This window comes from Engystomops pustulosus, chromosome 4 (assembly GCF_040894005.1).
Source record: "Engystomops pustulosus chromosome 4, aEngPut4.maternal, whole genome shotgun sequence".
In the NCBI taxonomy this organism is placed as follows: Eukaryota; Metazoa; Chordata; class Amphibia; order Anura; family Leptodactylidae; genus Engystomops; species Engystomops pustulosus.
This window is the reverse complement of record NC_092414.1, coordinates 145,045,564-145,117,652: the sequence shown is the minus strand read 5'-3', so window position 1 is coordinate 145,117,652 and position 72,089 is coordinate 145,045,564. Positions and strand designations below refer to the sequence as shown.

General features: G+C 42.2%; 1 protein-coding gene across 1 annotated transcript; it reads left to right on the top strand.

Annotated features, from left to right (window-relative positions):
• The first annotated feature begins 24,686 nt into the window (after window positions 1-24,686).
• On the top strand, window positions 24,687-39,920 carry RBPMS2 (RNA binding protein, mRNA processing factor 2). Its single transcript, XM_072147958.1, has 8 exons — window positions 24,687-25,024; window positions 32,202-32,279; window positions 33,188-33,226; window positions 33,313-33,375; window positions 34,143-34,293; window positions 34,891-35,039; window positions 38,540-38,611; window positions 38,996-39,920. The coding sequence occupies exons 1-7, from the start codon at window positions 24,974-24,976 to the stop codon at window positions 38,600-38,602; spliced, it is 594 nt and encodes a 197-aa protein (XP_072004059.1). The 5' UTR covers window positions 24,687-24,973; the 3' UTR covers window positions 38,603-38,611; window positions 38,996-39,920.
• The last annotated feature ends 32,169 nt before the right edge of the window (window positions 39,921-72,089 follow it).

The window sequence follows — 72,089 nt, the reverse complement described above, 5'->3', positions numbered from 1 at the left end:
ACGGACACGTGGACGAGTGCTGCCGGGCAGGGCCACTATATATCGCTGACGGCACATTGGGTTAACTTGGTGGAGGCTGGGACCGAGTCTGACCCTGGGGCTGCTCATATACTGCCGACGCCGAGGATTGCGGGGCCTACCTCGGTCCAGGTGTTTCAGGCCTACTATGCCTCCTCCTCCTCCCACCCCTCCTCCACCTCCTCCTCCGAACTACCATCCGTGGGCACGGCGCCATCAGTCGGTAGCTCTAGGCACAGCAGCAGTGCCGTCGCTAAGCGACAGCAGGCGGTGCTCAAACTGCTGAGCCTAGGCGACAAAAGGCACACCGCCCAAGAGCTATTACAGGGCATCACGGCGCAGACTGATCTGTGGCTGGCACCGCTGAACCTCAAGCCTGGAATGGTTGTGTGTGACAACGGCCGTAACCTGGTGGCGGCTCTGCAACTCGGCAGACTGACACATGTGCCATGCCTGGCCCATGTGTTAAATCTGATAGTTCAGCGTTTCCTCAAGACATACCCCAATCTGTCTGATTTGCTCACGAAGGTGCGCCGCATCTGTGCGCATTTTAGGAAGTCCAGCCCAGATGCTGCCACTCTCAGGGCAGCGCAGCGCCGCCTCCAACTGCCCGCTCACCGACTGTTGTGCGACGTGCCCACGAGGTGGAATTCAACACTGACCATGTTATCCAGAGTTTACCAGCAGCGCAGAGCGATTGTAGACTGCCAGATGTCAACTTCCACCAGAACTGGTAGTCAGGTCAGTCAGCTTCCTCAAGTCTACAATGAGGAGTGGACGTGGATGTCTGATATCTGTCAGGTGCTGAGTAACTTTGAGGAGTCAACACAGATGGTCAGTGGCGATGCCGCCATCATCAGCCTCACCATCCCGCTGCTTGGCCTGTTGAAAAACTCTCTGGTCAGCATGAAGTCGGAAGCTTTGCGCTCGTCACAAGAGACAGGGGAAGAATATTCCCTTGTTGATAGCCAAAGCACCCTCAGGTCTGTTTCTCAGCGCATATCGGAGGAGGTGGAGGTGGAGGAGGATGAGGAGGAAGAGGAGGAGAATGTTGGCGAGACACAAGAGGGGACCATTGTTGAGTCCTTCACTGTTCAGCGTGTATGGGCAGAAGAAGAGGAGTTGGAGGAGTTGGAGGAGGAGGAAATGGACAGTCAGGCCAGTGAGGGGAGTGAATTCTTACGCGTTGGTACTCTGGCGCATATGGCAGATTTCATGCTAGGCTGCCTATCCCGTGACCCTCGCGTTCAAAGAATTTATTCCAGCACCGATTACTGGGTGTTCACTCTCCTGGACCCACGGTACAAGCAAAATCTTCCCACTCTCATCCCTGCAGAGGAAAGGAGTGTGAGAATGCATGAATACCAGCAGGCCCTGGTGCACAAGCTGAAACAGTATTTCCCTTCTGACAGCGCTAGCGGCAGAGTGCGTAGTTCTGCGGGACAAGTAGCGAGGGAGAGTAGGCGAGCAGGCAGCTTGTCCAGCACTGGCAAGGGTACGCTTTACAAGGCTTTTGCCAGCTTTATGTCACCCCAGCAAGACACTGTCACCTGTCCCCAGTCTCGGCAGAGTAGGGCTGATCTTTACAGAAAGATGGTGAGGGAGTACGTAGCTGACCATACCATCGTCCTAAATGATCACACAGCTCCCTACAACTACTGGGTTTCAAAGCTGGACATGTGGCACGAACTGGCGCTGTACGCCTTGGAGGTTCTTGCCTGCCCTGCCGCTAGCGTCTTGTCCGAGCGGGTTTTCAGTGCAGCTGGTGGCATCATCACCGATAAGCGTACACGCCTGTCGACTGACAGCGCTGACAGGCTGACGCTTATTAAAATGAATAAAGGCTGGATTTCTCAGAATTTCCAATCTCCACCAGGTGAAGGAAGCTCAACCTGAATAATTGATCCACTCCTCCTCCTCCTCATTTTCCTCCTTCTCCTCCTCTTTGTACAGTAAAGCAGAGGAAAATGGCTATTTTTTGACAGGGCCCACTGGCTCTTGCTATAGTACTTCATGCATTTAATTTTTCTGGAGGGCCACCTACCCGGTCCTCTGTTTGAAACAATTTTTGTGAGTGCCACATACAGGCACTCAATCTATTCCATTTTACTGCAGGGCCACCTACCTGCTCCTCTGGTTTGAAACATTTTTGGGACTGCCACATACAGGCACTCAATCTATTCCATTTTACTGGAGGGCCACCTACCTGCTCCTCTGGTTTGAAAAATTTTTGGGACTGCCACATACAGGCACTCAATCTATTCCATTTTACTGCAGGGCCACCTACCTGCTCCTCTGGTTTGAAACATTTTTGGGACTGCCACATACAGGCACTCAATCTATTCCATTTTACTGGAGGGCCACCTACCTGCTCCTCTGGTTTGAAAAATTTTTGGGACTGCCACATACAGGCACTCAATCTATTCCATTTTTCTGGAGGGCCACCTACCCGGTCCTCTGTTTTAAAAAATTTTTGGGACTGCCACATACAGGCACTCAATCTATTCCATTTTACTGGAGGGCCACCTACCTGCTCCTCTGGTTTGAAAAATTTTTGGGACTGCCACATACAGGCACTCAATCTATTCCATTTTACTGGAGGGCCACCTACCTGCTCCTCTGGTTTGAAAAATGTTTGGGACTGCCACATACAGGCACTATCCAAATTAAATTGTCTCCAAAGCAGCCTCCACACGTTGTCTCCATTGCTACCTCCAAAAGTCGTCCATATAGCTGCCTCCATACATCGTCCCTTTATCAAACGAGGTGTGTCAGGCAGAAATTTGGGTTGTTTTCATGGATTCCACATCAAAGTTGTTAACTTTGTCGCCACCCTGCTGTGTTATCCACAAAATATACTGGCAAACTTTTACCATTTAGGGATATTATTTCAGCGCTTCTTGCGCATCTGTTTACATTCCCCTCACCCGGCATATCCTAAACTTATAAGAACGCTACTACACTTGATCTTATACAAAAGGTTCTTAGAAGTGCTGTTTGGGGAGTAGCCTAGAGACAGGGGCTTGGATTGGCGAAAGCTCGCCTGGCAGCGGAGCGCCAGCTCCATGCGCATCATGCGCTTCTTGCGCATCTGTTTACATTCCCCTCACCCGCCATATCCCAAACTTATAAGAACGCTACTACACTTAACTTGGTGCAGGCTGGGACCGAGTCTGACCCTGGGGCTGGTCATATACTGCCGACGCAGAGAATTGCGGGGCCTACCTCGGTCCAGGTCTCAAAGGCCTACTATACCTCCTCCCACCCCTCCTCCACCTCCTCCTCCTCCGAATTACCATCCGTGGGCATGGCGCCATCAGTCGGTAGCTCTAGGCACAGCAGCAGTGCCGTCGCTAAGCGACAGCAGGCGGTGCTGAAACTGCTGAGCCTAGGCGATAAAAGGCACACCGCCCAAGAGCTACTACAGGGCATTCCACATCAAAGTTGTTAACTTTGTCGCCACCCTGCTGTGTAATCCACAAAATATACTTGCAAACTTTTACCATTTAGGGATATTATTTCAGCGCTTCTTGCGCATCTGTTTACATTCCCCTCACCCGCCATATCCTAAACTTATAAGAACGCTACTACACTTGATCTTATACAAAAGGTTCTTAGAAGTGCTGTTTGGGGAGTAGCCTAGAGACAGGGGCTTGGATTGGCGAAAGCTCGCCTGGCTGCAGAGCGCCAGCTCCATCCCAAGATCCAACTAACATAGTTGCAGCACCTTTAATCTACTACTAGTTCACTGCCTCCATAATAATAATAATAATAATCTTTATTTATATAGCGTCATCATATTCTGTAGCGCTTTACAAATCATAGGAAACAAATACAAATGTAATGTAACAGAGCACAACATTTGTATGGAACAACAGGAGTGAGGTCCCTGCTCGCCAGAGCTTACGGTTTATGAAGATGATGGGGTAACACGAGGTAAAAGAATATTTAATGGTCAAGCCATTCTTCTTAGGGAATAGAAAAAAATATAATAAATGGAATTGCTGTCGCTTGAACCACTCAGCCGTCATCTTATATACCAGGTCCAGGGTGAATGGGACTGCAGAGAAGTCTGGTGCCTGTTGGTTGCTGGATAACAGATGGGAGGACGACACAGGACGGGTTAGTAGAAGAGTTAAAACTTCATGCAGTTAATGAGTGTTATAGGCTTGCCTAAAGAAATGGGTTTTAAGAGCACGTTTGAAACTTTGGAGGTTAGGTATTAGTCTGATAGTCCGGGGCAGAGCATTCCATAGAATTGGTGCAGCTCTAGAGAAGTCTTGGAGACGCGAGTGGGAGGTCCGCACTAGGGTAGAGGTTAATCTAAGATCACTGGCGGATCTAAGAGCACGGGTTGGGCGATAGACTGAGATAAGAGAGGAGAGGTAGGGGGGTGCAGCATTATACAGAGCTTTATGGATGAGGGTTATTATTATTTTAAACTGTATTCGAAAGGAGACTGGCAGCCAGTGCAGCGACTGGCATGAACTGTAAGCATACATGGTCCCCTTATCAAACGAGCTGTGTCAGGCAGAATTTTGGGTTGTTTTCATGGCTTCCATGTTAACTTTGTCGCCACCCTGCTGTGTAATCCACAAAATATACTGGCAAACTTTTATCATGTACCGATATTATTTGAGCGCTTCTTGCTCACCTCCTTTGGTTCCTCTCTGACACCCATTGGTTTGAAGCCTGAGTCCAATTAGGGTATGTCGCCATGCCACTCTCTAGCCTGCTGCCGCTGCCTCTGCATGCCGTCCCCTATAGTGTCAGGGTCAATTATTGGATGTTTTAGATGCTATCTAGCTTCATTCTGTCACTCTGTCATGGCCATGCTGTTGCCCATAATTTTGGCATAATGGTGCGATTAGGCAGCCTCAGAGGCATCCATGCATGCTGCCCCTGCTGTTTCCTGTCCATTTCCGTGGTGTTTCCATCCTTTTCTGAGGTTCCCAGGTGTTTGGCCAAGCTTCCCTGTGCAGAGCCTTGGTCCCCTTGAAAAATGCTCGAGTCTCCCATTGACTTCAATGGGGTTCGTTATTCGAGACGAGCACTCGAGCATCGGGAAAAGTTCGTCTCGAATAACGAGTACCCGAGCATTTTAGTGTTCGCTCATCTCTAATCTTTATCCATATAGTTATGACCCCATTCGGCATAAGATTGTAGTCTACATATCCATCCACACAGCCATCAATGGAAACCTGAAACGCATAGACTAGTATCTTATACCGAATGGGTTGTAACTATATAGATATCTTCTGGATGCCTGATCGCTTTCTTCTTTCATATACTTTCGTGCTCCACAGTCAGGACTTACTTCCCGTGCACACAGTCGATTATCTTCCCCCAGGTGATGGTGAGCTGGCATTTAATTTTCTTTACATCTATTTCCAGATGTGACAGAAATTATTTAAATTAACCTCTCAAAATCTGTGGGTAACTGAGGCCATGGAATCTGATGGATAACTATCACATTCTTTGCAGCTTCCAATAACTGAAGAAACCTCTCTCTGTTTAATTGCCATGCCAGCCAGGAGCCTTTCAATGCTCTGTCTGTAGCTACCTATAGTACATTAGCAATTTCACAATAGACTGCAATACTATAATATTGTCTTTTGTGGTATACACAATTTAATGATATAACTCCAGGGTGGGGGGGTGTTAACATTTTCAAATGAGCCGCTTTGCGCATTTTACAAATAAAAATAAAAGTATCACCACTAGAGATGAGCGAGCACTAAAATGCTCGGTTGCTCGTTATTCTAGACAAACTTTTCCCGATGCTCGAGTGCTCGTCTCGAATAACGAACCCCATTGATGTCAATGGAAGACTCGAGCATTTTTCAAGGGGACCAAGGGTCTGCACAGGGAAGCTTGGCCAAACACCTGGAAACCTCAGAAAATGATGGAAACACCACGGAAATGGACAGGAAACAGCAGGGGCAGCATGCATGGATGCCTCTGAGGCTGCTTAATCGCACCATTATGCCAAAATTATGGGCAACAGCATGGCGATGACAGAGTGACCGAATGAGGCTAGATAGCATCTAAAACATCCAATAATTGACCCGGACACTATAGAAGACGGCATGCAGAGGCAGAGGCAGCGGCGGCAGGCTAGAGAGTGTCATGGCAACATACCCTAAATGGATTCAGGCTTCAAACCAATGGGTGGCAGAGAGGAACCAAAGGAGGTGAGCAAGAAGCGCTGAAATTATTATCTATGTGAACAAAAGGTTGACGGTATATTTAGTCGATAACACAGCATGGTGGCGACATAGTGACCAAGTTCCATAACGCATCTGGTGAAACACCCTAAAAATGAGCCTGACACAGCTCGTTTGATAAGGGAACGACATGTGGAGGCAGCCATGGAGACGACTTCCATGATTAAGAGTGACAGTATGGGGAATCCATATTGCGCTGCTATGATTGAAACTTCAGGTCTCCAAGCATGGCGGTGACAGATGCGCCGAGTTCCATTATGTATCTGGTGAAACACCTGAAAATTCTGCCTGACACAGCTGGTTTGATAAGGGGATGATGTGATGTATATCCTCTCGCGCTCCAGCGTCTGGGGTATAGAGAGTTGAAAGTTGCGCATGGAGACATTGGTGGACGCTGTGGAGGATCGTGGAGGTGAAATGGACAGGAAACAGCAGGGGCAGTATGCATGGATGCCTCTGAGGCTGCCTAATCTTGGGATGGAGCTAGCGGTCCGCTGCCAGGCGAGCTTTCGCCTGTCCAAGCCCCTGTCTCTCGGCTCCTCTCCATCCAAAATGGGCCTGGTGGCCAGAAGCGTTTCCTTTGAAAAAATTATAATTTTCAAAGCAGGCGGGGGATACAAACAGCACTTCTAAGAAACTTTTGGATAAGATCAAGTGTAGTACTGTTCTTATAAGTTTTGGTTATGGCGGGTGAGGGGAATGTAAACAGATGCGCAAGAAGTGCTGAAATAATATCGGTAAATGATAAAAGTTGGCCAGTATATTTTGTGGATAACACAGCAGGGTGGCGACAAAGTTAACAAGTTTGATGTGGAAGCCATGAAAACAACCCAAAATTCTGCCTGACACAGCTCGTTTGCCAAGGGGACGATGTATCGAGGCAGCTATATGGACGACTTTGGGAGGCAGCTATGGAGATGTGTGGAGGCAGCTATAAAGACCATGTGTGGAGGCTGCTATGGAGACAATTAAATTTGGATAGTGCCTGTATGTGGCAGTCCAAAAAAGTTTTCAAACCAGAGAAGCAGGTGGGTGGTCCTCCAGAAAAATTAAATAGATTGAGAGCCTGTATGTGGCAGTCCAAAAAAGTTTTCAAACCAGAGGACCGGGTGGGTGGCCCTCCAAAAAAATTAAATACATAGAGTACCTGTATGTGGCACTCCCAAAAATTGTTTAAAACAGAGGACCAGGTAGGTGGCCCTCCAGAAAAATTAAATACATAGAATACTATACCTAGAGCCAGTTGGCCCTGGCAAAAAATAGCCAGTTTCCTCTGCTTTAGTGTACAAAGAGGAGGAGAAGGAGGAAAATGAGGAGGAGGATGCATACATTATTCAGGTTGAGCTTCTTTCATCTGGTGGAGAATGGAAATCCTGAGAAATCCAGGCTTTATTCATCTTGATAAGCGTCAGGGTTTGAGAACCGCCTGCTGCTGTGCCTAGAGCTACTGACTGATGGCACCCTGCGCACGGATGGTAATTCGGAGGAGGAGGTGGAGGAGGGGTGGGAGGAGGCATAGTAGGCCTGAGAGACCTGGACCGAGGTAGGCCCCCGCAATCCTCGGCGTCGGCAGTATATGACCAGCCCCAAGGCCAGACTCGGTCCCAGCCTCCACCAAATTAACCCAATGTGCCGTCAGCGATATACAGTGGCCCTGCCCGGCAGCACTCGTTCACGTGTCCGTGGTCAGGTGGACCTTGTCAGAAACGGCGTTGGTCAGGGCACGGATGATGTTGCTTGGCACGTTCTGGTGCAGGGCTGAGACGGCACATCGGGAAAAGTAGTGGCGGCTGGTGACCGAATACCAAGGGGCGGCCTCCGCCATGAGGTTGCAAAATGCCTCGGTCTCTACCAGCCTATAGGGCAGCATCTCCAGGCTAAGCAGTTTGGAGATGTGGACGTTGAGGGCTTGGGCGTGTGGGTGTTTGCACTGTACTTCCTCTTGCGCTCCAGCGTCTGGGGTATGAAGAGCTGAATGCTGCGCATGGAGACATTGGTGGATGCTGTGGAGGATCGTGTAGGCAAAGGTGTGGTTTTCGCACGGGAGGTGTTTGGGCCATGGTCCTGGGCAGGGGGCTGACTAGCAGGTGACACAGGGGAAGGAGCAGTGGTGTGCCCAGGCCGGAGGTGAACGGCCTTGGTTCCATTGAGTGGGGTGTTTAGCATTCATATGCCTGCGCATACTGGTGGTGGTTAAGCTGGTAGTGGTGGAACCCCTGCTGATCCTGGTGTGGCACAGGTTGCACACCACAGTCCGTCGGTCATCCGGTGTTTCTTTATAGAACCTCCAGACTTCTGAAAATCTAGCCCTCGCCACGGGAGCTTCACTAAGTGAAACATTTGGTGCTGATGCACCAGCTCTGGCCCTGCCTCTCCGTCTGGCCCCACCACTGCCTCTTCCAACCTGTTCTCTTCGAGGACTCGCCTCCGTCTCAGAAGCACTGTGTTCACCCGGCCTATCAACCCAGCTTGGGTCTGTCACCTCATCATCCTCCAATCCCTCAGTCTGCTCCCCCCTCCGACTTCCTGCCCTGACAACAACTTCACCACTGTCTGACAACCGTGTCTCCTCATCGTCCGACACCTCTTTACACACTTCTTCCACTACGTCAACAATGTCATCATCACCCACAGGAAAACCTGGACATCGGAAAAGAGCTCAGCAGCAACCGGACAAGTGGTTTGTGACTCTGGGAAGGGTCCAAAAAACAGTTCCTCAGAGTATGTCGGTTCAAATGCCAAATTTTCCTGGGAGGGGGCAGACTGGGGGGAAGGAGGCTGAGGTGGAGGAGCTGGAGGAGTGCTGATTTCGGTGACATGGGTGGACTGCGTGGAAGACTGACTGGTGGACAAATGGCTAGAAGCATTGTCCGCAATCCACAACATCACCTGTTCGCACTGTTCTGGCCTCAACAGTGCTCTACCACGAGTCTCAGTAACTTGAGACATGAACCTAGGGAGTGTAGCTCTGCGGCGTCCCCCTGCTCCCTCATCAGCAGGTGGTGTCTCACCCCGCCCAGGACCACGGCCTCTGACCCCTGCAGTAGTTGGACGCCCACGCCCTCGTCCTCTAGCCCTAGCCCTCGGGTTCAATATTTTCAAAATTAAAGTGTAAACTGTAAATTTTTTTGTGTGTTTTTTTGGTGTTTTTTGTGTTTTTGTTTTTTTAACAAAACGATGCTATCCTATTGCTATGGCTAGTTTCTAGCCTACACTGACAGCACACAACTGGATTTTGTGCTGTGCCTGTTGACTTTGAGTTAAAAAAAGAAAAGTAAAAAAAAAAAGAAAAAGCAGACTGTGCCTAATTCAATCAAACCCCTAATAAATTGTCCCACTTAGGTGTTTGAGATGGATATGTGTGTCACTAAGAGCTAAATAGAACGTTCGCAAGACTCCCTGCAAATTCATCACAATATGGTACTAGCTGCACTACTAGTGCCAGCAAGGCCAGCCACAAGCAAATCAACCAAAAATAAAATATATAACGCTATTGTAGCCCTAAGAAGGCCTGTTGGGTTCTCGTATGGCTAGTTTCTAGCCTACACTGACAGCACACAACTGGATTTTGTGCTGTGCCTGATGACTTTGAGTTATAAAAAAAAAAAAAGTTAAAAAAAAAAGAAAAAGCAGACTGTGCCTTATTCAATCAAACCCCTAATAAATTGTCCCACTTAGGTGTTTGAGATGGATATGTGTGTCTCTAAGAGCTAAATATAATGTTCGCAAGTCTCCCTGCAAATTCATCACAATATGGTACTAGCTGCACTACTAGTGCCAGCAAGGCCAGCCACAAGCAAATCTACAAAATATATATATAACGCTATTGTAGCCCTAAGAAAGCTGGTTGTGTTCTTGTATGCCTAGTTTCTAACCTACACTGACAGCACACAACTGGATTTTATGTCACTTTAAGTTTTGAAAAAATAAAAATTGGCAGACTGTGCCTAATTCAATCAAACCCCTAATAAATTGTCCCACTTAGGTGTTTGAGATGGATATGGGTGTCACTAAGAGCTAAACAGAACGTTCCCAAGTCTCCCTGCAAATTCGTCACAATATGGTACTAGCTGCACTACTAGTGCGAGCAAGGCCAGCCACAAGCAAACAAAAAAAATATATATATATATAACGCTATTCTAGCCCTAACAAGGGCTGTTGGGTTCTTGAAGACTCACTCCTACCTAACAGTAAGCTAATAGAACACCCTAATGCTATCCCTGCAGCAGCAGCAGATCTCTCCCTAGCGGCATCCAGACAGAGAATGATGCGAGCAGCGCGGGCAGGGGCTAGTCTATTCCAGGGTTACCTGATAAGTACCACGTCATGCTGGGTGGAGTGCAAAGTCTCCTGGCTTGTGATTGGCTCTGTTTCTGGCCGCCAAAAATCAAAACGGCGGGAGATGCCATTTTCTCGAGCTGGCAAAGTATTCGGACGAGTGTGTTCGCTCATCTCTAATCACCACATATAAAAACTCTATTGTTATTAACTTTGAAAATCAATAAAAATCAAATCCCCAAGATGCCATTTATTGCCACCTGTACACTATAAAACTGATTTGAACATCATTCATTCATTATCAATAAAAAATGCAAGTTAAAGGTAAAAACTTGAGCTCATACACTTTTTCCAGTTCATCATTTTTCATTGTAACCTTTTTTTTAATATGAAAGGTGTTGATCTATTTTGGAGGGGTTTAAAGCCACTGCAGGATTTCTGTACCACTCTACGAGTGCCAGCTCCAACATCTGCATTCACCACTGAAAAGGTAACTACCCACTGAATAACCACCAAATGGTTGAAACACATATCCCACAAACTAAACCAATAGACAAGTTTATAGCAAGTTATACAAAAAGAAAATGTTTTTAGAATCAGGTGACAAAACTTTATTTTTTTCCATAAATAATATGCAATTAAAATAGTAATTACGGTATAACACCTGATAAAAAGTGATAATTATTGGTTACAATGCCCCATACAAAAATTAAAAACTACCACTTGTCCTTAAAAAAAAAAAAAAAAAAAATAAGCACCCTTGTACAGCTTTGTTGACATGAAAAAATTGAGCTTTAGGAATCTTTCAGTGAAAAAATTGGCTATCCTTAAGGAGTTAATCTTTAGTTTCAGTTTATGAACAGATGACTGGACATATTCTATCAAGGGGTTTTTCAGGATGTGTCACTGCTTTCCAGCCTCTGGTACTTCAACAATTCGGACAACAATGGTGAATTTCAAGTGCAGCTGATTTTTATACTACGGTAATGGCCTGTTTAACCTATTTCTTATTCATTGATTAGACATGGAATAATCAGTGAAATATGTTGTTTGTGTTTTAGCATAACCTATAGCCTACATGTCTGAAAATGTGAAATTTTTTATGGTAAGTACTAAAGCAATCACTGCAAAGACACCAAACTATTCACAGTTCAATTTTTACAATTTATCCACCTTATTTGCTTGATCAGAGGCCTTGGTGAACTTGGCTCTAAAAGGCTATCTGTTTTTTGGTAGTAAGTTATACTTTTGTTCAGAATAGTTAACAACATGTTTACTTCTACTGATATCAAGTTACCTGACTTGTTCTGGATTGGTAAACCACCAGTTATTCTCCAATCATTAGAAGCATCACCTGTTTTCTGATGAATTGGTTAAACTAACCAGGACTGGACAGGAGCAGAAAGGGACCAAAATGTCTCTGCAGCAAACTCTTCAGTCATCAGTAAAATATGTCATGGTGGTTTTGGCAAGATGGAGATGAAAAACGAAAAACTATTTCAATCATAGAAGACAAAATGTGTGTGTACCTGATATAATATTTATGAAGGTAGTGCTGTTATACTATTTAATACAATTTTTGATATAGACTGCTACATTATAATATAATGTAAAGTGCTGGTCTACGATGGGTGTATAGGGCACTAATGTTTTATATTATTGCCAACATTACTTTTGATAAATAACATTAAAATTTAGAGCACATACAGCAAATATTGCAGGTTTGCACACCACTGAAAGTTTGTCTTTTATGTGATATAGATAGATAAATAGATATATACAAGGAAAAAAGCAGCAGTCCAACGCAGGTAGATATACAAGAAGGTGGTGTCTTTATTCCAAAGTGACAAGTGGCAATATTTTGGCTCAGTGTGAGCCTTTCTCATGCACAATGAATGTGTTCAATTAACTTATTTATACAAAAAAAGGGAAGTCACATAACCACAAACAGATTGCGCATATTAACATATAGAGTGAGAACTTTCCTCAAGTAGATAAAGAGATAAATACTTTGGGAGAATTCACAGAAGCACAATTGTAGAAAAATGGTGGGTGTAAGCTACCAGGGCCAGGCAAACAGGCCCTTTAAAATATGTAAAAAGTAAAGAAGCAGCATTCCAATGCAGGTAGATTTAAGGAGAAAAAGGTGGTCTCTTTTTTCCATAGTAATAAGTGCCGATGTTACGGCTCAGTATGAAAAAACAAATAAAAAACAGGGCATAAGGAGCTAAAAGAAAAGTGAATCCTGCCATAATCTAAGGTGAAGTTTATTCCAAGTGCAATGTTTAGGTGATAGAACACATTCTTCAGGCAACATACAAATGGTTCCCTATATCCCTATATACAATGGTTCCACATATTTACACCAAACGCATTCCACAGGACTAGCGCATATCAAATGTGGTATCAATATTCAAAAAAAGGATCAAAAAGCGATCAAGGAACTTCTAACTTCTGTTGTGGGGGAAATATTTGAGCGGTTTGTTAGAGATGCTATACTGGAGAATCTCACTGTACATAACCTTATAACCCAGTATTAGCATGGGTTTATGAGGGATCAGTCCTGTCAAACTAATCTGATTAGCTTCTATGAGGAGATAAGTTCCATACTGGACCTGGGGGAAGCTGTGGATTTTGTATATCTGGACTTTTCCAGGGCATTTGATACAGTGCCATATAAAAGGTTGGTACATAAATTGAGACTGCTGGGACTTGGGGAAAATCTGTGTATTTGGGTAAGTAATTGGCTTAGTGATAGAAAACAGATGGTCATCATTAAAGGAAACCTACCATTTAGAATGGTAGGGGTAAGCTGTAAGTACCGAGCACCAGCTCAGGTTGAGCTGGTGCCGGTACTTACTTTCGTTAGTGTTATAAACCACGGTATCGCGGTTTTAACACTTTTTAAACTTTAGAGCAGAAGAGGCTTCGGCGCTGCGCGCGACAGTGCGCGCGCAACATCTCCGCTATTTCCTATGTAGGCGTGCGCACTTACAGCTTACCCCTGCCATTCTAAATGGTAGGTTTCCTTTAATGGCACATTTTTCGATTGGGTTGATGTTCCCACTTCTTTTTAATATTTATATTAATGACTTTGTATTAGGTTTACATAGTCAAGTTTCAATATTTGCAGAAGATACTCAGCTGTATAAAGTAATTAATACTAAGGTCAATAGTATAGCTGTAACTGTAGATGTTGTGCTCCCAGGCTTACCTTCAGCTGCCATGTCTGGCCATGTTTCAGCTCCCTTAGGGTGCGGCAGGTGCCTCTCTCTCCTTCTTAAAGGAACGTGGCGTTTCCCAGCTAGGCTGTTCCAGCCTATCAGCATGCACCTCCAGTCATATACCCCAACAAGCCCTGTTCTCCGCACCTGAGCAAAGGTTCCTAGCTTGCTAGCCCTGCTGTATGGTGCTTCTTCCTGTCTGCTACCCGTATGTGACTCCTGGTTTGTCCCTGACCCTGATCTGCGCTTCCTGGCTTGTTTCTCGAACCTGTGCTGCCTGCCACAACTCTCCCTGGATCCTGATTGCATACTGCCTGTCTTGACTACGAACTATTATTAACTACACACCTTGCCACGTACCAGTGTCTCTATGTCCGCTGGGCCAGTTCCTAGCTATACTCAGACCACCACAAGAGGTAGCGGCCTTGCGATCTCTCCACAGCAAAGTCCAGATCCTTGTATAGGGATAAAAGGGTGAATACCAGAGAGGTCTAGGGATATCGCCTATCAGGGCTCAGGGTCAGTGAACCCCCTGGACCACCGCGGATGATGACACAAGCCGACACCTGGGACCAGAATTTAAGTGGCACCCGGTCTTCACTAGAGCCCGCCGCAAAGCGTTGTGCCACCAGGTCGTTCCACAAGTGTGAAATGTCCGCGGTGGCAGCCAAGGTCGAGGTAGAGGAAAACAAGGCGGTCTTGGAGTCAGAAACAGATAGAAACAGATAGTCGGGGCAGGCGGCAGAGGTACAGAGTCTGAAACGGAGCAGGAGGTCAAAGTTGGCAGCAAAGATACAAGGTCGGGTTTAGGTCCGGGTCACAATGAAAGAGCAGAATACAACAGGTTCGCAGGGGAAGCTTTCTCATAGGCAATAAGCACTAAGATCCAGCAGTGGTTTCTGGGAGAAGCCGGCCTTTATGAAAAACCCAGAAGTGGCCAGCGCATGCTGGCCAGCTGGGACAGGAGCTGGAACGCGGAGAGGTAAGTGAGGACTGGGGGAAGGGGCACCACCACGGAGAGTGCCTGCGATCCAATATGTGGATCGCAGGGGCACCCGTGACACCGCCCTTAGTGTATGGCCTAAAGTCGAACCAGTTATATAGCTCATTGGGTTCATATGCCGCTGCTTGTCACAATAGCATTACAGAAGGATTTGTGAAAGCTTGAGGAATGGGTGGAGAAATGGTTGATGAGGTTTAATGTAGATAAATGTAAGGTTATGCACTTGGGCCATGTAAACAAAAAGTACAATTATGTTCTAAACAGTCAATTACTTGGTAAAACTGCAGCTGAAAAAGATTTGGTATTGGTGGATGGTAAAGTTAATTTTAGTGACCACAGCCAGGCAGCTGCTGCTAACGCACATAAAATTAAGGAATGCATCAAGAGAGGAATAGATTCTCATGATAAGGACATAGTTTTGCCCTTATACAAATCACTGGTCAGGCCACACATGGAATATTGTGTACATTTTGGGGTATAAAAAGGACATAGTAGAACTGTAATGGGTGCAGAGGAGATAAATATTTTGAATTATTTAGTTAAGAAAAAAGACAGCTGAGACCTCATTACAATGTACAAATACCTGAACGGGCAGTATAAGGATCTCTCCAAAGATCTTTTTATACCTAGGCCTGTGACCAGGACAAAGGGGCTTCCTCTACGCCATTGACAGGGATTCTTTACTGTAAGAGCAGTGAAACTATGGAACTCTCTGCCGCAGGAGGTTGTTATGGCGGACTCTACGTACATGTTCAGGAGAGGCCTGGATGCCTTTCTGGAGAGCAGAAATATCACAGGTTATGGGGAAAAACATTTTTTTAACTCGGAATTTGATGGTGCTGTATAAATAAAGCTAATTATTACTATACAGCTCCCCTTTAATACATGCAGGAATCCTCCTATTGGCTCACCACGTCTCTTCATCCACACCACGCACGTCTGATGCACAGGTGCAGTAAAAGGATAGGAGAAGATGGTGGCCGACATGCAGTTCGGGTAGGGGCACCTAAAATACACTTCACTTTGGATTGTTATTGAGCATTTAGAGTGTTGCCTGCTTTTCTACAACTAAATAGATAAATATTTGATGTAACTGTAACATGTATGATGTTTTCTGCTGGAAGTAACAGAAGAGAAAAACAGTTTTACATAAAAAGCTTATACTGATGACAAGTTGGCTCCGTTATTTATCAGATATTGTGGTTTATATGTCTGGCCTCCCTTCACTCTTTAATAGCTTACTGTTAGTCTATATTCGTCTTTAGTTTTTACTTCCTTAAAACCAGGTCAATTTCCCAGTGCTTTTCACTCCTCACATCTTCTCACCTAATGTAACTCAACTGCTCTCTCACATGCTTCCTTCTTTCATCTTGAGCTCCTCCAATCAATACAGTAACCTCTTCCAGGACCATGCTTCATTTTCCCCCCGATCAGACTCCACCTCACTAAATCCTTCTCATTATTCACTTGGCTGAACAGCAGCCAGAAGACACTGTCAACAGAAAGCTCAGATATTTTCAATCCATCATCTCTATAGATGGCTGACAGCATTTTTTGTATGTATTAAATATAAGGACACTATAACCGCTGCACTCCAATTCCTTGCAGTGGTCTGAATGAAGGTCCTCTCTTAATGGTATAGTTACATGTCTTTTTTGTGCTGTTTTTTTGCCATAGCTATTAGTCGCTATTTTTTGTATTGAATGCAAAAAAACACTATTTGTGTAAAAAGTCCCCCAAATTCTCATGTTACTTCAATGTATCTAATGGTTGTTATTTCATAGTTTTAGGTAAGGTTCCGGGTGTACTCATTCATCAATGTCTCATTATAGTCAAATATCGGGTTTATGCCAAATTATGGCATGAAATATGACTGCTTCAAAGAGCAGAGTTCTATTATTACATAAATTTGACACCAAGATTAAGAACTTTCAACAACACAAGTTATTTGCAGAAATGTTTATTAAACTGTGCACTTGTCTAACTTAATGGGGTGAGAGCTGTCTGTTTTCTCAGAGCCAACGAAAAATGAGACCATCATTTTAGCATTTATTTGTAATAGAGAAGTTTGTACTTTATAGCCATATTAATGTTGTAGCCAATTTCCCTTTTTCATGTCTTACTATTTAAAGAGACAGAAAAGTCACTTTATGTTAATGAAATATAAGTGCAGTAATGATATTTGTTTTGTACATATCATATGAAATTTCTTGGAGGTCCCCTACTTAAGAACACCCGATTTACAGACATCCCCTCTGCCCACTGTGACCTCTGGTGAAGCTCTCTGGATGCTTTGCTTTAGTCCCAGACTGCAATGATTAGCTGTAAATTGTCTGTAATGTATTAATAATCCTTGGTCCCATTACAGCAAAAAAAAGTTTAAACGCCAATTGTCACTGGCGCAAAAAAAAATTTTTCTGCATCTACGAACTATAAAACATACAGTTTCGACTTACATACACATTCAACTTAAGAAAAAAACAATGTAACCTATCTTGTATGTAACCCGGGGACTGCCTGTATTATGTAAGCAGGTGATATTTCACATAAAAGCAGGACTTCTAGGAAGGACATTCTGGTGGCAGTGTCTCATTAAAGTGCGTAGAAGCCTACAAGCAATTAGGATTCAGTGGCTGATCTACACCAAGGCCTGCACTATAAACAGCGATCACACAGAATTGCAGTCTATAGTGAGTCCAAATGGACGGGGCAGGAATGGCCATGGACGTAAAGGGCACAATAATCACAGTGTCTGAAGGGTGCAGGGTTAATACGCTGGTTTTCTGATAAATGTCTCCCTACATGTAAACTTATGTGGAAAGGGGCAATATTAGCTCTTCTTCCCTCAATATCGAGCAGTTCAGTGACCAGATGAGTCGGTGTTCTTATGTCACACATGTCATGTAAAACATTTCACAGGAAAAAAACTAACAATTTTATTTATAAATGCTTGTGACCTTGACATTTTACATTAATATAGTAACTCATCCTTCTTTTTTTAATTTGAACCCATTCACTTCAGCATAATACCATTCATCAGGATATGTGGTGCATTCATATAAAGCCTTTGACCAGATGTGTACACACAGTAGATTTTCTGTAAAAAAAAAAATCAGAGTAGAAACCACACTCCTCCCTTAGATCATATCACATGCTCAGGAGTGTCTAAAAGAGGTTGTCTTAGTATTGTACCAACTACATTACTGTTGTAGGATGTTAAATCTATGCAGACAAAGCACCAGAGAGAACTAGTAAAGATACAGACTGAACAGAAGCCAGCAGTATACAGCCCTGATGGATAGTAGAAAAGCTTTGCTGAAAAGTAAATGTTAAATGTGTACTAACCCCAGCAGCTATCTATGGCAGTCTTACATACTTGGTATAGAGCAGCCCTACATATATTCATCCAAATCAAGGGGGTTTCAGAATTGTGGCAGTTATCTCCAAGTAAACAGGGTCTAACGTTTTATTTCAATAATACCATTTTGGGACAAACTTAGACCTTTTAAATAAGAAAAACTTTAAGTAGCAAAAAAGTCATATGCTCTGTGGTTCAATAGTAAATAATTGAGTACTTTCGTAAACTAACAAATAAGAGTAAGAATGTCACTGTGTGCAAAACAATACATACTTTTCCTTACCAGCCAAAAGTGAAAACATGTTTTGCATATATCACATACAAAATGTTACTCTCTCCATCAGAGATCTGGAGAGCCATGAAACAAATACCGTACTGAATACTCAATCCATGAAACAAATACTGTAGCAAATGAGTTTTATCTGTCCATAACAAGCCAATAAGAGAAATAAGTCTTAAAGTTTGTTTACAGAAAACATCATACAACATTTTAAAAATTAGGTGATGATGATCTGCATAGATCACAACAATTCTGTATGGTTTCCTTTATTATCTTCTCACCCCCTCCCTGTGCCTCTTCCCAAATTCTGCCCTTCCTTTCCCAGACCCCATGGCTGCTCTCCCACACACAGATTTCCTTCTCTCACGCTCCCAATATTCTTTTCTCTTGCTAACTCTATCCATACCTCCTCTGGAGTATACACTTCATCACAAGGACCCATATACCTCTGGCTTGGGACACTCCTAAGACCAGCACAGCATACAGTTTTATTGATAGTACTCTACATAGTTTTTTCTTTTTATAAAGTTTGTTGCCTTTAATAAATCGTTTTATTTTTTGGAGTCTGATAGAAAGTAAGGTCTCTGTTAGAAATGTACACTACATATACACAGTCCACAGTTCAGTGTTCTCCATCATAGCAGTGATACAGATACACTCACTCAACACCTTAACGTTCAACCAGCAATAATAATAAATCTTCATATAGTGCCATCATATTCCACAGCAGTTTAGAAATCATAGGGGGACATGTATCTTTATTTCTGCTAGTCATATTATCTCATTTTTTTTTTTTTTTTTTTTTACTTTTAACTTTACTCATTTTATTTTGTATTTTTTTTTTTTTTTTTTTCAAATTCCTTTATTGAAAGAGTAAAAAATTGTACATAAAGAAAGGGTTTTTTTTCACTCCAACTTTTGCTGTTGTTATTCACGTATGCCTTGGTCTGCACCTTGTGCAGTGTGCCTTATGTTTCTTTAGTTTATAGATGTTCCGTGCGACTTTTCACTTATGCATCACTTTTTTTGCTTATATTTGCAACTTTTTAGGTGCAAATCTACATCTGGTCCAGGGACAGTAAAAAGGAAGGATTTTTTTTCTTGAACCCTGTTTTAACATGTAAACTGAAATTATTTCACATGCTTTAAATGTTTAAAATTTTGCATTGTAAATTAAAAATGTTAAATTTTAAAATTTTTTTGTAAATTTAGTAAATTTTTGCATTTACATCTTTTTGGTTACTACTAAGGGTGAGGTCACACGTTGTGTTTTGATTGTGTTTTAATTGAGTTTTGAAACACATTACAACAGCTATGTAAATGTGACATTAACGCATATGTTAACATTGCATTTACTATGCATTTTGTAAATGCAAATGTTAACAGTAATGTAATTAGGCAATTACCTCTACTCAGCTGTAATGTGTTTCAAAACGCAATTAAAACGCAATCAAAATGCAACATAGGCTCAAAAATGTCCAAAAATCCAAATCCAAAATTTACAGTAGTGTCCACTCCTCCATATAACCCCCATATAACACATGGTTTGTGTCCATGTGGATTTGAGACATTTACAACAAAAAGTCTCACAAAGAAGCCTGCTAGGGTAGGAAAAAATACACATTTATCACGAGTAAAAAGACATACATAAGCGCAAAAAAGAGCCGCCAAATGTCTCAAATAATCACCACAGAAAGAAAAAACTATAATGCATGTCCATCATAGAGTACAATTTGTCAGTTATAGTAGAAAGAACAAACAAGAAGGGATTTATTTTCATTTGCATGTTATAGCCATCAGCCCATTATCTATATCATTAATTTGCAACCAAGGGAAGCGTAGCCCTTTTGGGTACATTCACACTGTGAATCTTACCTGCGTACATGATGCTTAGCATTTATGTGCACCCAGCATAATAAGTAGCAGTGTAGTATAAGGGATTTATGAGAATCATATACACACATTGCAGAAAGAATCCGCAACAGAAACGGATTTCTACTAGGGATTTATAGGCGGTAGCAATTACCGGCGGTCCCCTACTTAAGAACACCCGACTTACAGACGATCCCCAGTTACAAACGGACCTCTGGATATTGTTAAATTATTGTACTTTATCCTTAGGCTGCAATAAACAGCTATAATAGTTATCAAAGGTGTCTGTAATTAAGGTTTATTGTTAATCCTGGTTCTTATGACAATCCAACATTTTTAAAAATCCAATTGTCACAGAGACCAAAAAAATTCTGTCTGGGATTACAAGGTTAAAATATACAGTTCCGACTTACATACAAATTCAACTTAAGAACAAACCTACAGAACCTATCTTGTACGTAACCCGGAGACTGCCTGTATATGACACGGCACTTATTGCTGCAGATCATGATGTGGAACTCAACCATGGAAATGCACAGCCAAATTCTGGCATATAACTCATGAGAAACCACAAAAGATCTAAAGCTTGTGTAATGGCAGCAGAATGCAGACCGTCAATATCTTTCCATAAATGTCTGATAGTTGTGGGACCTGCATCAATTTTTTTATAGGAGGCTGTTCATATGGTGCTTTCTCTATTTTCTTCAATGGGAGTTCCAAGAAGAGCCAACAGGAGATATTTTGGACCTAACCCCTTTCTGAACAACTTGGTCAATTTATGATTAACCATTTTAAGATAAACTTATATGATAAATTGAATCCTCTCTAGAAACGACCAGAATCCAAAGTGCACATAACATGAAACCTTTCCAAAAATATCCAGATATGTGACATGCACATATACAGTGAAACCTCACCAGAAATATCCAGGTATATTACATGTACATGTCTAAGGAAACATCTCCAGAAATTCCCAGATATAAGATATGTGCAATATCACCATTGGAGCCTACAGCATGCAGGTAGCAGGAGACTTGAACCTGGAGTGGCTGGCTGTGTGGTGTCACAGGAGCTTGGGCGTTACAGATGCACATACACCATGAAATCCAGTTATTTTACATTCACTTAAACCTGGTGACCTGTACTGAAATGTCCAGGTATGTGGCATGCCCCTAAACCAAGAAACCCCTCCCGAAATGCCACCTCTCCAGATATGTGCCATGTACATATACAATAAGATCTCTTATGCCCTGGTTTCAATGATCCTGATGATATATTACACATGGGCGATTAATCATACTCCGGCACTCGTGCGTCAGCGTACGCTTGAAGTCCTGCAATTCCAGGTACATCTAGAGAATAAGGACTCTTACAGTATGCAACAGATGGCTGCAATGGCAACTAAAACAGCAGCTGGCAGCTGCGGTAGTTTTGTGCAAAAAATATTTGAACATTCAAGAAGAATGTTCATATGGTCTAGGTCAATGGTGGCGAGCCTATGGCACGGGTGCCAGAGGTGGCACTCAGAGCCCACTCTGTGGGCACACAGGCCATTGCTCTAGAACAGAGATCACAAGACAGGACTCAAAGAATCTTCCTGCAGTTCCCAGCAACTTAAAGGGGTTCTCCTGTAGTGGCAAGTTTGGCCCTATCTCTGTCAGCTCCATAGAAATGAACAGAGCAGCCTACGGCTGCTCCATTCATCTCAGGGTGCAACAGGGGTACATCTAACTTGGGGGGCCTAACTTGCTATGACCTTGCTATCCTTTAAGAGATGCTAGTCTCAGTGCCATTGTAAAGTGACACATACTTGGCTGCTGGAGTCTGCAGGAGATGCGAGAAGGTGTGGACAGGGTTCATTTTCTTTGGAGGTCCTTCTGCTGGAACCACAATTCTTCCTGTGCAGAGAGACCCTAAAAAGAAGCTACAATGGTAGTCTGAATTTGCCATCTTCCTTTCAATTGTGTTGAAAGTAAGCAGCTCCAAACGCTACCCCAGATGTAGCAGTGTTATACCAGCCAGCGAAAACTGCATTGCCATACCCTGAGAACAGCAGTCCAGTGTATTCATGAGGGGCGGTTTGAGGCGTTGTTTCTTCCCCGGACCACCCCTCCCACACCGTAGGCTGGTGGTGACTGCCAGACTTCATGCGGCAGTCACCTCCTCCTCGCCCCCCCCCCCCCTCGTCATGAATATGCTGGACCGCTGTTCGCTAGCTTTATCAGAAGGTTCTGATAAAGCTAGCTATTTAACACTGCTAGTAATGGGGTAGCGCTAGGAGCTGCTGAGCTTTTTATTAGAGTTACAGGTTCTCTTTAAATTGCTGTGTTGCCACTTTGCCATAAATAAGTGTGTTTTGGTTGAAGTGTGGGCACTCAGATTTAAAAAAGTTTGTCATCACTGGTCTAGGTAGTGCGCAGGCATAGGACAAGAATACGCCACCCCACTCTGCCATGTTTCCTCCATTGGATCGCAGTGTGCGGCATCACCAGAGCCCCTTGCCAGGCCAGCTTGCTGGGCCAGCCGATAGAAGGTCATGTGACCGGAGCTCAGGTCATATGATGTGCTACAGCGGCCGCTGGGAGTAGCTCTGTCCATCCCCTTGCCTGTGTGTGATCGTGCACACAGTGCCATGCCATCAGCAGGATTGAACTGTCTATGTGACAGCCGATCCTTTACTGTAACAGGGGACCGATATTACCAGTCCCCTGTCACCCTACCCCTATATACAGTGAGAGGCTGCAGAGAGAATGCCATATGCATCCTCTCTGCATGTCTCTGTATACAGATAGCTGATAACAGTGATCCATTGGGCTGTTACCATTAGATCCCTGTTATCTCTGATCTATATAAAAGAAAAACAGGGAACACATATATAATGTGTTCCTTGCTAAATTTGCCCCTGTAAAAATTTAAAAATTAAAATCACCCCCATTTCCCTAGAACTGATATAAAACTTAATAAGCCATAAAAATCACAAACATGTTAGGTCTCGCCGGGTCACAAAATTCCCCCAGTCTATCAAAATATAAAAAACGGTTATTCCTGGCAGTGAACCGCATAACGGATAATAGCGCAGAAATGTGTGAAACGCCACTTTTACATCACATAAAAATTTGTAATAATAATTGACCAACAGCCTGTACAGTCCTCAAAATGGCAGTAATGAAAACGTCATCTCATCGCAAAAAATGACATTTTACACAGTTTCGTACACCAAAGTTATTAGTGTGAGGGCGCGTTCACACGTTGCGTTTTGCTTGCGTTTTAATTACGTTTGAAACGCATATACAACAGCTGATGAGAGTTGATTTGCCTAATTACATTGCCGTTTACGTTTGTAAACGCATGCGTTAACAAAATGAATGCGTTAACATCGCGTTTACGTTGCGTTTTGTAAATAGAAATGTTTACAGTGATGTAATTAGGCAAATCACCTCTCCTCAGCTGTTGTATATGCGTTTCAGACGCAATGAAAACGCAGGTCAAAAGGCAACGTGTGAACGCGCCCTCAGAAGATGGCGAATTGTTGTTTGAATACATTTGCATACGTGTGCTGCTGGTGATATTATATATCTATGTATATTATTATATATGTATATTATTGCAGTGCTGCTGGTGATATTATGTGAATATATTATTATATATGTATATTATTGCAGTTCTGCTGGTGATATTATATGCTCATGTATTATTATATATGTGTATTGTTGCAGTGCTTCTGGTGATATTATATGTGCATGTATTATTATATTAGTTTATTATTGCAGTGCTTCTGGTGAAATTATAAGTGTATGTATATTATTTCAGTGCTGCTGGGGATATTATATGTGCATGTATTATTATATATGTGTATTATTGTAGTGCTCCTGGTGATATTATATGTGTATGTATTATTATATAAGTGTATTATTGCAGTGCTCCTGGTGATATTATATGTGTATGTATATTATTGCAGTGCTACTGGTGACTTTATATATGCATGTATTAATATATGTGTATTGTTGCAGTGCTTCTGGTGATATTATATGTGTATGTATTATATGTGTATGCAGTGCTCCTGTGTATATGGTCCTGTACACAGTGAGGAGGCCCCGTACAGACTCCTATGTTTGGTAATTGATAAGTAACTTTCCCCATGACACGTTCCTGTTTATTACAAATAAAAGCCACTCAGTTAACCCTGTATGTGCCGCCTTGCCCCTCTCCTCCATTGGCAGTAAGTTTGGACTTTTCCCCCTGCGGCCCAGCGGGTGATCATCATGACAGGATTGTCTGAGGGAGGAGGACAAGCAGCTGATCCCACTCCTAGCATCAGTGGGTGCAGCCCTCCACCCCTCCCAGCCTCTCCTCTAAACTGTGTAACTTTAATTGATGAGCCTCCATGATGGTCCTGAGCCGCACTCCCCCTCCTTAATTAAGCTTTCCCTTCAGGAAGGGGTGGTATAAAGAGCAGTGCTCCCGCCTCAGCTCCCCTGCACTCTCCCACCTAAGCACTCACATAGACACCTCCACTGGATACCTACCTCCTCACCCGCACTGGGCACCTCTACACCACATGAAAGTTGTACTCCCTGGGAGTTGGGCACAAGCTCTCCCAACTTAGGCTGCAGTCACCACACGAAGCCGGGGGCACATTCTGTAGTAGGTCAGGGGACCCCACCATCAGCCACCGTGGACTCTGCAGAGGAATCAGCTGTGGGCTTGTACACCATGAGTACTATGAAGCCCGACACCGAGCACAATAATAACATAGAGGAAGAGGTGAGTACCACCAGTCCACCCTCCATCCCTCAGGCTTGTAAAATCTTTAATATTCTCTTTCATGTGATGTTTAAGGTCTCTTTAAAGACTTTCTCAGCTTTTATCTTTGTCCTTCATTGTTCTGGTGTAGAAACTTTTTCCTCTGTTTATTGTGACTGAATCACACTAGATAGAACATCACATGTAGCAGAGCTGGAAGTGTTTATAGCCTGTGTTTAAGAAAAGTACATGCACAGTTTTGTCATGAGGACTGAGTGGTTCAAGACCTTATACAGACACATGTAGCTTATAGTTTTGTGTAAACTGTGTTTCACCTCCTAATGTCACTGCTAAATATTTAGAGTTGTCCTTAACACCAGGCCAGTTCCTTGCTGTCACTATTGAAGTAAACCATGCCTCTGCATGAGTGATTGTCTTGTAGAAAAGTGGCCATCAATGGTGCCAGCTAAATATGTTCTCAAATATTGAAGTGTTTACACTTGTCTAATATCTATTAAATATTATGAAAAGGAGGATGTGTATCTTTTCTTACATTCCTGCACTTCTGTAATGGGTTGTATAAACTATGAGGAAGCTTGCTGATCCAGAAGTATGTGTAATATAAATACTAGGCTATGGATTAGGCTGTTGAAGGCTTGATGTAAAGCTGAGCTACATTAACTTTATGAAGTACAGTATAATAGTTTTATTAAATATGGAAATTTGCACAGGTTTAAGTATAAATGGAGATTTATCAAATATGACCCATTTTGCCTAAAGGGGTAGAAAATCACTTTCTGCTTACTAGGGTATCTAAAGTTTTGTATACACCTTTTTAATGAATAGGTATGTTTCATTAAATGTTTTTGTTTTGGCTTTCTGCAGTTTGAGAACTTTCAAATTATCTTACCAACAAAATCCTGCTATAAACTGATCCGGAAATAAGATGACATTCAAGTTAATGATTTGTCCCTTTTTTAACTGAGAAATAATAATTCTGTTGACCTTCAGACAGGTTCAGTAGACTAGATTTACATGTGTTCTCGAAGGCTGTTGATCTGGTTACGATACAATATTAAGTTTACCTTTTATTTGAATGCGTAGGAATTGGTACATAATGGATTCTGTGTGTAGGAAGGGGAGGTAATCCTTGATTTGCATTTGCTGGTGGGGGTTTTTTTATACGCTATCATAGGGTGGTAAGACATCTATGTTCTCAGGACAGGTATGTTTGCCAGTTGTGTATCAAGATTTAGTGTAATCAAGACACAGTGCAGGGAAACAGCACTACAGGAGCAAAATAGCGGTTTATTCTCCCATTGTCAAGTGTACAATATACTGTACTATACTACAGTACTATAACTGTATAGATGTGATTGACCAGTTGACTAACGATTAACAATTACCGCATACAGCCAAAAACCTCATTTTCAGTACTATGTTGACTGGCCTAGAACTGCCTCATGACTTATTGTCTTATCAGTGCCGGTGATGACCATCAATTTGTTCAGCCATTTTGGGGAAAATTCCTTTATCAAATACAATCCCCTTTCCAAAGAGGTGTTTGATTAAATTGCTGGCAAGCAGGTGAACTATTGTCTCTGGCATAGTTATGTAATATTTAGCAGAAATCTATATGATCCAGTTTACCATAACCTACTATAAAGGATTGACAAGACCATAAGTTCATTTTTCAGTTACCCTTAAAGAGTATTATCCGTCTTGGGGGTTTTTTGTTTATTTTTAACCCTCCCCACCACAAATTATATTGTGGGTGTGAAGGGTATTCTTCCTAGTCTCTGTAGAATATAAATTCCTTGACCAGCAATAATTCACAATAAATTCCACCAGTTCTTGCTGCAATTCTGCAAAGGACTAACTTGCTTTTGTTGGCTGCAAAAACTAGAGCTTTTACTAGACTCATACCTACATTCAATTGCACTTCTTTGTTGCTTGCATCAGTTTAGCATATAGCCTGTCCCTGATTTAAGGACGGGCGACTTAGACTACCCAAGTTTGACAGACTGACTGTATGAGTTTTTTTTTTTTTTTTTTTATCTAAAGTGGAACTTTTCAATACATGACTGGATATGGTTGCATGAAAGAACAGCAGATGTAGAGATTGGTTGCTGTCTTTAACCTACTAGACTCCAAACTGATAATGCTTTCAGGATCACATGACACTACCACTGTTGGAATTTAGATGGAAGTGACAATTTTGAAGTGAGGGGGGGAAGATGTCTGTGGCTTTATCCTTTGGAACAGTGTAAAGAGACTAAGACTTCCAACCTTTGTTAAAATAAATTGTAATTAAATTCCACTAAAAAGGAGGGGTGGTGGTATTTGACATCTGTAGTCTGTTTTTACAGTTCTATGACAAGCACAATGCAAAAGATGGGTATGGGGAATAGTAATTTCTTGGTGTCCAGAGTTGAGCACAAATGCTCAGTGGGGAAAAAGCGCTGCCTACAGATAATGTTAAGGCCTAGTGGCCAAATTGGGATAGCAATCTAGTCAGAAGAGCTTTGTTTCAAGGGGTTTTCTAAGGAAACCAAAAAATTGATGCGGGGGAGTTTACCCATTAAGTGCAAGAGCACGGGAAGAAAAGTTGACTAGGGCTATCCTCTGATAGTTGTAAAGATGAGTTTTTTTTTTTGGCCAGTTTCTTCCCCGAAAGGAATAATTTAGGATTAAAGCGTAACTATAGTGAAATTTGTCCTTAAAGAAATCCTTTACAAAGATTACCATCTGACTTTTCACTTCTGTAGCAAAAAATCCATTAATGGGGTTGCCCACATGTACTAGACTTTTAAAATGTTAAGTATAAAACCCCAATATGGTCACCCTTATTCTTTTGCCTATAAAACTTAGCACATGGAATATAGCATGACTTGGCCATGAGAACTCTTTTCTTGGCTGATTATTGGCTTGTTTCTGTGCAGCAAGCCTTAGATTTTGACTTGTCTCTTTCCCCTTGCACTAGTTTTAACAGTATGGAGTAGGATCTCAAGTTCCTAGGAAATCTGATCAGTTACTAAAGACAAGCTTTTCAGATCGTCGTGTTTCCTTAAGCATTTTCCCCCTTTGTACTGTAACCAATTCTGAACAGTACCTTGGACTTCACTCCATCTTCTAGGCACCATGTGATCTGAAGTGTATATTCTGGTGGTTTTTACTTTTCAATGGAAAATGAGCAGTTAAAACATTTCAGTAGCAACTTGGTACCATGCATTAGGAAAACTAGCTACTGAATTTACTATGTGAAAATGCAACATTGTAACATGCTACTTGAGTGCCTACTCTTGACAAACTGTAATTGCAGACAAAACCTTTGAAAGATTAAAAAAAATAGTTTAAAATACAGAATTGGCAACTCTGAAGCAGATAAGCAGGTGAATGGAATGATGTATTTTATGGGTCTACATACTCAAAATGCAGTATTAGGGAAATGTTGCCATACCATCAGGCTGCTTACAATGCCTGTCGTACATGATGCTTACAGCCTTATAAGTACTGTGTAACTGCATCATAACATTCCATCTGACTTCAGTCAGCCTCTGCTGTAGCTTGATGTACATGTAATGTGGCTCACTGCCATCAAACTTTAGACATTCGCTTGTGGAATGGGGAAACTCAATTTAAGGGTATTGTGAAACAAAATCCCTGGATGTTATCTTCCTGAGTTACTGTAAAAAAAGTGCAAGTTCACAAAAATATCTTGGCATTGCCTTAATTGCATCCTCTAAACCAGTTGTCATATAACTAAAGTTCATATGCTATATGACCCTTGTGTCCCTGGAGATCAGCCATGCTTCACCTCACTATCCTGTCTATAAGCAAGACGACTGTCTGCAACAGGAGTTTTCCTTAGCCTTTGGTTGGAAACAGGGTTATTAGTGGGGAACCCCCCTTTATTTTATTTTTTTATATAATTTCAGAACCCCCCCCTGCTATTGCTGATAAAGATGAGTGCTTACTGATATATAACATGTCCAGTACCAGAATACATTCTTTAAAGCCGTCGCTGTGAACATTACAGCTTGTCTGGACAGAATAAATTTTAAATGGGTTTTCTGGAGATTGGGGAAACACGGCAGCTGTATTTAAAAAACCACTTATCTCTTTACTATGGGTAGTGTGTAATATTGCAACAACTATTTATTAATTGCTATAGAACTGAGCTGCAATATGGCACTAAAGCATTGTAAAATCTGGCACTGTTCCTGGAAGGAGGTAACCATGTTTTTGTTTTTGTTTTTTCCACCACGGGAATTCAGAGGGGTTTTTTTACAGGATTTCTTCCTTATACTGTCCCTTTGGGATTTGGGAATATATGGTTTGTAACAAATAAAATTTTCGCTAGAAATAGAACCAAAGTCAAAATCTTTGTCTGTAGTTGTGCTGCATCTAACCTAGAAAATGCAAAGCAGCCATGCATAGCAAGTGGTTAGATCCAATGTGAACCAATCAATCCCACCATGATGCATATTAGACATAACTGGTAAATATTTTAGAGGTTATAAGAGCGTTTGCTCCTGATGTGGAGTGTTTTGTCATTGCTCACACATAAAATATATCCCTGGTGGCTTAATAAGTGAGCTGCTAACATGGTGGAAGTAAGTACCTTTGACAGATATGGGGGGGGGGGGAGCAAACGCAGCTGATGACCATACTGTAAAATCTAGAAGCCTTTTATATATACAAAAAGCTGTATTTCTTCAAACACTTGGTAACTAAGATTAACACTGTATATAAAATTTTATACCCAAACCTGGTGATATTAATTGGCTGAATATATTGTGGTCATCTTGACACTTTTGAAAATCTAACTTTGGTTAGTGGCACACCATTGCCATCAAAGACATTTATTTCTACAGCAATATTTGACATGCTGTAGATGTGAGAAACAAATGGCATTGAACGCTAAATTTTGTTCAGTTTCTACTAATTGGGTGAATCTAACACTCCAGTCCTCAAGTTTTCAAATCACTGGAACACACAAAGCACCAGTCTTAAAGCATTTCCCTATTGTATACTGTGCTGATTATTTTTGTACCAGTATGTTTTGCTTGTGTATGGATCTCTACAGGCATTTTGCTTTACATTTAATATTTGTTTCAAGCGTTTTTATTTTTCACAAGACAAAAAATATGATTTGTGCTGTGTATTAAGTCTATTGTCGAGATTGACCACTAAAACTATTACAATGGGTGAAGGTCAAACAAGCTTGCAGCATTTAAGCTTCATGTCTCCCTGTTTCTTTAGCCATATATTAGTTGGCTTGGCTACAATAAACCAGCCTCAGCAAGTTCACAGCAAGTAGTGACCTTTCCCTTGGTGCCCTTCACTTAGTGACTTGCAGATGCTGATATTTTCAAAAGTAAAACGTTCCTTCTACAGAATGGGATGGGAAGCGGTTTCATTTAGTGGTAGATTATAATATGGGTAGTAGCCTGGTGCCCAACCCTTCTAGGAGGCCCATGGTCATCCAAACAACCCACACAATTTTACTCGGAAGAATTCAGCCCCCCCCCCTTAAATCCTCGTACATGCACATGCCTGTTTTTGCTTTCAATATACCTGTACATGAGCTGTTGAAGATTCTGAAACCGAAAATTTAAAGCAGGCAGAAGGAATGCAACCTCAATTCCTAAAGAAGCTTTGCTCTAGTACCACATGTAGCCTATGGCATAATTGATCTGAATCTGGTTTCATGTACAGTAGTTGGCATATTAAACGCCTTCTTTGTAGAATGATTGCTGGCTTGTGTTTCCATGTAGTTCATTTTAAGGTTTTAAGTCTCAAACTGGGCAACTGGACCAGTATTTGAGATTCTGTGCACTAAGCAGCAGACTTGTTTTCCAGACCTGCTTATGGTGAGCTTTCTTTTATTTTTGTCTGTAAAATTGGTTATATTCTTGTACCTAGAGAACAGTACTGTATCAGTTATATATATTCTTTGTCACCCAAGGCAGAAAAAAGGCAAGAATCGGCACTGTGCAGCAAAGTGTGAATACCTGGTTGGCTCTGTTGGACCCTAGTACCTGGCCTTGAATGCAGCCAGTTATTCAAAATTACCTGCTTCATGGGCTGCCCATTTCCACCATCGTTAATATTGTCTTGTTAGTGCGATATATTGTAGTATGCTCTAAGGCCTGTTAATTATTATACAAATGCAGTATTATGCAGTTGTGGTTTCTAGGGCTGTTTACTCTGTACTATGCCTTTTGGTTTATGCTGGGGGCCCCCTGACAATGTGGCCTTTGGGCAGAAAAAGGTTGTACACCCTTTGGTGTAGAGGGTGAGAATGCATGAGGAGACGCAAGCTGCAGGTGACCCTCCAAAGGAGTTTGCCACATGCTGCTGGTGGGGAGCCAGCAAACAAACTTGTATAAACTACTGAAATTATTCAGAGCACTGACAAAGGCATTTTTATAATGTACATAGTCAGTGAAAGGTCCCTTATTTTGCCCCGCTGATGAAATGCCTTTCAGCCCCTCACTGTATAAAAATACATACTTGTGTACTGTAAATGCGTACTGGCATACCTCCAACCTGCAAGGTTTTTCTTCCTTCTTTGTGTGCAGGCTGAGGCAGTTCCATGCGCTCTGCCCGCCGGTGCCCACTGTGATATCAGCAGTAACTATGCCACATGGTGTGAACCAGCAGAGTGCATGGATGTGCCTCTGCCTGCTCTGTTGCATGTAAAGAGAAAGTGGAGCTGTGGGGAGTGCCAGAAAGGGAGTGTAGTTAATAGTACTAGTCTTGTGTGCAGAAGTGACACCTTTGGTCTGGTTGCAGCCACACCCTTTGCCCCCACCCCCTAGGTTACACCCCTAGGCATATCATAGCTGGTGACAGGTTTCAATAGCCTAAAATAAATCTAGATTTCTGATGACAAGATTTACCAAAGTTTTAAAGCAAACCTAAGAAGCCCCAAAGAACAGCTGGTCAGCTCAAGATTGACAGTAAAATATGGTCTACCTTGATTGTGTAATTCTTGGTGATGCTTAAGTTGTGCGATTATAGGTGGAGGGCAACAATCTAGTCCTATTGAAATCTGAATTCAAACCTTTTGCTAATGGCTCTTGCATCTGCTCATCTGCCTTAACTTTTATAGGTCTCAACCATTGATGCAAATGCAGTGTAAGTTAGGTTTTTGTATTAATGCACTTGACTTCTTTCTTTCTTTCTGCAGGTCAGAACACTCTTTGTTAGTGGTCTTCCAATAGACATCAAACCGAGGGAACTTTACTTACTATTCCGACCATTTAAGGTAGGATGTATGTCCCATGAGATTCCCCATTAATGGCATTTTTCAGAATGGGCATGGAATCTAACTTTGCTTATTGCTTATTAATATTTGCTTATTATAAAAATTGCTTCAAGTATTTTTGTGGTTGTTTTTGGATACAATGGTCAAATGTGAACCAATCCATTTTAAAACTGTTAATAAGTTTTTCTTTAATCATTGTGTCAATTGACTTTCCAATGTTCATGACTTTGCCTATAAGACTTGATAAAAGTTTAGAAACATACAATACAACATATGGGGTTGTCTCCCAGTGTTTAGGGATGGGCTTTTGATCAGATTGGTGGCTCTCAAAATGCTTGATTGCTACAAACCCTTAGTTTTAAGAGGTAACTGGTTTATTTTTCTCTTCCCTTCTTTGCCTGAACTGGGGGTCTTACTACAGTGAAAGGTACCATTTCAGATTCCACCACTCTGCCACTATACATGAATCAAATGATGGGCAAAATTGACTTGGAATTTACACTTTAAAATGTACTTTGCTGCTTTAGCGGTTTCTAATTTTACACAAAGTAGATAAAGCTCACAGGGTTGTGTGTAATATAACATTTTAAAGAATGTATGCCCATGTCAATTTCTTTTAATCTCATCAGTCAAATTGCACAGCCTAAGCACAAATTTCCACACTGACAGAGCACAGCCTTAGGCACTGCTGGGACGTTATGGGTACCACTTCAGTTCTGCTACTTGGGACCACAGCACCACCCTTAGCAGAGGGTGCAGATACACCCCCCTCTGCAGCTTGTCACTGCTGTCCCTGATTAGTCCTGCAGATCTACCCTTTCTTAGTTTCCAGCACATCCACTTCCCAATGACGTCATAATCTTTGCCCACCTCAAGCCAATTCTTTTAATGCTGTCTTCTCCTTTTAGGGTTATGAAGGATCACTGATCAAGCTAACCTCAAAACAGGTAAACGTTTTTTGTTTTTTTTTGTTTTTTTTTTTACTGAAAAGCACTATTTGGTTCAACTGTTTAATACATAATTATTTCTTCAGCCTGTAGGCTTTGTTACCTTCGATAACAGGGCTGGTGCAGAAGCTGCCAAGAATGCCTTAAATGTAAGTAACTGTAAGGGTTTAAATGTTATCCACATAGAACTTGGTTTATGCACAGCAATTAACAAAAATGCTTTAACTTAAATTTTTTAAGGTGTGTGGCCCCCTGTCCTAAACAGGCCTCCTGCATGTGGACTCTTGTGGGCAGAGGATTTAATGCACCTTGGGTGAATGCCAGGGTGAAGATGCTGATCTGTCTAGTTATCAATCTCCTATAATTTTGTCCATTTCATATCTATGTCTATATAACCATTTATCTAGCTTTCTTTTTATCTATACATCTTCTGTCTTCAATCAATCAATCTCCTACTGGATCGCTTATAGCCATCGTCCATCTGACTATCTACTTTATAGTATGCATCTATAAATCTAGATAATGTTGCTTGATAACAGCTGAAACGTCACGTGCTGCCGTTTTACTTTTGTTATCCATCTAGCGATCTACTTTATAGTAATGCATCTATAAATCTAGATCATGTTTCATATTATCTTCTATCAATCTCCTACAGTCCTATTACAGATTGTAGTTCACAAATAGTAGTGTGGTAAGGCAGTGTTAATATTGTGCAGGGATAAAGGGAGTAATCTTGCTGAAAGTGACTGTTCATATAAACTTCTTACAAACCTTTGCATTGGTGTTCCTCTAGACATTACACACATTTACAATATAAGTTTTGAAATGTATACTGACAATTTTCTGAAAAGATCAATGTGTTGGTAGTTTTACAACGAAGGCTAAATGAGATTCCCATTGGTACTGTTTTCCTTAGGGTATCCGTTTTGATCCAGAAAACCCACAGACATTAAGACTAGAGTTTGCAAAGGCCAACACAAAGATGGCAAAGAACAAATTAATGGCTACACCTAACCCCACCAACCTCCACCCTGCACTTGGAGCACACTTCATTGCACGAGATCCATGTAAGTTATAATGCTACCTCTCCTTCTCTTTTCAGCTTAAAAACCTGAGGTTAAAATGTCTCCATTTATGCTTAAATATACTTTGATTGATCCATTCTTGCGGTGTATCACATGACAACTGAACAATCTACACTAGTTACAAAAAGATAAATTGTTTCCATTTGTATGCAAGTCTTCGTTCCTGTGTTTTTAAAGATTTTGTTTATGGCCAAAAATAAGCACAACAGAATTTCTAAACTTTAAGAATACATGCATGAAAGGGTTGTACCACTGCATATGTCCCCGATCACTATTCTAGCCAGTCCATAGTTATTAGCTTGTAACTTTATGTGGCTGTGCAAACTGCATAGTATTTTTAGCTCTGGTGCAAATTCAATATGTCCTAAAAGGTATTTGCATCTGGCTTATAATGACATATCCTCACGATTTGTCATAACTAGATGAGATGCAGGTCCCACTGATCACTTGCCTGCAGTGGGGATGAATGGTGAGTGTTGTAACACTTTAAAGTAAATATTTGAGGTGCGTGGTTGTTTTGTTTTTTTCCTTACCTGGCAAGTTAAACTTGAAACTTATTTGGTTCCTTTCCATTGGTAGATGACCTGACCGGTGCTGCACTTATCCCAGCCTCACCAGAAGCTTGGTCTCCCTATCCACTGTACACTACAGAGCTGGCACCAGCAATTCCCCATGCCGCATTTACATATCCAGCGGCAGCTGCCGCAGCAGCTGCTCTCCATGCACAGGTAACGTTGGGCCCAAAGTTTAAGCAAGGTATCATGGTGTTGCAGAAACTCTTGCAATATGTTAGCTTGCTGCTAAAAAAAAATCAGATTCCCTGTCCATGGATTTCCAATTGAGTAGTGATTGTAGTAGTGAAAGGAGAATTAATCCAGCAGACTAAAGTCCATACAGCTTAAATTTTTATCAGTAACTCACAACGGCAAACATTCTCGCTTCTATGTTTTGGCACTTGGCTATTGTTAAGCTTGATGTTTGAAAAAGGCTATTTGCTGAAACATAGAAGTTTATTGCAAATCTACTCTGTACAACTTAATGACAAGAATTCTGCAGAATGTGCATCGATGATTACAAGTTGATTTCGGAAGGAATTTGTTTTGTGTTTAAAGGTGGACTGTCACCTCGAGCATTAAGCTATGAAACAATAAGAACTGAGCAGATTGATATGGTTGTGTGGGAAAATTGAATATTAATGTATTGACCGGCAACTGACATTACTAGCATCTGCTCACCTCTATTAAAGCAGCCTTGTGCTGACTTGAGAATGCAACGGTCTTGAGCTGACTTACTGAGGTCTATGGAAAGTTTTCTAGACAGATGGGAGGTGTACATACGTGGTGGCTTTTATTGTCAGTGTAAAGGTGATGTGGGCATTTTCTATAGTGAAGTTGTGTAATGTGTAGGGGACTGACAACTGCAAAGAAAACACATTTCAATCAATTAAGCCCAGTGGCCATAGTCAAAATGCTGGTTGTAGTTTTATTAAATATAAATGATGGTGTGGGATAACTGTTCACTCCTTAAACACATGTTAAATGTAAATGACTGCTTGTTCCTTCCAGCTTTTGATGGCCCTTGGCCCCCAGATTAATTGATAAAACATACATTTAAAAATGCCCCTGAAGGTGTTTGTCATTTATGCATTCTCAAAACTGTTCTTGCATTGTATTCTTAACATGAAATAAAATGGCTTACTTATTTTGTTCTATATAGTTAAACATTACATTCACCTACTAACCCAAGACTGCTTTGAGCAATTTCACTAGAAGGTCTAAATCCTACGGTTGACTATCTATTAATCGGGCACCTTGCACTCGTAATTAAACTAAAATGCAGTCATAAAGTGGTCCAGAACCTTGCATTAATTTTTTTTTGTGTATATTAACCATGTGAATGCTGATGTGATATTCCACTTGGCAGGGTACTCTGCAAGTTTATAAATGTAATTTAATTAATCTTTATAGTGCTACGTGATATAAGGCTATTCTCATGGAAATGACAGGGGAACCTGAGAGGGCTTCAGGTCATGTCAGCCTGAGCATCTCTTGCATATTTTGTTGTGGTTTGAACAAACATGACATTTATACTAAATAATACAACTGTTCCAATTAGTGAATAAACAAGCATATAATGCTGGACATCGGTCTAATCATAAAGAAATGTATAACTGCTCCTACAATAGATTGTTGTGACTTGGTAGAACAAATTAGTTGTGCCCAGTATTAAAAGATTTTCCTCATATTAGATGTTTGGAATTTTTGTTGGTCAGGTTTTAACTTGTTTTTACATGTCCCATTTCAAAAGTTAGATCTTTCTCTTCTCCTCTTAGCTTTTTTCCTCCTTTCTGAACGCAGTCTAAATTTGAAGTTTCACCCTTGACGTAGATTTGCTCCTAAAATGATGTTGCTTAGCAATGGAATGTTATCTCCTGCTCCCTCCCCCTGCTCTTGCCACAAACAGACTGAACAGAAAACATCTGTCAGAAAATGGTTATTGGGTAGTTGTGTAATATCCTTCACTGCTTATTTTACAAACCAATCTCCAGGGAGAGGGCTCCTCTTTTCAGGGAGTTTTGCATAGTTTGAATATCAGGCATTAAACAAATGAGAAAATGACTTGGGCTTTATCAATCTGCACTTTCCTGAGCAGACTGGTTATAATGCTTGAGTGTTTTGATCTGTTGCTAATGGTCAGCAGTTTAGAATAGATTTCTAATCCTCCTGGACTGTTCATCTGTGACTTTGATCATAAATTCAAACTGAGGAAAAAGGTTGAAAATCATGTCTTACTAATCATTTTCCTCTGGCCCATGTGGAATTAATTTCATCCAACATCCTCATGGGAACTTGTGTGGAAAGCAAAAACGGGACAGTACATGAGGACATGGCACGGTCCTGGGAACACTACTGCTAGTCATGTGGAACCTGTGGGGTTTGTATTATGAAGTGTAACTTGGAGTGCAAAAACAAAAAACCCTTGATCAGTTCTTGTGGTACAGCCAGTATGGTGGTACAGAGAACCCCAGGTATTGGGCATGTGTGGTTTTACTAAAGACCATTTCACAACCTCAAATTTAAATGCTTATGCCTAGGGTGGCTCCAGCTGAAAACAAGTTTCTGTAAAAGTTGTGCAGTGTTGCAGTTTTGATGTTAAACCACACATGAAATGTTGCTGCATTAGGAAAATTACTTCATGATCACCTTGATCTAGCAGTCTATGCAGATGAGTAACTAGGAGCGGCAGGGCCCCATAGCAGACTCCTGAATGGGGGTCCCCTACCCCATTAGAAAATATAAATATATACTTGCACATTTATACACTTGATGCAAAAATGATGCAGTGATGCATATATTTGCATAGATCTCCTAGTAGCTGCTGACCACATGGAGTTGCACATTCTCCACTTAATCAGGCCAGATGCTGGGGCCCCATAGCAGCTGCTGCTGCTGTAGTTGTGCCACTGGGTATGAGTTGTTTGGGTCATCTTTCAGCTAGGAGTCCTTTGGAAACAATTGGTTTGGTAGACTAATTTGACGGGTACCATATTGACATAATAGTTGATGTATTCCAGACTAACAAGACACGAAGAATAAATTCATGCATGATATGATTAAGGGAGTAGCGCAGGTTTAGAAAAACAAAAGCAAGTTTCCAAAGACTGGACCACAATTTTTATATATAGAGCAGCACTGCAATACCCGACCAATCCCATGGAGGGGGATGTTACCCCATTATCTGGTCTCTTGTGCTACATTGAGCTAAATTTTCAAACTATACAGAATATTGCATTCATTAATAGACATTATAAATCAAGGAGAATGTTGAAATTGTCCTGAAAAGTATCTAGATTAAAGTAACCAATGTGTTACTGCTAGAATACTGTGGTTTGAGTACACCTCAGTCTACAAATGGACAGGTCACCAATACAATCTAGCCAGGAAAGCCTGTATTATGCAATTGAAAATTTACCACGGAGTAAACAAACACTGATAAATATTGGGGCCACTTTGTAAAGTATTAGAATTCTATAATTCCTCTGGATGTCTTGAGCTGATTATAATCTCATTAAGTGGCAGAAGATGGGTTAAAACAAAAGTTAAACTATATTGCTTCTCAATCTGTCTTTGTATGCTGTAGGTGATAATGTAATGGTGGTACTCCACTGCTTGTTTCTAAGCTTACTCTCTATACATTGTTGACAAGCATATTTATTTTTGGTCCCTAGATGCGCTGGTATCCACCTTCTGAAGCCACTCAACAGGGATGGAAGTCTCGTCAGTTCTGCTAAAACTCCTCAGTAAGAGCACTGTATACTTTTCAGCAGGCAGACTTTTGTGCTTTAGATTTTAAAGTTGTCAAGATTAGTAAATGTATCTGCAAGTGTAGCCTTGAATAGCACTGAGTGAAAAATGGCACCCTTAAGCCACATGGACACAAACATTGTTTGGTGGCAATTGTGTCCCCTAGATGACAAAAGCTCCAATGGTATACAAAGACTGCCTGAGATATTAGGTGCTAGTCCATAAAATTTTTGAAGTCTAGACACTTGGAACATTGCCTGCAGGGGAAAAGGACAGTTAGAAGTCTAGAGGGAATGTTTAACTAGAATTGCTTGTGCTATTCACCTGTGATTTTTGTTGAAACCACAATTTTTAAAAATTCTTTTTTTTTTACCCTTTAGGAATGAATTGCAGTCCCAAACCCCTTGTTTTTTTTTTTTTTTGTTTCTTGTCTCCATGAAATGATGTACCAGACATGAACAAGTAATGTTCGCCGAACATTGTATTTCTCCATATGCCTCCAAATGTTTGGTCCAGCTCTCCCAACATGGAGTCTACAAGCTGATCATTGCATCTTTCTGTGGACTACTAAGGAATCTTCATATCCTTGGTGTAAATGAAGCAATCTAATGACTCTTGAAACTGTTTTAGAACAATGCTTGGTTGAAGTCAGACCATGCTCTCCTAACTTCTGTAATGCTAACAGACTTCCTTTTATTGCATGTTTTTCTGGCATGAATTTACTATTTAAGTGTGTGGTAAAGATCTATTGCTTATGTACCAGTTTCAGATGGTCTTCCCTGTGACCTTTGATCTAGTCATGCATCTAAATGTGCTGCTCATTCATTCTACCTTCTCATATGCAATCTGAAATCTAACCTGATCTTTGGCTTTTAATTTACATTTTCATTGGAGAGTCTGTGTTTGTTTGCCAAATAATGCAACCTTGTGGGGGAATGGAGCAAAAGTACCAGTATTTTTGTAACTTGTTTAATAAGGAAATATTTATGCATCATATGTGTCTTTTGTTTGTGTGGTATTAATTATTAAAAGAATATATTAATCTGTCATAAGTTAATGTTCAGTTAATGAGCTCAGAGATTCTGTATGGTTGTCTACTGTACTCTATGAACAATTGTGCAATTTTGTTTTTTGCTGCAGTCTACTGCTTGTATTGATGTTTTCAGTATTATGAAAGGCCTCCTTGTATGGAGAAATTATTTCTCTCATAATGATTCTAAGAGAATGTGATACTGGATAAAGTATTTAAAGTGTTTGTGTGAATTTCAAATTTCTGACCAATTAAAGCAATTGAAAACTTGTAAAGTGTGTTTGTAGTGGTTGTATTAAATATGTGATGGAAACGTATTTCCCTACAGAGGATCAAGCATGTTGAACTCATAAATCTTACTCTAAGGGGTTTGCTAAAATTAAAACCAATTTTACTTTGTTATGCTGCATTTGTTCCTAAGAATGCACTAGCTGCCCACTGGCCCAGTGTGAGGTCATCAATCTGAAAGTTTACTTTAATGTGTAACAGTCTTTCTGAGCAAAAAAAACTAAAAACCTAATTGTGCTCCCAGGTGTCCCTGAGAATCATTCCTCAAAGTATTTTGCCTCTGTCCTCATTTAGTACCTTTTTATGGCCCATAGCAACCATGGTTTCCAGCTCTCAAAAAAAACTACAATCGGCAAGATGGAGGGGCAGGACCTGTCACCTCATCACAAGGATGCGCTGCTGACCAATGACACCATATCTTTCTATACTACCTATCAGAAAACTCCAGCACAGCACATGACTGGACAGCTTGGAGAGTCTCCTACCATTTCCTGTTGTGGTAAACGGCTGTCAGCAGAGATGGGGGGGGGGGGGGGGTCTCCCTCAGTAGTTTCTCAGTGAAGACTGAATGTGCCTAGCAACAGCTATATAAAGAGTCACTGACTTCAAGGGGAAGTCTGCAGAATACAAGAGGAAGGAGCAAGACTGGGTAACCAATCAAATTGTAAAATGATCTGCCCTACAATTTTTTTTTATTTTTTTTTTTTTGATGGTTACACTTTAAAGTAACTTTGGGATTAATTGTATGAGGTCAAGGAGGTGCAGTGTAAAGCAGTTCCTACAGGTAGCTTGACTTTAGCTCTAAGCAATCCTGCTCAACTGTAGGAAACGCTTGACTTCAGCTCTGAGTTCTGTCTGCATAACTTTATACAACTAATTTGCATATCACTTTAAAGTGGTGGTGTTTTTTTTTTTTTTTTTTTTTTTTTGTCCCAGTGATATAATCCAGATAGCAATCTGGAAAATGTTAATGTTGCCTGGAGCCCCGGATCACCTCGAATCGGCAGGACATCTGCCCCGGGATCATTCCCTCTCTCATCGCAATCTGTGACACAGATCGTGATGGAGTTCAGGCACTGCTTTCCCCTGCAAGGACCTAGCCTCTGGGAGAGTAAGACTCCCGAGGCTGAAGGACCTTTGATGTCATGGTCACATGACCTGCCGGGGAAAGCAGTGCAGAGCTGCACCTGAGGTGAGGGGGGGGAATATGGGGGGCTGTATGTGAGGACATTACTTGGGGGCTGTGAGGCACATTTCTTGGGGCGTGTTCATATGTGGCTCTAGGACAGGCCTTGGTTTGATCTCATTTGCACTTCCAGTAATACACGTCATGGGTAATGAAAACCTGGTATTGTTTAAATGCAAGACTAACTTGTGAATACACTTACAGTATTTGGGGGAGTTTTTTTTTTTGTTTGTTTTTTTTTTTTTTAGGGGCAGCAGGATAACTGTCAGGGAACCAAGATTTGGGGACCATGAGAAACATAAGATGTGGTGATGCTGGGCCTAATGGAGAAGATGGAGGATGTCACCTGCAGTTGCTGGAGGTAAAATTTATTTATTTATTCTTCCTGTGGTTTCTGTGGCTGTATGGTTTCTAAAGTTATTGGCACAACCACATGGGAGGGGGCATTACTGTAAGAGCGCTACATATGTCTTGGGGCCCATGCCCTGGATCTTTTACATCCCTGGCAACGCCCCTGCGTATTGGGGTAACTTTCTCTGCTTGGTTACCTTAATTTCATGATTGCATGATACATGTAAATTTGTTTTTACAATGGTCATACAGCTGTTAAACCATTTCCACCGTGCCGATCAATGTGGTGGGACTTATCACACCACATTTAAAGGATATCTACCACCAGGATAAAGGATTGCAAACCGAGCACACATACATACTTGTATGTGCCCCTCTGCCAGGGTCTGCTCTTTAAGCTCCCTATGCCATTGTATCTGACTTTAATGCGCATTTCTGTATAAACCTTGTTAGTTTAAAGGACATCTACCATGAGTGTCATTCACTGTAAATCAAGTACACTTACATGCTGGTGTGCCTCCTCAGGCAGAATCTACTCTTAACTTATGTTCTGGCTGTTACAGAAAGGGCTTAAAAAAAAAAAAAAAAAAAAAAAGTGCAAATGAGCCTTAAGGGCTACTTTAAAATCTATGGAACCTGGAGTCCTTCAGGCTCATTTGCATATTTTAAAGCCATGTTGTGGCTGTTATAGAAAAATGCTAAATTAAAGGAAACCTACCACATATGGTAGGTGTAAGATGGAAATAACGAGCACCAGCTCAGGGTGAGCTGGTGCCAGAGCTTATTTTTGTTAGTGTCCTAAACCACTATCGCGGTTTAAAACCCTTTTTAAACTTTATAGCCGAAGGAGCTTCAGCGCACCAAGCGCGCGACCGTGTGCGCCTATCCTTCACTTCCTATGTAGGTGCGCAGAAGCAGCTTTGGCTATAAAGTTTAAAGTGTTTTAAATCGCAATACAGCGGTTTAGGACACAAACAAAAATAAGCACCAGCTCACCCTGAGCTGGTGCACAGTATTTCCATCGTACACCTACCGTATCATGTGGTAGGTTTCCTTTAAGAGCGGCTTCTGCCTGAGGAGGCACACCTACCATCAGTATCATGGGCTGTAAATATGCTGATGTCCTTTAATGTACATTTCAGTTTAAACCTTGTTAGTTCAAAGTTTCTCCTGCTAGAGCAGCATAACAGAAGCTCAATGCTGTAGGTAAGTGTTGAATACCTTCCATTCCTCATGGAATTTTGAAAATGTGAAACAGAAAATTGTTCAGGAAAGGCTTCAGTCCAAATGTGGATAACATGCTGAGGGGTAAAAAAGAGCCCTAAAGCCTGTATCAGTCTCTGAATTATGGAATGGGCATTGTCTATATTCAATCCATGAGTCCTGATATTTGAACAAATTCTTAATCTATTGTATTTCAATATTTTGCCAGTCCACATTGCTGCCTCGAACACAAAGTAACTATGTCACAAAAGCCGATTATTACTAATAATTTGGTAGTCCTGCATGGGTCTCATTTTAACATACAAATGTTAGAGGCAGATGGAGAAAAAGGACTGATATTGTGCTGAATACAGATGTGAGAAGGGCAGTATGTAATAGAGGCCTCATGAGCACCAAAAGCCTGGTTTCTAAAAAAAAAATATATATTAAAACCAATGTATTGGAAAACTGAGCAGCAATGGGGGAAATGTATCAGATGTGTCTGAGAACATGGTTCTAGTTTGTGGCAACCAGTCAGAACTCTGTGAGAACATTAAAATTCGATGCTGTTTGCCATGAGCAACTCTGACACTAATATCTTATGTTTCAATAAAAATGTTGGTCTTCAGTGTGATGTGCACTGTGTGACTGTTACAGTAGTATAAACTGTGTAATCTGTGATGTATCACTATATAAAGGAAGTTTTATAAATATAAGCAGTTGCGCTGGTGGACTCTTTAAATTCCATCCACTATGGTGGTGTGCTTTACAACACTTATTCTCACCCATGTGGCCCTAGTATTGCAGGTCATGGTTAATTGGCTGGGATTCAAGTTGTGAGTCTGGTGCATTATGGTTGGCTGGAAAAGTTTAAAAATCAGAATTTTGTACCAAAAAAGTCATGCTAAGGACAGTGGTTGGGAAATGTAAAAGCAACCAAACTTGAATAAATGCCATACAGCTTTTGTAATTAGGCTGCCGATTTTCTTCTTCTACAAGTCCCATATACACTCACCGGCCACTTTATTAGGTACACCATGCTAGTAACAAGTTGGACCCCCTTCTGCCTTCAGAACTGCCTCAATTCTTCGTAGCATAGATTCAACAAGGTGCTGGAAGCATTCCTCAGAGATTTTGGTCCATATTGACATGATGGCATCACACAGTTGCCGCAGATTTGTCGGCTGCACATCCATGATGCGAATCTCCCGTTCCACCACATCCCAAAGATGCTCTATTGGATTGAGATCTGGTGACTGTGGAGGCCATTTGAGTACAGTGAACTCATTGTCATGTTCAAGAAACCAGTCTGAGATGATTCCAGCTTTATGACATGGCACATTATCCTGCTGAAAGTAGCCATCAGATGTTGGGTACATTGTGGTCATAAAGGGATGGACATGGTCAGCAACAATACTCAGGTAGGCTGTGGCATTGCAACGATGCTCAATTGGTACCAAGGGGCCCAAAGAGTGCCAAGAAAATATTCCCCACACCATGACACCACCACCACCAGCCTGAACCGTTGATACAAGGCAGGATGGATCCATGCTTTCATGTTGTTGACGCCAAATTCTGACCCTACCATCCGCATGTCGCAGCAGAAATCGAGACTCATCAGACCAGGCAACGTTTTTCCAATCTTCTACTGTCCAATTTTGATGAGCTTGTGCAAATTGTAGCCTCAGTTTCCTGTTCTTAGCTGAAAGGAGTGGCACCCGGTGTGGTCTTCTGCTGCTGTAGCCTATCTGCCTCAAAGTGCGACGTATTGTGCGTTCAGAGATGCTCTTCTGCCTACCTTGGTTGTAACGGGTGGCGATTTGAGTCACTGTTGCCTTTCTATCAGCTCGAACCAGTCTGCCCATTCTCCTCTGACCTCTGGCATCAACAAGGCATTTCCGCCCACAGAACTGCCGCTCACTGGATGTTTTTTCTTTTTCGGACCATTCTCTGTAAACCCTAGAGATGGTTGTGCGTGAAGATCCCAGTAGATCAGCAGTTTCTGAAATACTCAGACCAGCCCTTCGGGCACCAACAACCATGCCACGTTCAAAGGCTCTCAAATCACCTTTCTTCCCCATACTGATGCTCGGTTTGAACTGAAGGAGATTGTCTTGACCATGTCTACGTGCCTAAATGCACTGAGTTGCCGCCATGTATCATAGTATATAAGGCTGGAAGGAGACGCAAGTCCATCAAGTCCAACCTTTAAGAATTAAATAAATGTTTTATCCCCATAACCCGTGATATTTTTTCTCTCCAGAAAGTCATCCAGGCCTCTCTTGAACATGTACATAGAGTCCGCCATAACAACCTCCTGCGGCAGAGAGTTCCACAGTCTCACTGCTCTTACAGTAAAGAACCTTTGTCTATGGTGATGGTAAAATCGCCTCTCCTCTAAGCGTAGAGGATGCCCCCTTGTCCTGGTCACAGGCCGAGGTATAAAAAGATCTTTGGAGAGATCCTTGTACTGTCCGTTCAGGTATTTGTACATTGTAATGAGGTCTCCCCTCAGTCGTCTTTTTTCTAAACTGAATAATCCCAAATTTTTTAATCTGTCAGTGTATTCTAATCCCCCCATTCCCCTAATAATCCTGGTTGCTCTCCTCTGCACCCGTTCCAGCTCTACTATATCCTTTTTATACACTGGTGCCCAAAACTGTACACAATATTCCATGTGTGGTCTGACCAGGGATTTGTATAAGGGCAAAACTATGTCTTTATCATGAGAATCTATTCCTCTCTTGATACATCCCATTATCTTATTTGCTTTAGCAGCAGCCGCCTGGCTCTGGGCACTAAAATTAAGTTTACCATCCACCAATACCCCCAAGTCCTTTTCAGCTTCAGTTTTACTAAGTAATTGACCGTATAGAACATAATTATACTTTTTGTTTCCATGGCCCAAGTGCATAACTTTACATTTATCTACATTAAACCTCATCAACCATTTCTCTGCCCATCCCTCAAGCTTCCACAAATCCCTCTGTAATGCTAAACTATCGACCTCAGTATTTATTACTTTACACAGCTTAGTATCATCTGTAAATATTGAAACTTGACTGTGTAAACCCACTACAAGGTCATTAATAAAAAATATTAAAAAGAAGTGGCCCCAATACTGACCCCTGTGGCACTCCACTGGTAACATCAACCCAATCTGAGAATGTGCCATTAATGACCACCCTCTGTTTTCTATCACTAAGCCAATTACTTACCCAAATACACAGATTTTCTCCTATTCCCAGCAGTCTCATTTTATATACCAAACTTTTATGTGGCACGGTGTCAAATGCCTTTGAAAAGTCCAGATATACAACATCCACAGCGTCCCCCAGATCCAGTCTTGAACTTACCTCCTCGTAGAAACCAATCAGATTAGTCTGACAGGACCGATCTCTCATAAACCCATGCTGATGCTGGGTTATAAGGTTGTGCACAGTGAGATACTCCAGGATAGCATCTCTAATAAACCCCTCAAATATTTTCCCCACCACAGCAGTTAGACTCACGGGTCTGTAGTTTCCAGGATCGCTATTTGATCCTTTTTTGTATATTGGTACCACATTTGCTATGCGCCAGTCCTGTGGAACATAACCAGTCCTCAGTGAATCTTCAAATATTAGAAATAATGGTCTGTCTATCACCGTACATAATTCATGCAGAACCCGGGGGTGTATGCCATCTGGCCCAGGTGATTTATCTATCTTAGTGGTTGCGAGGCGGCGCCGTACCTCTTCCTGGGTTAAACTGTTGACATTCCAGAGAGAATTTACATTATTCCTCATTGTGTCTTCCACCAGGGGATTTTCCTGGGTGAAGACAGTTGAGAAGGCGACATTCAGTAGATTGGCCCTTTCCTAATCTCCTTCCACCATGACCCCCATGTTATTTCTAAGGGGACCCACACTCTCTGTTTTTAGTTTCTTATCTCTGTTTTTAGTTTCTTAACTGTGATTGGCTGATTAGAAATTAAGTGTTAACGAGCAGTTGGACAGGTGTACCTAATAAAGTGGTCGGTGAGTGTACACTGCACACACAAGTTTTCAGCTTTGGTTATATGCTCCACACAATGGCGTTCAACTGCTGTGCATCCTTGGTGCAGAATTCAGCTTTTGCAATTCTAGTAAATTTAGTCAATAGTATCCATTCTGCTGTGTGATAGACTGTGATTGCCGGTGTTTTTCATTGCTTTGTTCACATTTGAAGTACTTCAAATTTGAAACGGTGATAATCCCTCAGTATTTCATGTCTTAACCATTTGAAGTAACTTAAAGGAAATTGTGTAATGTAGCTAATAAAGCTGCATTGTAAATTACTTGAAGCCTCAGAATTGGTACCACGGTTGGAGCAGGTCTTTTAAAGACACAATCTCTAGCATAGACTTGTGCAATCTTGTGCACAACTTCATTAATGGACAGTACTTTTTGACTGAGTGGGAGTTTCTATAGCGACCTGTTATTCAATTACTAAAACAGTTACTTTAGTTAAAGATTAAGAGATGTTTAAAAAAAAAAAAAAAAAGAATGTATAAACACCAGGCTCCAAAAATCCTTTCTTAGGTTTGAAACGAAGAGGAACTTTATAATACCAAGGCTATAAAAATAAAGTTTTTAAAGCTGGAAGTAAAACCTAAAAGGACCGATTCTATGCAACAAGGACAATGTAGGCTGTCCTTGCACCATATTACATATAGGAATTTTTAGCAACAAATTTGGTGAACAACTTGTACCAGTAAAACAGCTTATACCTATTTTACATGTGTTTCTGAAAAAAAATAAAAATCTCAATAAAAATATCAGCTCCCCTCCTAAGAGACCCATTGTGTCGGGCATCAGAAATGGAAATCTTTAAGGTTGGCTGGACCATCATCTACAGCCTCTCGTCCAAAGGATTTCTGGTTTTCTAAAGGATAGCGGGGATGTCCTTGGAGCAATGCAGAACAGAGTCACGTGCTCGGAGAATACATGGGTCAGCTGCGATGTAGTGACACTTTATCCCTCCATCCCCCACAATGCAGCCCTTAGGGCATTACAATTCCATTTAGAACACCATAGCATATATGAGAAAAATGTACAAATGTTTATAATGGAGGTATGTTATTACCTATTGAAACATAATTATTTTATGTTCAATTCAAGTTTTTTTTTTTTCTGCAAATACAGAGAGTGAGGATGGGTCAAAATTTTCCCCATCGCTTGCGAACCTAGTAATGTCATGGTGGGGGTAATCCACTATCTTCAGTCTTAGTAACCTCTTTCGCAGTGACGTGCAGTGGTATGGCAGGTATATCGACAATCTCCTCATTATCTGGGAGGAGGGGGGGACGCGATTTGTCTGCCATACCACTCTTTGTCCAGTATCTCAATGACAATCATTGTGGTTTAACACCATTTTGTTCACAAAAAGTCAACACCCAAATTACACCATTGGGTCTTTTTTCCCGTGGGTGAAATGACAAGAGCAAAATGCAACTGTAGCAAAGAGGAAGACTTATGAGAGAGAAGTAACAGCAATTACACAGAGGTTAATAAATCGAGGCTACTCTGATTGGATGCTCAAGAGAGCCAAAAACATCACTGACAAAAAAAAAAAAAATCTAGAACTTTATTGTAAACCTCCAACAGTAGCACCAAACACAATTCTGAAATTAACAACAAGGTTATTATTGTTAAAAATCACAATAAACCAACTATGGTATTAAGCTATAGCCCACAAATACAAGACATTAAAAATATTACCACCATTTACCACTTCTCAATGAAAATCCCATATTGAAAATAAATTCTGGGTGAAGGTTGTGACATAGTGGCCAGGAGGAATAAAACCTTGGGCAACCTCCTTTCAACTTCTGCCGTATCATCTGATGTTAAGAAACAGACCTGGCTAAATACTATTTGTTTCTATAAGTGTGGGGTTACTCCATGCAAAACATGTAGCTATGTAAAAAATGAAAAAACTTTCAGTGACAATACTGGTAGCAAAAGTTATACAATACAGAGCTATATCAACTGCAATACTGTCAATGTGATTTATGCTATTTTCTATGATGAGTGTTGAGTCTAGTTTATAGGACCGACAATTTCAAGACACTATTTTTGGAACACCTTAAAGATAAAAAAAAAAAAAAAAAACACCCAGAGGGTAAAAATTTATCAGGTGTATCGAAACACTTATTAAATGTGAATGGGGGAAAAACTAATAACCTGAGAGCATATGCCTTTGAGAAAGTCCAATCTCCGAAAAGGGGAAGCGACATCGGTTCATTATTAAAAAAAACGGGGAAGCCTATTGGCAATTCATTCCGATATTCCCACAGGGGCCAAATTACAAAAGTGATTTTATGTACCATTATTGGATGGTTTAAATTTCTAAAACATATACTAACACTTTTATTATACGACTATTGTTTTTTATCCTATGTCTTTTTAATTCATTGCTGTACATGTTTTTTATGTTTTTTATTTACCCCGCAGATCGGTTTCCATCTTGAGACCAACCGGAGTCCCGGTTCATTATATTCTCAGCCAACAATTCACTTTTCGCTTACCTGCGAGCCACGGTTCTCGGGTTTGTCCTGGATGGACCCGTATTTGCTGGCCATGAGTGGACATATGTAACATGAGAGATATGGTTCCTGGTGTTTAACAAATAGTGAGTCATGTGAAGAGTCAGGTGACTTGAAACCAGGAGAAGTATCAGGATTCCTTGACAACGCACACCGACAACGCACATCATTCCCATCCATTTAAATATACAACCACACTGAATCAGGAGAAGTGATAAGATATAATATGAACATTGTTCATCTATTTGTGTGTTCCACGGGGGGCATTATTTTAAATGTAACCCGGTAGTGTCGGGTTTGGATAACAGGTTCATAAATCACCGACACCTTCCCACAACCCTCAGTCATGAGTGAGAGCACGGTTTAGTGCTAGAACCACGTTGACGTTGATCTGTATACCTGGTTTTTATTTTTGGATACCATGTAACGACCAATAAAGGTGGTTTTATTGTTGACACAAGCTGGATCCTTGGATTTTTTCATTTAACAGTGTACTAAGCAGGCAAGTTGGATCCACGCTTAACAAATTGATAACTGCAGATTTAGCTGAGCAGGAGAAAGCTTGATCCATTTATGCCCTGCTTGTCCACCCACATATAAAACATTGGGCTCAGGAGTAGATTTAATGACAGGGCAGGTAGTGCTTACATGTAGCACCTTCTTGCATAGAAAACATCTGCAAGTGTCAAAGGTTTGCTGTAAGGAACATTGGCAAAACATCCAGAGGGTCAGTTGGTACAAACAGAACCTCAACAGGAGATAAATCTACAGGAACTGATATTTTACCATCAGGTTCTTCAAAGACTCAAATGTGGTCACAGACACTACCTGAATCCACTGCTAAAACTTAGTTGTCAGCTTATGTACCACACCCAAGTAGCTGCCATTTAGTTCATGTTGTACAGTCCAGAATTTTTCTTTCGAAAAACACCTCTGGAGTGAGGTTATATTTCTGAATTAAGGCTTGGTCGATTGCCTTATAATCTCCACCTTTGTCTGTGGGTAGAGACAGAAACACATCCAGTGCTTTGCCTTTTAGTCCCGGGGCTACATACCTTGCCCATTACTTAGGGGGCAACTGGTACTGCTGGCAAATTTTCTCAAATCCTCTGATGTTTGTGGTGTGTTCAGGGTCGGACTGGAGTGCCAAGGGCCCACCAGTGAAATTCATTCTGGGGGCCCACCAGCTGCTTCATGGATACGTGCGAGCCACCCCATGTATATTTTCATTGTGTTTCTGAACGTGCTGCAAATGCAAGGTGTGAATGCAGCCTGAGGCTGTTGCGTTTTCAAAGCTTAGGAAAGACGATCTGTTCCTCTTTCATTTTAATGCATGTCTTTTTGCCATTCAGCAGACAAACTTTAAATTTTTGCCACAAAAAAAAATGTAATGTGTGAACGCAGCCTGAGGGTGCGTTCACACGTTCCGCTATCGTCGCGTTCATAAAGCGACGCTAGCGCACAGTGGGCGGGGCTCGGGCCAATCGCATATGCGTTTCCCGGGAAACGCATGCGATTAATAACCGGAACGCATGCGTTTCTCTGGAAACGCATGCGATCGCCCCAAACTCCGCCTCCTGTGCACTAGAACGCGGCGCTAGCGGAACGTGTGAACGCGCCCTGAGGGTTGCTTGTAATCGGGATGTAAGTACATAATAATAGCCTGAACCACAAACATGGTTAGGAGCTGCTCTGTCATTTGCAGCTCAGACATATTCACAGCCATGTGCATGTGCCCATAGAAGTGAATGAGGACGAATCCTGCAGAAAACAGGCCTCAGGCCCCACACTTTTTGTTTTTTGATGGGTTTTAACTGCATTGGAAACCGCAAAAGGCAGGGTCTTTGCCAGAACACATATGTCTTTCTACTGAAACACTTTTGTTCTGGAATGAACTCCTCCCTTTTTGTTATCTGCCGAACTGTTTAAAGGGGTTATCCGACTTAACTAATACATTAGGGCAGTACTGGGGCAGGCTATTAAAAAATAATAAAGGTGTACTTACCTCCTCCGGCGCTGCTGATGTCCCGTGCCGTGGTCTGTTTGATCCGTGCCCCTGTTTGTTTACAGGGGCACAGAAGCCGTGCTCAGGGAGCTTCCGGTCCGCAATCTGGCCGGCTCCTCCCATCCGTCTCCATCTCTCAGCGTTGTAAGCGCTGAGAGATGGTGTCGGATGGGACCTTCTGGCCGGCCGGAAGTCCCCTGTGCGCCCTTGTAATCAAACCGGCGCACAGATCAGATGGACCACAGCACGGGACATCAGTAGCGCCGGACGAGGTAACTACACGTTTATTATTTTTAAATAGCCCACCCCAGCACTACCCTGAATTATGTCTAAACTCCTTTAACTTCTTGGAATCAGTATTTAAAGGGGTTTTCCCATCTGGGCAATTAAATTTAATTTAATTAATTTGCCATATGTAAACATTTCTTCAATTGGATGTTATTAAAAAAATGTTCCTGTGTGAAGATAATTTCTCATAAATGCAGCCATGTTGTCCCTTAGAAACGAAATAGCTTCCTCGGATACGACCACCTCATATTTTGGCAGCAGTGGCCAGACATGCACTATTGACCCCTGCTTGACCACCTGCAATCATTACCACAGGACGGCTGTGGGGTCTGCAGTAACTCCTGGACATTTCATATGCAAACACTTTTTGTTTCTTTGTGCAATCCCTCCAGCAGGGGTGGTCGTATCCACGGAGTCAGTCTTTTTTCTAAGGGACCATATCACTGCATTTATGAGAAATTATCTTCATACAGGTACATTTTTTAATAACATCTAATTGATGAAATGTATATATATGGAAAATTAATGAAACTGAATGTGAATGCCAAGGCGAGAATATCCCTTTAACATCTATCACCAGGATGAAGGATTGTAAACCAAACATACAGACATACTGGGGTGTGCTCCCTCTGGCAGGATCTGCTGTTCTTTAAGGTTGTTGTGCCCTTCTTTTTAAGAAAAAAGGGCTTTAAAATTATGCAAATTAGTCTAAGGGGCTTCAGGTTCCATTAACTCCTATGGAGCCTGAGCCCTTCAGGCTCAGTTGCATAATTTAAAAAAGAAAAAAGGGAATAAACTAAAAGAAGGCCAGAAACTGCCATGGGGGCACACACCAGTATGTCCGTGTGCTTGGTTTACAATCCTTGATCTGGTGATAGATGTCCTTTAAGGACTGCACATGGTACATGTATGTCCTTAACAGGTTTCACCCGACTTACACACAACCCCTAGTTACAGACGGACCCCTCTGCCCCCTGTGACCTCTGGTGAAGCTCTTTGGATGCTTTACTATAGTCCCAGACTGCAATGATCAGCTATATGGTGTCTGTAATGAAGTTTTATTGATAATCCTTTGTTTCATTACAGCAAAAAATTTAGAAAATGAATTGTCACTGGGACAATTAAGCACAAAGTTAAGGAACCGATCTTTCAAATAACCCAGGTACTGCCTGTATATGAAGAAGGTTCACAGGCTGAGTCCTCTTCATACACACCGTGGGGGGGGGTGGGGGGTATGAAGAATTTGCAATTATAAAAGCAACTATGCCACCTCCATGACATGTGGGCGTGAAGGGGGTGTAGGTTGGGCACGGGGCATGCCTGAATTATTTTGAAAAACCTGTTTGATGTTTTTTCACAAAACAGCAACAGCAGGTAGGACCTGGTTTGGTATTTGTTTGTATAGAAACAGATTTGATCGACAATCAGCGCTTTTGTCTTAATCTGCGGGGTCTCAACACTGAGACCCCACTGATCAGTAAGTTAAGCCCTATCCCTTTTCATCACTTTTCATTCAAATGTTTGTGTGCATTGAAATGGTGATGAATCTGCAATTTGGACACCATGACGGGTGGGGGGGTCCGTTGGTAATACTGAGGCTGCGGTCACATGTAACGCGGAGTATGCTGGTAATACTGAGGCTGCGGTCACATGTAACACGGGGTATGCTGGTAATACTGAGGCTGCGGTCACATGTAACACGGGGTATGCTGGTAATACAGAGGCTGCGGTCACACGTAACGCAGGGTATGCTGGTAATACTGAGGCTGCAGTCACATGTAACACGGGGTATGCTGGTAATACTGAGGCTGCGGTCACACGTAACACGGAGTATACTGGTAATACTGAGGCTGCGGTCACATGTAACGCGGGGTATGCTGGTAATACTGAGGCTGGGGTCACATGTAACGCGGGGTATGCTGGTTATACGGAGGCTGCGGTCACAAGTAACGTGGGGTAATGCCAGTAATACAGAGGCTGCGGTCACACATAACACAGGGTATGCTGATAATACTGAGGCTGCGGTCACACATAACCCAGGGTATGCTGGTAATACTGAGGCTGCGGTCACATGTAACGTGGGGTATGCTGGTAATACTGAGGCTGCAGTCACATGTAACACAGGGCATGCTGGTAATACTGAGGCTGCGGTCACATGTAACGTGGGGTATGCTGGTAATACTGAGGCTGCAGTCACATGTAACACAGGGTATGCTGGTAATACTGAGGCTGCGGTCACACATAACCCAGGGTATGCTGGTAATATTGAGGCTGCGATCACACATAACGCAGGGTATGCTGGTAATACTGAGGCTGCGATCACACGTAACGCAGGGTATGCTGGTAATACTGAGGCTGCGGTCACATGTAATGCGGGGTATGCTGGTAATACTGAGGCTGCGGTCACATGTAACGTGGGGTATGCTGGTAATACTGAGGCTGCAGTCACATGTAACACAGGGTATGCTGGTAATACTGAGGCTGCAGTCACACATAACCCAGGGTATGCTGGTAATACTGAGGCTGCGATCACACATAACGCAGGGTATGCTGGTAATACTGAGGCTGCGATCACACATAACCCAGGGTATGCTGGTAATACTGAGGCTGCGGTCACATGTAACGAAGGGTATGCTGGTAATACTGAGGCTGCGGTCACACGTAACGCTTTGATTCCTTCAGCCCTTGCATCTGCACAATACAAGACACTGGGTGCAGGTTATCGATCGCATGCGTTTGCCACCCCACTTTGATTCCGTTTCTAAACAGAGTTACGTGTGACATCTCTCCTTATTCTACATCAATGCTTAATACAGTCAATCAAAGTACTACAACTTTCAGCATCTCATTCAACTGCTGGGAGTTGTAGTTCTTGAGTCCACTGCTATTCTATATGTATGTACACATTGCAGGGATGTAATGAGGTGCACTGTGTGTGTGTAAATGAGATGCACTTTTATTTTGTACCTTTTTCTTGTGCTGGAAGCCATCATGGGGAGAGCAGCAGCTCCTCATCCATCCTGAGCTCCTGCACATGAGTGCAGCCTGTGCTGTGCCAGGGGGAGGACACTCCAGCAGCAGCTGCTAGCTGATTGGTGGCCCCTGATGTCTGTCATGACCAGGAGGAAGGGGGGCCACTGTGACAACTAGAGGGCCCACGTCCTCTGGTCTGTAATTAGTGACAGCTCAGTGTCTGTTCCTCCAGTGAGGCAGCGGCAATGAATCAGGGGCCATGTTCTCCTGCAGTGACGCAGGGGCTGAGGTGCTCAGTGCAGGGAGGAGGAAATGTCTTACTCACTGCCCCAGCGCTGCTGTGAGAAGAGCAGAGAACCTGTCTCTCCCTCCTGCAGGGCGTCATAGTCCCCCCTGCTACCCCCCTCCTCCAGCCTCAGCTGAATGTGCCTGCACAGACACAGGCAGGAGATGGTGACTCATGATAAGGGCCCACCAGGGTTTTGACTGGTATCCCGGCATGCCAGTCCGAACCTGGGTGTGTTACATGTGTATGTGCTTATAATCATTTATATAATCATGTGCGTTGACCTCTGGAAGTTTCTAGTCATGGAATGTTCTACTCCAGAAGTCTCAGTGACTCCACAACTACAGTGGGGGTCTGCTATACTAAGGTAATAAATTCCCACCACCCTTTACCAGGAAATAACCAGATAACAGGAAGTTGGAAGGGATTTGGTGGGGGTTGTTTGGCATCTTGTTTGGGAAAACAGTTGATGAACCTTTGTCTAGAGAGCAAGCTGCGGTGCTCTTCGATAGGACCATGGGCGAAACTAGGAGAGGATGGCCCCATAGCATATTTCTGCATGGGCCCCCTTCCCCTTAAAAAATACACACATTTGTATACTTATATATAAATTAAAATATATATATATCTCAATCAAGCAGGAGGTCACAACTAGAATCGCAACAGGGAAGCTTTCTCTAGGGCACTAAGTGCAAAGATCCGGCAGGGGTGAGAGAAAGGGGCTGGCTACTTATCAGGTCAAGCGGCCAGCAGCACCAATTTGCCGCCTCTGGATCGTGGAGAGGTGAGTGACAATGCTGCTGGTGCGGAGGGGCACACAGAGTCGACGGGTGCACATGCTACCTGAGACATGGGTCACAGGGGCACGTGTAACCTATTTGCAATATTGGAATAAACCTCCAGAAATATTGCTCAGTGCTTGTCTTCTCTGATCACAAGCGCCTTTCGTGACATCTACCTTAGAGGTCTGTTGCTGGGCATCATCTTCCACCACAGCTTGGATCAGCTACTCTTTCTGTTGACCCACTCCATCATGTGAGATGGGCGGGTGAGGCGTGCCGGGTAGGTCAGCAGCAGTCAAGAGACAGACGCATTATAATTTGTCAATGATGTGCCCCCGGGCCCGTCCCACTACCTACATTAGGGGCGGTGGGCTGCTGGCTACATTCTAGCTGTCAGGGGGCTGTCTACAGACTAGAGGACATGGGCTGCTGGCTATATACTTGGGGGCATGTGCTGGCTGTATACAGTCATGGCCAAAAGTTTTGAGAATTATATAAATGTTAATTTTTACAAAGTCTACTGCATCAGGTTTTATAATGGCAATTTGCATATACTCCAGAATGTTATAAAGAGTGATCAGCTTAACAGCAATTAATTGCAAAGTCAATATTTGCCTAGAAAATGAACCTTTTCCCCCATAACACATTTCAACTTCATTGCAGGCCTGCCTTAAAAGGAGCAGCTAACATTGTTTCAGTGATTGCTCCAGTAACATGGGTGTGGGTGTTCACGAGGACAGGGCTGGAGATCATACTGTCATTATTAAGTAGGAATTACACCACTGGACACTTTAAAAGGAGGCTGGTGCTTGGCATCATTGTTTTTTTTTTTTTGTTAACCATGGTTATCTCTAAAGAAACATGTACGGTCATCATTGCACTGCACAAAACTGGCCTAACAGGGAAGAGTATCGCAGCTAGAAAGATTGCACCTCAGTCAACAATCTATCGCATCATCAAGGAATTCAAGGAGAGAGGTTCCATTGTTGCCAAAAAAGGCTCCAGGGCGCCCAAGAAGGACCAGCAAGCGCCAGGACCGTCTCTTAAAAGTGTTTCAGTTTGAGTGCATCTGCACGCACTGTAAGGCAGAGACTCTTGAAGCAAGGCCTGGTGTCAAGGAGGGCAGCAAAGAAGCCACCTCTCTCCAGAAAAAACATCAGGGACAGACTGATATTCTGCAGAAGGTACAGGGAGTGGACTGCTGAGGACTGGGGATTCTCTGATGAATCCCCTTTCTGATTGTTTGGAACATCTGGAAAACAGCTTGTTCAGAGAAGACAAGGTGAGTGATACCACTAGTCTTGTCTCATGACAACTGTAAAGCATCCTGCAACCATTCATGAGTGGGGTTGCTTCTCAGCCAATCGGTTCTCTCATAGTCTTGCCTAAAACCACATCCATGAATAAAGAATGGGACCAGAATGTCCTCCAAGAGCAACTTCTCCCAACCGTCCAAGAGCAGTTTGGTGATGAACAATGCCTTTTCCAGCATGATGGAGCACCTTGCCATAAAGGTGATAACTAAATGGCCCAGAGAATAAAACATAGAGATTTTGGGTCCATGGCCTGGAAACTCCCCAGATCTTATTCCCATTGAGAACTTGTGGTCAATCATCAAGAGACAGGTGGACAAACAGAAACCAACAAATTGTGACAAAATACAAGCATTGATTGTGCAAGAATGGACTGCTATCAGTCAGGATTTGGTCCAGAAGTTGATTGAAAGCTGCCAGGGAGAATTGCAGAGGTCCTGAAGAAGAAGGGTCAACACTGCAAATATTGACTTACTGCATTAACTCATTCTAACTGTCAATAAAAGCTTTTCTTACTCATAATATGATTGCACTTGTATTTCTGTATGTGATAAAAACATCTGAAAAACACATACCAGAGGGCAACAGATCATGTGAAAATATAATATTTGTGTCATTCTCAAAAGTGTTGGCCATGACTGTACTTGGGGGCTGGCTACTTACTGGTGGGGTCTGTGACCAATGCATTTCCCACCAAAGGCTTATGCTCGGGTCAATAGGTTTTCCCCGTTTTTTGTGTTAAAATTAGGTACCTCAGTGTATACTTGGGTTGGCTTATATTCGAGTATATACGGTAGGTCTTAATTCTGTATCAGTATGGTAATATTGTTCCTTAGTTATTATGTATGTGTTCATGGTGTTTCAGTATCAATAGGGCCTTTTATTGTGGTGTCATTGGCTATATTGTACCTTGCAATGAGGCAACATTGAGAAGCCAATTTACACAGGACCAGTCAAAACTTCTCGCACTTCAGATTTTTTTTTTTGTGTATTCATGACAAAAGCTTTTTACCATTCCTGTTATGAAATAGGTGTGTCATTGTGACGTTGTGAAAGGACACCTAGTTGGCAATGTATCTATACATCTCTAGTAGGGTTAACGGAAGAGTGCACATGCATATGAGAATGTTTCTAATTACTAAAATACACGACAGGAGGAGGGAGGCTTATAGATGGTAATCATGTAGATCCAAAGAGTTGCCACAAACATATTTGGAGAAAGATTTCATTGTATTGAACACAGATGACCTCTTGTGGTCACTGAAGAGAATGACCATGAGCACTTAAAGGAAACCTACCACTTGAAGTGGCAGGTTTCCGATGGCAATATCGGGCACCAGCTCAGGGTGAGCTGGTGCCGGAGCTTATTTTAGTTAGTGTTTTAAACCGCGGTATCGCGGTTTAAAACACTTTTTAAACGTTGTAGCCGGCGCAGGCAGGTACGCGCTCGGCGCTTACCGTGCGCGCGGCTACATAGGAAGTGAATGAGAGCCGCGTGCACGGTAAGCGCCGAGCGCGTACCTGCCTGCGCCGGATACAACGTTTAAAAAGTGTTTTAAACCGCGATACCGCGGTTTAAAACACCAACTAAAATAAGCTCCGGCACCAGCTCACCCTGAGCTGGTGCCCGGTATTTTCATCGGAAACCTGCCACTACAAGTGGTAGGTTTCCTTTAACAAAAGACTCCAGTAATCTTTACCACAGCTGAGTTAAACATGTGAAGCCAAAAATGTATCCAAAATTGCACATGTATATCAAATATTTCTTTGGTACATCACCATACGGGGTTCATTGGAATATTTCTCATCATCGGTTTTCTCCATAATTGAGACAGAGCCTAAAAAAGGTTGCTGCATGCACTTGTTTAGCTCGGGAAGTTCTGTACACCTGAAAATGCCTTGGACTATATTTGTTTAAAGCCTGAACAAAAGAGATGATGGGAAATGTTCTGGTGAACCCTGTATGATGATGTACCATAAACATTTTTGTTATATATGTGGAATTTTGGATATAATAACTGTTTATTTATGCAGAAGTCAATCGTATGGCTTGCACTATTAATTTTGAACCATTTAAGAGAATGATCCTTAGTCTAGACAGACTACACATAAGGCAGCATTACTAAATTAAGGGGTCATACATTTACATATGTGACAAATTACAATAGCCCAAGTAGACATATCAGTAAAATGTTAGATGTTTAATTAGGTGGACACAACTTTGGGCCCCAACATACCCATTCCGTTAGCATTCACAGATCTTCTTTTTCCAGCTGCTCCTTCTATTCTGGCCGATTATGACAAGTCTAAAATCCTATCTATGGCATTCATTACACAGTTCACCCATTAAGGGAAGATTTTTGAACTAATGATCTGATATTATAGTGGTATGTGACAAAAAAAGGGTTTAGTGGAGCATCCCCGGTTGCCATGAGTGTGAGGTGGTGGATGCTTGTACTTAAATTTCTGGGAACATAACGTTCCCCCTCCAATGTCTGGGCACTTGTGAAAGCTGAACATGTATGTCTGTCTGTCTGAACATGTACATGTCTGCCCCTGAATGTCTAATCAGGTATTTTCCTACAGTGATGTTTTTAAACACTTTAGATGTAGATGATTTAGATGATAAAAGTGACAGGATCAAAAGATACAGACACTTTATATTATTTTAACCCCATGCTGACCAGACCTTTGGGGCGCTTTAAAAGGGGTTTCCCACAAAAGACATTCATGGCATATTCACAGGATGTCCAATTGACTGTCAAACAGAACAGGGGGCGCACGAAATGGCATTGCAGTTATATTGTAGACATAAGCCATATGTTTAGCTTGTATTTGACAAGGGCACTGGCAGTTTTCCTATAAAATAGTTACATTGTCTAATCACCAGCAGATGGCACTAGACTTCTGAAATATTTCCTGAAGTCTGATGATCTTTCCTTGGTAAATCCTTCAAAATTGCAGGATCTAATTGAAAATTGATGGGGATAGGGGGAGCATTGATTCAACCACTGGACTCCAAATTATTAACTGCCTAGTGTCTATTCATGGCTCTTAAATATAATAAAATATGCAGGGTGTACATAAAGGGGCAATTAATCTGGATCTGGGTCCAGATGAACAGGTCTCTTGGCTGCAACATGAGGCAAGAGGGCATTAAAGCAAACAACAATATCAAACAACCCTATAGATCAGTGGTGGCGAACCTATGGCACGGGTGCCAGAGGTGGCACTCGGAGCCCTCTCTTTGGGCACCCAGGCGATCACCCAGCACAAAGGTCAACATTCAGGACTAAGGACCTGAATCAAGGAGGTGTGGACAGAGCTTGATTATCATTGTAGCCTCTTCTCCGGAACCATGATTCATCCTGTTAAGAGGACTTTAGAGGGAAACTACAATAACAATCCAAATTTCTCCTTCTTTCTCTTGTATTGGTGTCATCAGGGCGCCAATACGGTAATTGGTAAATTGGCATGCGGCACTTTGTGAAAAATATCTGGCTTTTGCTTGTAGTTTTGGCACTCAGTGCCTAAAAGGTTCGCCATCACTGCTATAGATACTGTTGACAGAGGCATCTAGGGGTTAACACATGCACAGTCAGTCATCTCCCTTCGTGTCAACTGTACATTAAAGCTAAAACCCTCTGCTCAAGTCCACAACATACATGTTCAGCACTGTGACTTGAAGAGAGGCTACCACCAACCAGTCAATCCAGTATTCTGTAGAACACTCTGAAGTCAATCACGTTCTACACTTACTTTCTGTAAAATATGTCAGTCATAGTTCATAGAGATGTACTGTTTAGTTCTAGGAAGCATAGAAAGAAGAAATCAGGTGCACCTATACCTGAGGCACTAAGAAGCTCATTTGCATTCTCTCTAAGATCACAGATCGCTGGCAAACAGAAAATATTATTTCTTATTATATTTACTTTTGAGTGAGTTTGGAGGTGCTTTACACCCTTTAAATTCCATCTCTCTGTGTAAGACATGAATGGTGTGGAGGTTATTGCCCAAGGGGAGCAGGGCACTGACACTTAAGACTGAGTGGGAGGCGCTGGGCATTCAAACTGGGAAGCCACATCCCTGGTGCACTTGAAACTATATAGCAGTGGTGGTGAACCTATGGCACTGGTGCCAGAGGTGGCACTCTGAGCCCTCTCTGTGGGCACCCAGGCCATCACCCCAGCATGAAGTTCACTGGACAGAACTCAAAGAATCTTCCTACAGAACCTCCTACAATGATAGGTGAATTTGCCCTCTTCCTTTCAACTACGATGGTGTCTTTAGGAGGCTGAAGGATTGAAAATTGTCAATGAACAAGGAGAAATACATTACTGCTTAAAGTGCTGCGCTGGCACTTTGCAATAAATAAGTGGCTTTTGGTTGAAGTTTGGGCACTCAGACTCTAAAAGGTTTGCCATCACTGACATATAGCATATAAATAAATATGTATGTAGCTTCAATGCTTCTGGACAAGGACACATGACAGCAACTACTAGTGATGGGAATTCCATCTCTTCTTAGTGATCTGGTTCATTAGGCTCTGCTCACTAAGAAGAGCCGGCTCTTCTGGCTCCTGAACGGCTCCCTTTTAAATATATAATAGGGAGCCGCAGGCCCGTCAATCACTCCACACCACTCCACTTTTAACCCAATTGTATCGAGTTAAAAAGTGTGTGGTGATCCAGTTAGGGGCGAGGATAAGTAATCCATTGGCACACTGAGGTGAGCCGGCTCGTTCGCGAACGACAAATCACTAGATACTACAGCACAAAAGGAGGTGAGGGCAGCACAGTGAAGTAATCGGATTGAGATCCAGGTGGGTGGAAGCTCTATGGGCCCGACTCAAGGCACCAGATAGATCCAAAGAAGACAGCAGGAGAGCAGCACTCCGTGGTGATTATTGTTTATTCATACACCAGTGGCAATACAATGCAACGTTTCGGCTAGCTCCATGTAGTCATTTTCAAGCAGTGTGGGAAGTGATACAAGGCGGGTTTATATCCCCCGCAGGATGTGACATCATCAGTAAAAATGAAAACAAACAATCAGTATAATGATACATTTCAGCAGTGTACAAAAACATACAATAGTTACATATCTGTGTCGTATCGTGATACAAAACAGTATATGTGATAACATAATTGAATATTAGGAGGAAAATCTACCATAACCCGCCAGTGAAATATAACTGTTTTTGAAGCACATGTCATAGGGTTGCATAGCAACCGCGCCAGACGCACTGATGCATTAACCACGGCAAAGAGTCGTCAGGTCCCCTTCATATTAAGACGGCCTTGTCTGTCCGCATCAGTGGCACTCGATCCAGCGCCATAGGTAAACGGTGGCCAGATCGCTGGTTGAACTCCAAGCTGTGGGGCTATGTGAATCTGATGGCGGCGCTTAACAGGTCATGTGCCACGGCGGATCTCGCGAGATTACCTCCCGTGACGGAGCGGCCATCTAAACCTGGTCTAAGCCAATGAAGTTGAAGGGTACACAGAGGTGAGTATCAAAAAGCGTGTCTCGGCAGAATATACACATCAGTCACATCGGGATGAGCTGTATCTCCAGGACCACTCAGTCAGTGGCCTGGTGCCATCACTATTTAGCACTCGATAATCCGAGCGCGTTGTCATGGACACCAGATGGAGTCTCGTCACTGCCTGTACTGCCATTGCACATGACACCACCAGTTCTGTGTGTCCCAAAAGCATTTTTTCATACTTGCGTGAGGCAAAACAAAGTATCTGGACATGGCTCTGTGGGCTAAAACATTTTTTGGGGACATCCAGATGCGGAAAAATAAAGGCGTTTTAATGGTGATTGTCTCTACATAAAAAGTGAGAATCGTGATCTAAAAACAAAGATAGCATCAATTAGTTTTATAAAAAACAAATTTAGAACAGACCAACAGTGATAGATATGCAATGCATATATCAGGCGGAAGAGTTAGGGCAAACTCAAATCAAGATGTTCACATTAAAATCGACATTTAGGCCATGCGGTTGTAATGACTTAAGTTTGTGGATCCATTCGATCTCACGTCATTTTAGTAACTTTTGTCGATCACCACCTCTTCTAAGAGGAGGGACGTGATCGATGAAACAGAACTTCAGATGATGTATTTTGTGACCCAGTTCAGAGAAGTGTCGTGGGACTGGAAGGTCCAGTTTGGAAGTATTGATGCAGGAACGGTGATTGTGTAGACTTAACCGGCATTCAGTGGTAGTCTCACCTACGTAGATTTTTGGGCAAGGGCAAGTCAGTACATATACTGTATAACGTGATTGGATCTACAGGTAAGGTGATGTTTAATAAGATATGACACATTTGATACAGGGTTTGTGAATCTATCACCCTTCAACATATGACTACAATTTTCACAGTTCCTGCATGGATAACACCAATTTTGGAGAGACCAATTGCTCTCTTAAATTTTTGGACCGATTATACGAGAATAGTGGAGGCGATTTGAATTCCTCAATCGCGTTATGATAATGAGAAAGGGTCGACCAATGTTTACGTATGATAGAGGCGATCGCATTACTGTGTGCCCCAAATGTGTTTCCTCCTAATATTCAATTATGTTGTCACATATACTGTTTTGTATCACGATATGACACAGATATGGAACTATTGTATGTTTTTGTACACTGCTGAAATGTATCATTATACTGATTGTTTGCATTGTATTGCCACTGGTGTATGAATAAACAATAATCACCACGGAGTGCTGCTCACTAGATACTACAGTTATACTGCTGCTATTTTTGCATTTATGGACAACAGACAGCACTACTGGTGTATAAGAAAGAGATTTGCGGCACTCACCCGTTGGAGATATTCTTTATTGTGGTTTCACATAAAATCAGTCCGACATGGTACAGCCAAGGTGGGGCAGAGATGGGAGCAGGGGGTCAGATAAGGCCAGCCGTTTCGCGCCGTCCGGCGCTTTCTCTAGCCTGTGGAGTGTGGCGTCCTCACCTGGCTCTTAATGCAGCCGGCGAGACGTCACACCCCCCTCGTTACCCGGCAACCAGGACGCTGCTGCGCGTCACGGCAGGAAGTAAGCCACGTCATGCACAGGAGCGATATGCGGACAAGTCGGCACATAAAATATAAAAAACATAAATCAGGACAGTGAACTTAATCCCATTCCTCGTGAATAAGGTACCATTATATGCAAATATACAGAAGAACTTGGTAAGGTGATTATTTACAGCTACCGTGGCACAAGCAGAGAAATAGACGGGTGGACATCTAAGGAGGAGCGGACAGATAAGGTCCTAGAGGGATAGAGGGAGGGAAGATAGGGTTATAGGAACACCCCCATATCATTTTTGTCGTTCAATCCCAGGGGACCCTGCACTACTACTTTTATCCTGTATATATTGAAAAAGAACAATATTACTTTTACTATACTGAATACACAGGCACTGTCAGTACTAATACTCCTTCTCTGCATACACAGGCACAACACAATATTACAAGTCCTATCATGTATCTATAACCACTTGTCACAGTTCATAGGGACAAACTGTCAGAGTCTCTTAGGGAAGAGTCAGTGGACCCTCTGGACCACCGCGGGAGATGATGGTACTAGCCGACACCCGGGACCGGAGTCTATGTGGCACCTGGTCTTCACCAGAGCCCGCTGCAAAGCAGGATGTTCTGGCTGCAGCAGGGTGTCACCAGGTCATTCCACGGGTGTTACTAGGCAGCCAAGGTAGTATGGAGATGCAGGACAAAGTCTGATCCTGGGATGACAGCAGGAGAACAGCTTGGGAGGAGACGCTGAAACTCCTGGCAGGAACACAGGAGCTGGCACACGGTACTGGAACGCAGGGACATACTGGCACATGAAACAGGCAGGCAGGATCAGATGACGGGACACAAAGGTGTAACTAGGCCCGCGGTGGCAGCCAATGTAGTACGGAGATGCAGTAAAAAGTACAGGCCTGGGGTGAAAGCAGAAGAACAGCTTGAAACTCGCTGAAACTCACGGCAGGAACGCCAGAGCCAGCACACGGTACTGGAACACAGGGACGGACTGGCACACGAAACAGGCAGGCAGGAACGGATGACCGGAACATGGAGGAACACTGGAATCACAGGAATACGGAGGAACACCCGAATCACAGGGAACGCTGGAGGGCTTTCACTTAGCAGGAAATGATGTTGAAGATCTGGCGGGCAATTCTGGGAGCCGCTGGATTATATAGCAGAGCCAGAAATGCCAGTGCAAATCAGGAGGAGGATGCTGGTCCTTTAAATCCCAGAGAGCCGGCACACGTGCACCCTATAGAGGGGGATGTGCATGGCCTAGTCGGTCGGGATGCAGGAGCGTGGAGAGGTGAGTTCGGGCCAGGGGTTGCCACACCACATGGAAGGGCACGGGTGTGCCCGCGATCCGGGTGCGACTGTGACACAATACTACTACTTTTATCCTGCATGCATGACCATCTTCTTTTATATATATATATATATATATATATATATATATATATATATATGGGCACTGTACTGTACTATTATTCTTATCCTGAATACAGAGCCAATATCAGGGCAGTATTGGTGGGACTACCATGAGGGAACTTGTGACAGCATTAAATGGCCCACCCCATTTCTTCAGTCCCGCGACCAATTACTTTAGTACTTGAGTGAGAATAGGTCACACAAATACTAAACATCTTAAATAATATAAATAATTGTATTAGTGTCTTTTAGGCAACACCACAAATAATTACCATAGCATCACTGGAGGTCAACCCCATGAAGTGCTACTAGCCACCAAAACTAGCATTAGGCACTGGCTAACTTCATATGATAGAGGAAGGATAGGAGAAATGAACTGAGAGATTTTAGATCTGCTTCCATCTACAAGGATGAACAGACATTTCAGCAAGACAATGGGGGGAATTTAAGGTTCTTCCAGTTTCTGGCTAGAAAACACTAGTCTTGCTGTATAAGACTTTTGCAGCATGTGCAGCATGTTTCTTTCACACTTACCCACATGGCCACAGTCCACAAGTTGGAAAGTGACAAAAAATAATTTCTAAAAGCCCTGGTAAATGTGGCGCAAAGCATTTTAATCAAGTTTTTAGGCAGGAGTGTCCCCGTGGCCATCCTTGTTACTAGGTGCATCCTTATGCCAGATTGGTTCAACCACCAATCCTGCAGACGGCAAGCGGACATGACCATCAAGTCTACTCATCTCTACTCAGCATTAAGTACTACCACAAACTAGGAGACGCAAGAGTAGCTGAACTACACTACACTTCTATCAGAGATATGGAAACAGTGCCCTATACTGTTCCTGCGATGGCTCTGTTATATCCTGAAAGAGCTTGTCTCAAACAGCTCTGCTGCTCCTGCATCTCCCAATTTGTGGTCTGAACCCTCTTAATGCTGAGTAAAGATAAGTAGACCAGATGGGAGAGATATTAGCTGTCCTGGATGTCCAGAAGGTCTCTCTATTTTGGTAGCCTTCTGAACTCTTCAGGAGAGTTAAAGATAAAGCTTACAATTACCCACTCAGCTACTGTGCACATGATGGAACATCCAGCTCTCCATATGGGACAAACATCACCAGCCATGTTGTTGTTGTGTTGTTCAGGACCCGCAGAGGAGACGCACAGCAGGAGTATTTTGTGACAGCCCATCAGAGAAGGATAGCAAACTATCACGGCCTTCCCTACTCCCCACTTCTTCAGATTTGCAAGAGGCTGGTAAATCACTCTGATATATCTGGCTCACCAGAAGCTTCAAGAGCAGCACAGACTGCATCCTGCTGCCACCTATAATTATATCTCCTCTACTCTTAAAGAAAATCTACATCAAAATCAAGCATGATAAACTAGAGATCCCGGCAAAATAACTGTATCATTTTCCTATATTTGTTATCCATGGCCTCCTTCCTTCTAAAATACACGCTATTGAACCTGAGGGGCTCTGGTGTATGTTTCCAGCCCCTCAGTGATGTCTTTTCACTCATTGTTACAGTGAGCAGAGCAGGTCTCCCTGCTGTTTTACCAGCTGTATTTGTATATATTATAAATAATTAGAGGGCACTAAATATATTATTATTCATTGGGGTAATTATAAATATTATAATCAATTTAGTGCCATTGTTTAGCCTCTGGCTGTCATGGGTATAACTGAGTAAATATGAGTGTATGCAACAATCAAGCATTTCATGCATCTAAGAATATTAAAGTTACAGACTTAGCACTCGTGCGCTTGAATGTTTTTTTCTGACAGTATTTATCGTTGTTTCACAGCCCCCTGTTTGTAAGTCGAGTACCTGAGCTACAAGACTAAGAATGGGTCCTATTCCTGCCCGAGTTTGTAACTTGGGCAGGCTTTATTGAGGTCATAGGTGTATGTGCAAACCTTACATCAGTGGCGTAACTAGGAGAGGCAGGGCCTCATAGCAGACTTCTGTACGTGGCCCCTCTACCCCCTCAGAACATATACAGGCAGTCCCCGGGTTACATACAAGATAGGGTCCGGAGGTTTGTTCTTAAGTTGAATTTGTATGTAAGTCGAAACTGTATATTTTATAATGGAAGTTCTAGACAATTTTTTTTCTTTTGCCCCAGTGACAATTGGAGTTTCAAAATTTTTGGTGTAATTGGACCAAGAATTATCAATTAAGCTTCATTACAGACATCTTACAGCTGATCATTGCAGTCTGGGACTATAGTAAAGCATCCAGAGAGCTTCACCAGAGGTCACAGTGGGCAGAGGGGTCCGTCTGTAACTATGGGTTGTCTGTAAGTCGGGTGTCCTTAAGTAGGGGACCGCCTGTACATATTTGAATATTCATACACTCATGCACACAAATTTAAGCACTAATATATACATTTATACACTTACACAGATCTGTACACAGTAGTTGCTGATCGAAGTAGAAAGCAGGAATTAGAGATAAGAGATCCATAGTCCTGTAATTCTTCTGTCCCTTTCCTCTCCCCTGGCTTTTCTTATCTGATCTCCCAATTCTTTCTGTGTACTGTAGAAGATGTGCACATACTGTATATACATATTTTATACATATTATGCTGTACAACGTGCAGCATAATATGTATCTAATGATGCATATCCTCCAATTTTTAGTGTGTCAGGTTGGATGCTGGAGCCCCTGACACTGCGGGCCCCATAGCAGCTGCTACAGCTGTAATTACACAGGCCGCTAACTGACCACTGATCCATTGGTTGCAGCCCATGAAATTCACAGGTTCCTGTACAAGTAGGAACTAGCTAACCCCAACAAAAACTATACAAAAAAAAATACTGGGAACTAGACATTTTATCAGAATACTTATCTCTATGATTTCCTTAGTACAATGCCTCTCTCAGTTGTATAGACTGAAATAAGAGATTCATAAAAGTACCTTTTTTTAGCTCTGACTGTTTAATGAATAACCCTCATATCTTTTTGCCTCAAATCACATCCCGAAAAAAAAGGTCGTGGGAATAAGGAATACATTAAAACATCAATACAATCTACTGCTGCCCTTCTAGGTTACCCTCCTCCTCTTCTTTCCGGTCCATGCTGGGAGAAAGGAAACAGGAAACCCGTTTAGGAAACACTGTTAAGAATTAGCTAATGATAATATGCATAAAACATACATGTAAATTCAAAACATAAACATTTTTCAATTAGAAATGTTGCGACCTCTACAAAAATGAATGGTAAAATAAATTTGGAGGTTGAATGCACATATCTTCAATAGTTCAGATCATATTCAATTATAATTTCCTTGCTTATGCAATTAGAGAAATGGAGCTGAAACTACTTAAAGCAGTATTACAGGAATATACATATTTCATATACAAATGGGTACTTAAAATATAAGATGATATGTAATTAGTTGTTATTTAAATGTGGCTCCCCTTAGCAGAAAATGCTGTTGACAAACACTTTAATGAAGAATTAAAATGCTGCTGGCCCTTTAATCAGTCCATTGATTTTTCTCTGCACCAAGCAGACACAGGACAGAAGATGGCAGCTGGTCACATGTCCACATCACATGTCCTGCACCTGCCTGGGCAGGTCATGTGATAACCACTAAGTTTGGCTGTAGTTAGTTGGTTGCAGTGCATCCAGTATGGCCTGTGTTGTGGTGAGACGTCATCTCAATGAGTTAATGTGCAGTGATGGTGGTTACACACATCATTACTATGGTAACAAACAGCAGGACAGTCTGTTATATAATCACTGGGGGCAGAGCATAAGAGGGAGGAGGAGTTACTGAGAACTAAAGGATCATGGGACTTGTAGTTTTGAGTGCCAGCCTTCTTGGTGATAACTCTACCTAATTTAGAAACCCATTAACATTTTGTGAATAGTATAAAATAAAACTAGTAACAAAGTTTGAGCATGCCGCTCACTCACTATTCACTGATGTGAATATACAATTGCATCTATCTGTAGAGTCTGGTCCATGGACCCTGACAAATCTTGTCGGCAGACAAAAATATGAGAAAAAAGAAAAGATTTTATCTGCCACTCCAAGCTGAATAAAATGGGGCTCCTTTACTAAGGACCCCGCAGACCACACTTTCGTCGGACATCCCAACGATTTCCGTTTTGCGCCCCTGGGACAGGTATTTAAAAGGGGCTTTTGGCACACGGGATCAGATTTTGGTGCAATCGCGCTGCCTTTCATGCGACACAAATCGGGGGGCCAGCTGTGGGACAATCCAATGGTTTCGGGCAAACCGTGTGATTTAAAACAAGATTTTGGAAACTAAAGATCAGGCTAGTTGTTCAGAAATGACGGCGCAATGAGGGAAGGGAAGTAATGGGAGTCCAGTATTCCTTATAGTCACAAATTGTCTAAGAAGCTTTTCCCTCTGCATCAACGTCTTTCAGGTATTCAATGGTATAAGTGTGGTAAGTGATGTAATAACAAGGTAAGATCATCAGGTTCTCCATGTGTCACTGGCTCTGCGATGTTCACGTGGATCCCATGTTTCCACTTGCGGTATGCAGCGGGCGGCTGTGTGAGTTACTATTTCCTCCAGATGGAAACTCGATCGCAGCCCTTTTGGTTCCGCTTTACTCCGTAGTGGTCCGTATAGGAAAGAAAGGGATACGGAAAAAATAGTGCAGCAGAGCTTCTATTTAGTGAAGAAAATGTTTTAATATTATACTCACAAAAGTAGATTAAAAAACAGGCCTTAAAAATAGATTGTGGTGCACGTTCGCCGAAAACATTTAAAGAGTAGACTATGCAATACTCTACCCTTGTAATAGATATTTACCATATATACTCGAGTGTAAGCCTAGTTTTCAGCACAAAAAAATGTGCTGAAAACCCAAACGTGGCTTATACTTGAGTAAAAAAATATATCAAAACTCACCTTTCCAGCTTCCCCCAATGCTGGCTATATACTGGGGCAGGGGGCTAGCTATATACTGGGGGCAGGTGCTGGCTATATACAAAGAAAAGTACAAATCTCAGAAAAGTAGAGAAATTGAAAGTGGTAGGTGTAAGATGGGAATACCGAGCAGGGTGAGCTAGTGCCAGAGCTTATTTTTGTTAGTGTTTTAAACCGCTGCATTGCGGTTTAAAACATTTTTAAACTTTATAGCCGAAGATGCTTCGGCACACCAAGCGCGCGACCGTGCGCGCGGCTCTCCTTCACTTTCTATGTAGCCGCGCGCACAGTGCGCCGAAGCAGCTTCGGCTATAAAGTTTAAAAGTGTTTTAAACCGCGATGCAGCGGTTTAAAACACTAACAAAAATAAGCTCCGGCACCAGCTCACCCTGAGCTGGTGCTCTGTATTCCCATCTTACACCTACCACTTCAAGTGGTAGGTTTCCTTTAAGGCCCAATGGGTGAAAAGTTATCTATTTGGACTCTATTTGTAATAATCTCTTTTTCAATGCAACCATATGCATGGTTAAATTGACATGTTGAATACCCTGGATTTTAAGCAAAGTCAAATCACAATGCTGAAATTTCTTATCGGAGTTTGCCCATAAAAGACAATTCTCAAATTTCAATTAACTAGCAATGTTTACACAATAAATATCATTTTTAAGTTTACTCAGTTTTATTGCTGTTTTAGCTCCTATCACTCCCTAGGTTGGTTAGTGTAAGATTCAAGAGTGTGAGCGGGAACTCCCTAGGCAGACACTTCTAGTGCTGTGAGATGCTGTGTGCTGTCAATGTGCTTAGATTATCAGGGCCCAGGCTTATATAAACTTTTATTTAGCTTCTGAACATCCCCTTGTATCTGACACATAGAAAAAGAGAGATGAGACAGATCAGAGATGATGAGATCCATGCGCTGCATATAACACACAATGTCATTCTCATAAAATACACTGTCAGCTGTGCCCTGGAAAATACCTTATCTGCCTGTAGCACGTAGATTTACTCTCCTCATGCTGAGCTTGTCTTGGAATGCAAGGGTGGTGGCTGATGCAGAGAGGAGCTCAATGCAGAATCATGCAGGAGAAGAATCTGTCCTGCTCAACAGTAGACTTCTGATTTAGGGTCGGCTCCTGGGGCAACTGAAATTGTATACACCAGGACTGATAGAGACAGGTTGAAATTATATCTGCAAAATGCTGTATTTTTTTTAACAGTGAATTAGAGAATGTGTTATTTTGTTATCTTGAGTATATTTAAGAATCTTGTCTTCGTGGGAATACCCCTTGTGTCTAGGAATTTGTTTGAGCTTATCTATTCCCGTATCATCAATACAGATGGCTACTGTTGCTCTCTAGCTCTCACTTTAAGTTCTTGGGTGGTCATGTCAATATCAATTTTCAGACACAGACAGGTGGCAAAATATACCACTCCTCTACTTTCACATGTGATGAACCACCCCTAAGATCTTAAAAGTTTGTAGCTGTTGCAATGTTTGTCCGCAATGTTTACCCACTTTGTCTTTGCCAAAAAAATGTTGCTTGTTTGAGTTCTGGGGTAAAATAACTCATAACCAAGAGATCTTTAAGATTGCTTGTTCTTTTAGGAGCAATACCTGGGTGTGATATAACAATGCATCTCTGAATTGTATCAATATCGGCCAGTATTACGTCATGATGTCAGTCATTACTTTCAACTGGTCATGAAAGGGGGTAATGTACCTGGAAGGTTGAGACTCATTATTTTTTTGTTTCAAATGTAATATACAGCCATTTTGATTGATCTACGACTATACCCTCTATCTAG

Coding starts and splice junctions, on each gene's coding strand:
- RBPMS2 (XM_072147958.1), top strand. CDS start 24,974: ATGAGTACTATGAAGCCCGACACCGAGCACAATAATAACATAGAGGAA. Junction 34,294..34,890: donor CTTCATTGCACGAGATCCAT/GTAAGTTATAAT, acceptor TTCCATTGGTAG/ATGACCTGACCGGTGCTGCA. Junction 35,040..38,539: donor CAGCTGCTCTCCATGCACAG/GTAACGTTGGGC, acceptor TTTGGTCCCTAG/ATGCGCTGGTATCCACCTTC.